Genomic DNA, 70,851 nt, shown 5'->3' with positions numbered 1-70,851 from the left:
AAAACCACCGGGGTCGACAGCGGCTGCGCTGAGTTTGCAGAGTGAGCAATGTTGAGCAGTAGCACATTAGCCGTGCATGACTGCACGAGTGCATGTCAGTGCTTTTCTCATGGGGTATTTCTCAATGTGTGTTCTTGCCTGCACTTATGTTCTTGTGGACTTTGTGAAACACCATCACTTGATGACCAAATATTTGATGGGCATCATCAAGTATGCTGCAGGTCTAATTTCAGAATTAACGCACTGTGTCCTCCGTCCTCCAGAGTCTGCACCTCAGAATCAAAGTGCAGGCTCTGGGAGACTGAAAGACCAAGTACGCAGTCCAAAGTTTGCGCTCTTGGCATTGAGAAAAGCCAGGTGAGTAATCGGTTCATCAGTACAGGTACTAATATAAGTAAAACTGTTAGTGACTATAGCCTTCAGTCAGGAATCACCTGGTTTTGTTCAGGTGTTTCGAGTCCTGAGTGGCTGCTTGTTAAACCACAACGTCTAATTTTCAGGTTTTACACAAGTAAATTACAGAAGATGTGGCATATGAGTGTGGAGGCTTTGTGTAAGCTGGTCTGAGAAACAAAAAGCAAAGTAAATCAGGTGACTTGTTTGTTTGGCTGTTGGGGGATTAGTAAAAACAAATAGTAATATTTACAGGGGGTTAGTTTTCCTAGTAATTTTCCACATAATGCCTGTAAGCCAACAAGCATGTCAGTACCAGCCTCCTGGAATTATATCTTGGACCACATAGCCTTTGTAAATGTAAGTAATTAAGTGCGATTTATGCCTCTGCGGGACTAGACGGCGTAACCTACGCACGTAACCTACGTCGATACGAGCCATTTATACTTGTGTGCTCGCTCTGTAAAAACGTGGGATAGATTTGTGAATTTGCATGTAATAGGCAGATGTTGATGATCATTCAGGGTGGCGACTGACCGGAGATCCCAGACTGTGGCCCAGCTCGTGCGCCAGGGTCAGCTGGACATGTCGAGAAGGCAGGAACTGTCCGTAGTTCTGAATTGTGACCAGACCTGTGTTCAGGGAGGCGCTCTGGCCATTACGGACGACGGAGTGCTGTGAACATATTCCTCCCCAGTTACCTGAAATACAGAAATTAGAAGATTAGCGTGGAGGTTGCAGGCTTCGAGTAAAATCACTGAAGCTCATCATCAAGGACTCATGTTGACACATAACTTCTATTGCAATCCCTGCACTGATAATGCAGAATCAACGGGCCCAGCAGAAAAGAGTTACAGACCTAACCTACCATCGCTGCAGTGTGGTATAGTTACATAAGTGACCTTGTGTTACTGGAAATACCTTAAACCAACAGTGTTTTGCTACTGAAGTGTTATCAACCTCTGAGGCCCCAGATCTGGGAGGTATGGACAGACCAACCAGAAAACCTGCTGAGCTTTCCCATCAAAGTCTGCAGAGCCACTTGGCTTCTCACGGTCTGCTTTGTCTTTGTGTTGACGTAATGCTCCTCAAAGCCGTTTCCACAGTTAAGAACAGCTGGCCGCATTCTCATGGATGGATGGCTGGGCTTTGACTTCTTTTAGGAGAACATGAGCCTTGAGTCCTGTTGGTCACCTGGTGACCTGTGATGTGTTAGCAGGGCTGTTCAGGGATTAAAGTTACATTTGTCTTCAAGTAATTTAACGAAAACCATATGTGAAATTGAAATGAGGGTCAGTTCATCTTTAAGCTCAGCAAATGTGTTTCCAAATAACACTAAATAATAATCTCTCATGGCTCTTTTTAAATGATTGTAACCACCAGTTCTGTGAGTTGATGAGTTATATCCTATCTCTTGATTTGTTCCTTACGTTTTGTACCGGTACACAGACCATGTTGGTTGTGTCGGCCTACACATGAGGATTATATAACACCTCTTACACAATGCGGTCAGTTGCACCATTTTGGGGGGTTAAAACCTGTGAGGCGCATGTCCGTTACAGATATTCAGCTCCAATTTCAGAGAAACTGAGTTCAGCAGGTGTCACAGAGGACTGTGGGAACCAGTTGTGGGCATCTGGATCTCCCACCAGCATGTTTTCGTAGCACGGTGGGCGTAAGCGTGACGTCCAGGAACAGTCAGGGGACAGTTAGAGGTTGAAAAACACTCCCTATCTTTGGTGCTGTTGTGGAAAAAAAGGAGAGCACTGCAAGGGTTTCAAGCAGGGGCGGGAAGACCACCCTGCCGTCTTATGTCACGTGAAGGAGGTCAGAAAAGACAAAGAAGTAACCTGAGGTTATTTTATCTCTCTGTATGTGAGAAAGCAATTAAATGAGAAAGTATGCAGACAGTTGGAAAGCGCAGTAGGAACTACGATTAAACTGTCCTCCTCACTACCAAAAAACTGTCAGGCTCGTGGCCAAATTGATTCTGGATGCAGCTCTCCCCGCTTTTGACCTAAAATGGCCCCCCTGACGGGCTGTTCAAGGAGCTGGATTTCCTAGAAAGAGTGTTCCTTTGGGGGCCTGCACTGTGGTTTTTGGCAGCGCGAGCAGAGAGGGGCTGCAATTTTGTCCCCTCCTCCTTCTCGTCTTCCCCGCTGAAAGGAGCGGTAATGAAAGACTCCTATTATTAGCTTGCAGCGTAAACACAGTCCGGAGGAACAAACAATCCTCTGGATCACTTGCACCTAATGCACACACACTGACCATCGGGAGGAAATCCGCCTGCGTATACTATATACTGACTTGGCTGCGCAGCATCAGTTAACATCACAGACAAACACTCACATTCACATCATGAGCAAACAATAGTAAAGGGGCAGTCTTCTCTCGGACACATGTGGGGGGAGTTGCGGTGACAAATAACACCTTTAAAAACAAAAACAGACACGGCGAGGTCTTTGACCGCTAATAACAGATGGAGTTCTCAGAAAACGACAGCAGAGCCACTGGAAGTCAACCAGCAGTACTGTACATAATGTAACGGCATCCGGCAGCTTTCCATCACGCTGCCTTTGCCTCCAGGGTTCAGTGACCCTCGCTGCGCAAATATGAATGGGATTTATTTACTTTAATCATCAATTTTATCTGAATTCACCCTTCTTTGTCAGTAATGTCAGTGTGATAAAATATTAAAACTAACTCAGTTCTCATATAATAATAATAATAATAACATAATATAAATACTTTAAAGATAAATGTAATTTAATTTTTGGTATTTATTAACTTCACTGGATAGATGTGATAGAGACAGACAGGAAACAACTGACAACTGAACCAGGACTCAGATATTAAATGTTTTTTGGCCCACGTGGTACACTGACCCAGAACACTCATTACTCAAAACTGTATTTAACAGTTTATTCGTTTATTCAGCTGCAACTTGTAGCTCATAGCCAAACAAAGGTATCAGTTGAGTGCTTATCCTGTCATTTATGATGAGAAATGTTGAACTGATGTGGCTAATATTATTAAGAAAAAGGGGAAAAATTACATTTATTTATTTTTTTCTGCCGTTAAGCTGTGTCCTTGATATTTTGCAGGACAATTATATATTAGAGGGTAGCCACATTACAGTCAGATCTACATACAAACTCACTGCAAATGAACGTGTGCACAGATGGATCCAGGCTCATCTTACAATCACAATAAATACATACAGGCCTTATTGGCTATTGTTTGCACTGTATCTATAATGTTTTTCTAAATTATGTTTTGGCATCTTGCCTTCATGTAAAAACTGATTGAAGAGAAGCTAATAGGAAATAAAGGGAAAGAGAAAGTGGTGTTTAATGGTTTGAAAACCGACCACTGCAAGCCCCTTAACTATTTTGCTAACACAAGGAAACAGGCTGCCATGTTGCTCTTCATATATTCAATAAGATGCATGTATCGTGCAATTACATTAATGCTACTTTTTAAAATGCAAATCACCTTTTAAAGTTGTCCAAGAGACAAAACACAGGCAAATAAAGAAAACTTCTTCATCAGATTTTACGAAAAACACTGCAAAGTGGGAAAACACAGCTGATACACGAATGCTCAGGGTTCAGTGGACATTTGTTTCAAAGCAACTGTTCCCAGGTTAAAAAGTGATGAACACGCCCCTGTATGACTGGGACACACTTGTTGTTTGCATGGTTTGTGATTCACAAAGTTTCTAAAGTGTTGAAAACTGAGCTAAAATGTGTTTTTTTGCTCGCTTGTTTGTATTAGTACTTGATTCATATACATTCATATAGATTTGCAGATATGTGCTGTAATCACTGCAGTGTTTCTGCATTTTTTTGTGTTTTCTTTTTAATAAAAATCTCTGTTTTCTTCTAATTGCTGTGTGGCGCTGAGGGTAACCGTAACATTTTCCCCAGCGCCAAACTTATTCTGTGGAAAATTACTGTCTGTTCCTCAATTAGTCTCAGAAGAAAGAGGAATTTCACTGGTTCGAACGCCTCAGTGGAGAGAGAGAGAGAGAGAGAGAGAGACGTTCAGGCCCCAACCCCCCATCCTCAACTGACGTATGAGCAACACAACTTGGAGGGGTTAGAGGTGGAGTTTGCCGTGGCGGATGGGGGATGAGTGTGCATGCATGTGTGCGCATGGTGCAGTCTGCAGTAGCTGCAGGAGGAATCAGGGGTCTTTGAGTTTATGGTGCAGTGGCTGAAGACCTTCTGTTAACCCAAGAGCACCAATAAACTGGAGTCAGTGGGTTATGGAGATACAAAGGTGGAGTGTATCTGTTTGTGGAGGTCAGATTATCCACTCTAATCTCTCTATGGGGTGGTCACATGACACTGAAAAGTCATAACAATGTGTGTGTGAGCATTTCTCATGTGAGGTGTCACCATGGTGATCATGCTGTGGAATGCAGCCACCAAACCTCCCTAAGACGTCTGGGAGCGGTGTGTGTACATATGTGTGTGTATGTGTGTGTGTGAAAGGTTTGTTGCACTATAATCACATGTCATTGTGGTGGTCTGCTCTCACACCCCTCAGTTTAGCCAATCGAAAGCCCTGTGTGAGACAATGACAGAGAAACAAGCAGGAAGGACCTCCTACCACAACAATTCCCGTATTCCAGCGCCCGGCTTCCTCCAGCAGAACAATAGTACTACACACAGAGTTTGTCATGAGAGCTAGCAGATGTTGGGGAAATCCACATTGTTTCATATTAGTTTCTCGTGTAGTTATTCTGGTCAGTTTGTGAGTTAAGGTCATTGGATAGCGTGTACCAATCCAGCTATGTTAATAGAATATGACGCCAGCTCTAGTGCTGCTAGAGTAGATTTATATGCAAATCACTGAGGATTGTTAATTGAGGGGTCCACTCACGTTTTGTTTTCGCTCTCTCAAATGAAAACGCTGCCTTTAAACGGGAGGCGTATAATTCCTGCAGGTCTGTCTGCCACAACATGGTTTGATCCAGGAAACTGCAGTTTGCAGACATTGCTGCATCTCCTTGACAAATACCTCTAGTGAACTTTGAAATGATTTTATTTCACTTAGTTCATTTTTAATGCATGACTTTTCCTCAAAAGCACTCTTTTTTTTTATTGTCAACTTTTACTCAAGCCTTGACTTCTATCTCAACCTAGACGGCGGTCAAATAATTCACGCTGATCTATGTGTAGGAGTGCTGAGTGCAGCCTCTGGCGAGTTTTGTGTCAGGTCAAGCCCAGGGAGTCGTGGGAGTCAGAGTCAGGGGCTGCGCTTCGACAGATCAACAGAAGTACACGCAGAGATTCCCACAGAGTAGGAAAACAGTTCACTTTCCAACTATCGTACCTTTCGACATGGACTAACACATATCCATGTCATGTTTCTGTTTCGACTGGAATATCACAACACAATCTTTTAATTTGTCTCTTCTGTCAAAACATTTTGAATTCATAACGCTTCAGGCTTGAAACACTACTGTACCATTCATCAGGCACACATATTACAAATATTCAATAACCTGTAAAAAGATGATTAATAAAACATTGGTAGAAGTTTGTTGAAGTTAAATTAAGCTACAGTTATGGTTAGGATTTTGGTCTCAGCGTGCAATTGTCTTTGCATAGCATAAAGACTAGTAAACGGGAGAACTACTAACCCTGCTCTGGTTTGTTCTGGTGGTTGTTAGAATAACCATAAACAGGGAAGGAGAGGAGAGCGGCTCAGTAAGTTTATGTCCAATGTGAGAGGGTAAGAGATGCCAGGAGGTCTTGTAGGTAAGAATAGTAACAGAAAGATATGACAGTGAGTTGAATACATATTATGTTTGAAGTTAAAGAGCCTAGAATTCAGATCACAGTCAGAGGGCATTCATACTAAGTAATTAAACAACAAGGAAGCAGGCGTATGAGTATTTCTCTAATTCCTTTTTAAATCTGCACAGTGCCACACATACAACAATAAAAGGGCAATACTCCTAATTCCTCATGTGTTTAGTCTAGGGGCTTATGTTCTGAAAGGCCACTGTGCAAGCCACTCTGCTACCGCTGTGCTGCATATCGGTTGCATGTGACTCCTTCTGACTCACCGGCCTTTCCTTCCCAGGCGAGTCCCAGCACTCCGCTGTAGTCTCGGTTGGTGAGCAGGTAGGACAGGCAGAAGTTGCCCCAGTTGTTCTCGGAATACAGACTCAGCAGCTTCTCGGGGCCGATGTACAGATGATGCAAAGGGTCATTTTTATCCTCCTCTGTCATCACCTTGAGCGAGAGAGAGAGGCAAACACACCGAGCTCAGCCTCCACAGAGCTGACAAAGTTTTCAAAAGCACCGGTTTTCACTTATTTGAACAATTGTTGGGTCAATTGTTGGGTTTCATGGGTGGAAGATTTAACCTTGTTGTCTAAGTTCATTCAGTATAACAAGGAGTTCATGTTTTCTGAATTAAAATGAACTACTAAAGTGAACTACTGTACATAACTTAGATCACCGATGAGTAAATGCAGGTAACCGTGATCTGCGTCACTCAAACATCTGGGCCCACTGTGTTGCTGTTTGAGCGCAGAGGGATCTTACCCTTAGGGATTTGACTTTGAAGTTGATCAACTTGAGTCCATCAAAGTCCACCTTGTCATAGATGTCATTCGCAGCTGTAATGTAGGCGGCAACCTGTGAAAGAGACAGTTTTGTATGAGAAAACAGTCGACGTGCCCGCAGCAACATCTTCCAAACGACTCTTGACGATTACAAGACAAAATTTCACAACTGATTTATCTCCTTTTTTTTTTTTACTTGACTATATACTTAAAAGCAAACGGTGGCCGTGAAAAGGAGCATGTCTAGTCATCTGTAAAGTGACGTTAGCTGCGACATATTTTCAGTGTGGGTGGCGAGCTCCTCACGCTGTAAGAGAGCCATGTGCAAACCAGTCACGTGTGGAGGTATAACGCGGTGCAGTAGTGTATTGGAAAATGTCCATGAATGTAAATGTTGACACCTTGGACACAGAGGACCCTGAAAACCAGGTCAGCGGTGACTGACAACACCATTTTGTCTATTTATTTACACTCCAAGTTCATACCTACAGTGTACGACAAAGGTCTGGCATTGAACCAGGCACAACAACAAGTGTGCGTGTTTGAGGTGGAAAGAATCCGAGGAGGAGGAACGGCAGAAAGAAGGTCAGAGAGTACAACAGCGCGGCCACGAAAAACAGAACTACTTATTAACTGACCTTGTATTAAACACTGGGAGTTAAAATTGTAACTCGTATTTCACCAAAAGAAACACACAAATGGGGAAACTGTGCTGAGAACATGTCCTGAAAGTAATTCGGTTTGATAAAACATCTGTGCTCTTATCATTTTCCTATTAAACGTGGAACGCAAAAGAAAACGTTGCATATTAGTTTTAATTTAGAAGAATCAGAGCAGTAATTATGTTGAGGTCTCTGCTTGCAGGTCGTCTCGTGTGACCTCTGGCCCCAATGACAAAATCTTTGTTCAGTCATGTCACTTACTGCTTTGAGGCAACACAGGCACACTAGCAGACAGACAGCTTTTGACATGGGATGTCAATCTAAATTTCACTGCCGCCGGTCAGCCTTCACTAAAGCCAAGATAAGTTCCAACAAGAAACTCTTCAAAAATTAATATTTTGTTCACGTTGAAAGTTTAAAGTTGGTTTACACTTGAACTTTAAAGGAACATTCTTTTGAAAATTAACTACAATTAGCTGATTTTCTACCCTCCGGCCTCCTCGGTGAGTCATTTTGTATCGAGAGCACAGGGTTAAAAAAGTATGACATGTTGAAAGCCCCTCAGAGTTCAGTAAATGTTAGAAAGATTCCACTAAATCTCTCAAACAGGTTGCGTTCGTGTGGTTTTATACGTAATTCTAAGGATTCATTTAACATCTAAGCTCCGGCTTGTAATTGGCATGGCGTGGTTGTTGCTTCATGCTGAAGATACAGAGCAAAGCTGCCGGATGCTTTCGAGGGGAAGAACAAGCACTGGTCCTTCTTGTTCTGCCATGTGGCCGTGCAGCTCTGTGCCCGGACTCGACACCGGGCAGGCACAGAGCCTTATGTGGCTAGATGTCATCCGTCAATGTGACACCGTGTTCTCGGGGACCCAGAAGGTTCCTCCTCCCGCTGCGTGCAGTGCTGTGACAACTGTTTGAGTCTATACAGGGTCTGGCATTTGGCCTTTTATTCAGGCCCATAACAGCAACACATTGGTCTTTTATTAGCATTGTTGAATATCTCAATGATAAACAAATAGATTTCCTCTCATTTATCAGGCATTTGTCACTACAGGAAAACCAGAGACAGTGTCAACCAGCAAAGTGCCTTTTTAACTGTGAGATTTATTTAAAATGGGTAACAGGTTTGTGTGACTGACAGAAACTGAGATCACAAACTGAACTCTGCTAGCAGATCAGTTAAATAAAGGAATAATCTGTATTAAATTCCAAATTCCCTTTTGGGCGAAAGAAAATAAAATACTGTGCCTACTGCCAAAAGCTGTTTTCTGTTCTATTTTGTGCAGCCAAATTAAATAATTTAGCCTCAATGGCAAACATATTCACTTGTTTATCAAGATTAGATTTTGGTATCTAGAAATGAACTTTGATTTTTGATTGCACTGTGTACTCAAAATCCAGGACACAGAATTCAGCTTAGTAAACAAAGCAGAGATCAGCCAACAGGTGAGAAAATCCGGTTGTGATTAAATGTTCCCGTTGGATCTTCCATAAGATGATAAATGCTCTGGTGAACAGCGTGTTCTCTGAGAAGTATTTCACTCTTGGGTTTATGTGTAACCTTTCTGATGTAGAATCATTACTTAATATCTAAAAAAATGATATGATTACAACAGTTATACATCACATATAAAATATCCCGCAAAGTTTTAATCACCTGAGCCAAAACAGCTTGAACAGACTTATACTTCTTGTAGTAGAAGTGGTCGGCATGGAGGTGAAGCAGGCAGCTAGTCTTCGTCTCATCAACTGTTCTCCTCGACCGGCTCACCGGTGCTTCCTGCGGATCAAAATTCAAGGACATGAAGCCGACGGGGCGACGGACTACTCGGGGTGGAAGATCAGAACCGTGATATAGCCGACATATGTCACATCAAAGCACCGAGATGTGGCTTGGGGAAATAACTTGACCATAAACTATAAAAATCATGACGCCTACCAGATCAGAACGTGAAGCTGAGTCGGTCTGAAGGCAAATGTTACACAATACTAGTGTCCCAGGGGGAGTGGGGACATGTCCAGGCAGGAACACGACTTGGACGCCCCACTGGGAAAAACATCTGTTCAGGCTATTTCATGACAGAACAGTGGAAGTGATTTCTATCTGCAGATAAAAATGGATTCATACCAAGGTCTCAACATCCACTGCTGACAATAGACGTAGGCCCACCACCCAGTTGATCAAAGGTCAACGATTAGCAGGGTACCCAAGGGGGATATTAGCTTAATACATTTGGCAGATGTTTGTAAGAGCTGTTTTTATTGTTGTCCAACAGCCACTAGGTCATCTGTGAAGAAGCAGCTCGGCTCTAAACATGTCCAAACATCCTTCTGGAGCTGCAACCTGTGATTTGTTCTCGGTGACTCAAGTCAGTAAAAGTGACCAAATGAATGAATGGGATCATAAATTAAGTCTGGTATGACCAATGAATCAGACACATTAGTTAATTTCCTTTAAGGAGCATTTAATAAGAAGATGTTTTAAGTACTTTGGTTATTAATTGTGTGACGGAGGAGGAAATTATGATGGCAATTAAAGAAAGAGAAAGTAAAGTGTGTATGAGTGTGGTTTTTTTTTTTTAATGTTTGCTCACTGAGGTTATGTCTAGACAGTCCTACCTGATTGAGTTTGAGGCTCTGGGCGAGGACGTTCAGATGCTCTGTGCCACAGAACCCGTCGGGGCCTGATGTCATATATGGCAGGACTACACACACACAAAAATAACAAACATTTAGATTCACAGGTACATGTCGAATATTAAATCTACTTTGTCTTCTCGCCCCCGTTTAGTAAACACACACCGAGATGCACGCGGCCAAGCAAACACTGTCGCAGGTAAGTCTGTCCTTGAACGCGTTCATTCATCCAGTAAATAACAGAGAAGGCTGGTTGGTGTAGCTACTATTTATTGGCACAAACAAGACATTGTGAAAGATACCATCACAAATAAACACTGTGATGCAGAGTGTGATGGTCCACGGCCACAGTCTGGTCTCAGTGCTAAAATAATAAATGTACTGCTTTGTTTCTGTGTCTAACCAGAGGCAATGACTGAAAAAGAAATGATTGCAAGATAGTGTCGCATTTAACAGAACAGTTAAACATGTCCTCAGTGTGCTAGAATCAATAAAGACATTTGAATTATTAGTGTTTGAGGTACAGTTGATGTTCCCTGATATCACTTCTTACCGTGCAAGGTTTTAAGAACAGAATGAGGTGTTCACAACGGGCTCCAAATCATTTTCAGTGGAAGCCGTGATATATGACGCGACAGATTGTCACCCAACAATGCTGCAAGATGGCTATGATGTCCTACAAATCAAAAACTTGCTGGCTTCAACTTCCTTCAAGCGCTCCGGTGACTCAAGTGAAGCATCAACCAATCATATGCATCGATTCCCGTGCCAGAGGAGATCTAAACCACCAGGTGCCTCAGGAAAGCAATAAGCGTCTGTGAGGGCCGTACACATTTGTGCCATCACCAAGCCCCTCCGCACCAGACTGGAGAGCAGTTTCTTCCTCAGAGCTGTGGCTGCGTTAAATCAGTTCAAGAGACTATCTGCCTGACACACAACCGCGTCAACAGTTCCACAGTCAGTCATTCCTCCACCGCCATCACTTTCGACTCAGGTGAGCGGACAACTAAGGAGGCTCAATCCCAGAAAAGCGGCTGGCCCAGATGGAGCGTCCCCACGATCGCTCAGGGCCTGTGCTTCTGAGCTGGGGGAGCCCCTTCAGCATGTGTTTAGGAGGGCCCCCCTGCAGTGGAAAACATTATGCATCATCCCTGTCACCAAGAGGTCACACCCTAGAGACGCTGAATGGCTACAGACCAGTCGCCCTGACATCCACATCAGGCCCCAGCTCCGCCACGCTCTCGACCCACTGCAGTTTGCATACCAGGAGAAGGTGGGGGTGGAGGACGCCATCCTCTACCTGCTCCATCAAAATGTCTCGAACTTGGACGGGGGGAATGCTGCTGGATCATGTTTTTTGACTTCTCCAGTGCTTTCAACACCATCCAGCCCTTGTTACTCACTGGGAGACCTCAGTATGTCAGGTTGGGGAACTGCATGTCCGGGACCATCGTCAGCAGCAGTGGAGCACCACAGGGGACTGTGCTGTGCTCTCCCCTGTCCTATTCACCCTGTACACCTTAGACTTCAGTTAGGACACATACTCATGTCATATGCAGAAGTTCTCAGATGACACTTCAATTGTGGGATGTATCAGGGATGGACAAGAACCATATAAGAATTTGGTGAACAACTGCGTCTCAAACTGCATACTTTGCTTAAAGTATCTATCTAATCTAATCTAATCATGTTTATATTACATTCCTCTCTTATTCGGATTTAGATTATGTTTTTTTCCTAATTCTTATTGTTATTCTTATTCCGAAGATGTATCTTGCAGCATGGCAGGTTGTTTGAGGATCTCAAACTGAAACAGCATTTAGTGTTTTATGTTCAACGTTTTCTGTACACCTTTACCCTTGAACATTTTTTCATGAAGAAGAGTTTAATACAACAAGTGCAGCAGTCAGAGGTTGGCTGCTTAACTTAGCTAAAATGAACTGAAGCACAGCACACATGTTCCAACACTTTATAAATAGAGGACCTGCATTTGGAAATCAGCACAGCGGTCTGCAGCAGGACGCATGGGCCAGCCTATGGAAACGTCTGTGATAGGTTTGATTTCAATACAAAAAATACAATGTCTGCGATTTGCAACACCTCTGGGATGCCTGTCTCATTCAAAGTGATGCAACGATGATGGGATTGCAGTCGTGGGGGACGTTACTTTTGCATGAGTTGGCCCGTCACGTTGTTCTAAAAAAGCCACAGAATTTCACAAAGTGTACGGGCCTCTTATTGCGACAGAGACTATTAGGTCCGTGGTCAGGGATTGTGGAGAATCTGCTCATAAATATGGAGGAAACAATGTAAATGTATTGTAAAGAAATGCAAACTGCTGCAAGATGTCTCAACTACCACACATCTCCACAGCTACAGTCGAACCACTGTTTAGTCTCAGTAGATCGGACGTGGACCTACAGTGAGAGAGAGCAACACATGATCGGATCACACCACCTTACCAAAAGCCCTTCAGCCAATCGCAAACTTGTATGTCATTCTATACATGGCACGGCTGGGGGTGGGGGATGGATTGGATATGGAGGCCTAAATGCCTGGCGTCGACGCACCGTTGAAAATGTCACAGCCCTGCACAGACAAACATTTCCTTATCCGTTACAAAGAAAGCTGAACAAAAAGGATTTTCCCAGATGAAAAATCAGACTCGCATTTCTGCCAAGACTAACATTTCCAGCAGCTGTTAGAAACCTCTTCTACTATGAAACACGACGTAGAAAATATATGCCAGAGCCTGAAGTTTCATTCCAGCTATGAGTATAACAGATACAATATGCTGGAGCAACAATCGCAGTACATTCATAATATATGTTCGTCTTTGATCCATGATCTTGTGCATAAATTCTTCTTCATCTTTCAGCCTAAAAAAGGGAAATACCCATTTAAACCAGGAAAAGTCTGTAGACTATGAGGTCAAAGCTAACTTTAACTACCTGATGAATGACCATTTGGTCATCCCAAGTTTCCTCCTAGTTTGCCCAGATCACTCTAATTATCCTGAACTACAAAATAACTAAAATTGTCTCTATGACAAACTCATAGAGTCTATGCATAACATTACTCATGAGCACATATTCAGACTGAACCTTTGATCTAGTTCTTCAGTGGCCTTTTTACACAGAAGATCCCACAGTTCTCCCAAATAATGTCATCTGCATGCTTGGTGGGAGGTTGTCTGTGTCAGATATCCCCCATCATCCCACACCTTCCCCATTTATGCGCCTTCCATTGAGCTGGAGCCGCTTCTCGCCTTATGTGACGGACTAGTTATTTGGAATGACAAATCGAAATCGTTGTGTCCTGCAGCTATATTTAATGCGTGAATCTACGAGGTGATTCATGCCTCTGTCAGGGTGCAGTGAATCCAGTACATGCAGTACTGTAACAGCTGTTAGACTGATAACCATTTTCGTATTGCAACATCAAGTGTTCAGACAGTTGGGGACATATTTCTCAAATGCCCCAAGCTCTTGTGTAATTTGGAAAGAAATATCATGAATATAACAATAAAAAAAAGTTTGAAGGGCCTTTTACTTGTGAAATTGTTTCCAAGTGGCATACTGTACAAACACTTGGGATAAATAAAAGCTAGCTCCTGACTGTAAAATCCCTTTCAGTTTTAGCTGAGAATCCATCAGTTAATCATTAAGAGATTACTAGTTCTATCTAAACTAAATTATTCTTGATTAATCTCGTGGAAATGTAAGGTTAATCATTACCCTCCATTCACAGTGATGTGAAACTTCAAAGGGGACTTCATAAGAACTACACTACATGCACATGGGTAGCGACTACTCGGCCTTTAATGAGTCAGCTTAATGAATGCAGATAAAAAAACGCTTCTGATTGATTTGAAAATGAGTTAAGGTGAGTTGAATAAAACTGACGTAGGTCCTCGTATTTGAGACTGAAAGCCGGTGAGGTTCTGCGACCAATAACACAAATTACACAACACAATCTGTTTTGGCAGCCCTCGTAGGTAACAAACAAACACAGATTACCGGGATAAACATGTCAAAGGTTATGGAACGCTAAACAAACTGTTAAATATGGGAATACGCTTGTGTGAAATTATGGAGGGAGCTAAGAGTTTACCCATTAACCTGAACCCCATCAATTTATGCATTACTCTGAGTTTATCATGTCCAATTTCATTCATTCATCTTCTGTAACCGCTTGTCCTGTGAAGGGTCGCGGGGTCTGCTGGAGCCTATCCCAGCTGTCATCGGGCGAGAGGCGGGGTACACTCTGGACAGGACGCCAGTCTATCTCAGGGCTAACACAGAGAGACAGACAACCATTCACACTCACACGCACACCTACGACCAATTTAGAATCACCAATTAACCCAACAAGCATGTCTTTGGATGGTGGGATTAAGCCACTGTAATGGTTCTGTGTTTTTATTTCCTGTGTTCATGTCTTGAGCTTCGTTCATGTTTCATGTTTTTGAGTTTCCTGTTTTATTTTGTTAAGTTTTTCCTTGTTTCCCATCTTGCCTTCTTCCTGTCCTGTGATTTCCCACCTGTGTAATTCTCTGCCCCGCCCTGATTGTTTTCACCTGTGTCTCCTTGTGTATATAAAGTCCTGCCTTTCCCTTTGTCCTCTGTCGTGTTGTACTGTTTTCCTGCGTTTCCTGCGTTTCCAAGCTCTAGTCTTGTGCTGTTATGTTCTTGTCTTTTTGAAGGTTTTGATTTTTGTTTTTGGATCTCTTGTCTTATGGTTTAGTTAAATTCATTTTTTGCCAACTCCTGCCTCATCGCCTAGGGTCCAGCATTTGGGTCCTACCTCACCCTGAAAATCCTGACACACACGCAGACACAGGGAGACATGCAAACTCCACACCATGCACAATTTGTTATTTCCTATTTAAAATCATGTCCTTAAAGGATGTGTTATATTAATGTAACTACTAAAACGGATTGTGTTCATGTTAGCTTAGAAGAAGCCCTTCATATCAACCTATGGAACAATTCCTCTACGGGACAAAGACCACCATATTCTTGAACAGATAAACTAAACCCTCAGTCTAGAGAAGCCGTATCTTGAGTCAATAAATCCGTACTATCTGCTATTTCTTCCTTCTTTCTTTATTTTGCAATCTGCAATCTCCCACCTAGATGCCACTAAATCCTACACCCATGGATTGATTCTTATGTATATCTAACAGGCCTAAGAAGTACCCTGATGTCATACATTATGGATTGCAAAATGGCTGCCCTGACCGTGCCCTCTGTCCCAGATCTGATAAACCTCATGAGGTCCAACATCCCTGGAGACAAAAATGTTTCCTCCAGACGACAACTGGAGGAAGTGGAAATACACACAGGGGTAGACACATTATATCACCCCGTTATGTCTTAATTTCCACTTCGTATGATTGTTTTCTGACATATCATAAGCCAAATTGTTCACAGTTTCCTGCAGATATGCTGGCTTGTGAAGGAAAATACAAGATGTTATCAGCCACAGCGCTATCTAATGTGAAATACTGCTAAACCTTTGAAGGGGGTTCATGAAATGGCGGGAGGAGTAAGGCATCCGTGGAGCCTGTGCAGACTTAAGGACACAGAGGGGGGTTCTGGCACCATCTGTACTGTGTTTCCAGGAACATGCTTTCTTAGAAATATTGTAATACTACTGCAAATATGCACGCAGAGCCAGGGAATTACACGGACACTCAAAAGCCATCTGGCCAAGTCATGATCACAATCATAAGCCAGCTAAGGGTTCAGTATAATCTGTTGTTATAGAAAATTGTCTACCAGATCCGTAAGACTTTCTACGTGCTGCTCTTTCTCCCTTTTTTTCTTTTTTTTCTCTTCTGTTACACTGTACTTCTTTATCCTCATACCTCTCTTCCACCACATTCATACTTCCCTCCTTACTTGAGCCCCCGTCTCGTCTACTCCTCCTCTTACAAAAGTCACCCCATCTTACGTTCATCTTTTTCTCTGGCCAGCGACCAAGCAGGGAGGCCCTCGACACCCCCAAGAGCTCTAAATAGACTCATCCATTACATTATAACTCCGCTTACTACAAGAGTCACTGAACCCTAGAAACATTAGGGTGAACCAGGCTGTAGATACTGTATAGCTACTGTGTAGGACAATAGCAATGGGGATTAGTAACAGTGGGTGATGTGTGTTTTGCTCTGGTCATCTTTCTCTCAGACTGTCAGAAGAAAACTTGGCAGACACACTCTGTCCTTTGTCTTGTCAATTGCAAAACTCCAATAGACAACCCTGCTCGGGTTATGAGGTGTCACTTTAATATTTCCAAGTGCATAAGCCTGCACTAGGGACACATACTACAGAATCGTTCCATGCTTAAGTGCTGAGACAGCATTTTCAGCAAAGTTTCAGCAAAGTCAGAAAAGGAAAACAGTCTTACCCATATCATCCTCGTGGTAGATTATCGAGTGATAATCTGTTGTGTTGCTCATGTATCTATGGACTGGCTCTATGTGATAAGTCCCATTGTCTGTGTGGATGGTTCCTTCGAACTGACCCTGTAACAGAGAACCATGGCACGCTGAACCCGGTTCACCTGCAAGGTCGAGTCAAGAGACACAACATATCAGGGTCAGAGGAATGAAAAGGGACATGAAAAAACAAATAACTGACATCCAGACACAACCTGTTCATAAATAGTTAAGGCTTGAGGCAGAGATCACAAATCAGACTTAAAATAATTTCTGAAAATTGAAATTTTAACGTTCATAAATGTTTTGCCACAAGGTTCTCGTCAAGATGTTTCATCCAGAGGTCCCTCTACCAGGACCAGGGTTATACCCGTTACTAAAATACAAAATATTAGCTCCCTCCTACACTTTATGAGGCAGTTAACATGTTCACAGCTGTTTCTGGAGCTGTTCATATCTTACTCTGATCTCTGATTCTCCCAGGTGTCTTCCATCCATCACTTTGGCCTTACAGTTGTGGAGCAGTTACTGACTTAATTTAGGGATATTTCCTGAGGTGAAGTAATAGCCCAGGGCTTAGCTTTGATTAAAGTAAAATCGTTTAAATTGAGCTTTAATTTGATTCAAATGTAGGTAAACAGTTTTGAGCCATAAAGGAGGCCAGACGCTCCCGTCATACCCACCCTCTAGAGCGCCTGTGTATATGTGGGAGAGGTCGGGCGACGAGGAACCGTTTTCACTGATCACCTTGAATGTTTCAGAAAACACTGCTGCATCTTGTCTTAGGAGAAGGTGGAAAGTTCTGAAGGAAACAAAAACACAAACAGCAAACAGATGTGGTCAAAGACCCGTGCTGTCTAGGGAAGCATGCAGATCTGTCTGCAGTCGGCAAACACGGAGAAATAACTAATGGTTGGCACGTGTTATTTGTTTAGGAACAGATACAAAGAGTTTCGCGGTGCTTTTGAAGCAGCCGGCCAAGTTACAGGAATGGGATGTTACCTGTGAAAAGCAGTAAAATCCAAATGCAGTGAATATTCTTGGGGTTGGGTGGCTCTCCTGGCTCTCGTGTGCTTCCTGTGGAGATCCTCCCTGTCGTATGACAAGCCTTCATAATGTTTTATATACGGACTGATGCTACTCACAGCACCTGGTGGAAAGCAGAGTTAGTAAAGTTAGAAGACTGTGGCAAAGTGCTATTTTTTCCAATTCACGGTCTCCCAGATTTAAGATAAGACATAGGACAGGACAAAAGATCACAATAAGAGCAGATCACAAGACAGTACATTACTAAGAAGATAAAAGTCAATGGTTACAAGACTGGTTTGCTTTCAACCACTGCTTGAGGTTAGTTTTGAAGGTTTATAATGTGTGACACTCCCTTATGAGGAGAGTGGGAGACTGTTCCAGATGTTACTGGCCTTTGCAGAAAGAGCATTTTGTACAAAGGCTGTTTTTCTCACAGTCCCCTCTAGAGTGGACGGCCCTGGTCCTGAGACTGCTGTGAGGCCTTTTTTTTTTTTAAGAAAGTCAGACGCAAATTTAAGATTTTTAAAATTCTCAAGGCTCAATAAGTTGTGCTTTTTTTAAGATGTTACAAAGGTGAAATGACATTGGTTTTCTATCAAAGACCTTTAAAGATTTTTTATACAGTGATTCTATGATTTTGCATTTACACCTGCCAGCGACCAACATGTAATATAATATTCAATGTGTGACAGAATCACTGAGTGTAAAAACATTCTAGCGGCACCAAGTGTTAAGAAAGGTCGTATTATTTGTCATTCCATTATTTGTCATTCCATTTCTCTTTAAAATATATTGATTCATCAACTCAAACCGTAAAATCAGCCTCTATGCGGATAATATGACTATACACATGAGCTACTAAAATATTTTTAAAAGTCTTTACAGTTTGTCTTCCAACAAGTTGTGTTGTCAAAGTGTTAGGTGGCGTTTTTGTAATTGTCATTGTTGTTTCCGTGGTCTGCTGACTATCTGTAACTACATCACTCAATGTTAATCCATCAAAGAGAGTGATTATTACTTTTTCTGCTATGTAACGTCTCAGTTTTTCAACATTTATTTAGTTCTTATTGCTGTATATTTAAGTTAATACAGAAAATACAAAATAAAAAACTGGACAATTCTCATTACTTTACATTTTAGTGTTGACTGTGATGTCCAGATAGCTGGGGAAAGCCTTTAGTGGATTCTGCTTTGCAGTACGTCATGTTATTATGTATTGTTGTCCTTCCTGTGTGAATCTAACTCAGCTAATCCCCAACTAATCCCCTACCCCACTCACTTAGCAAGTGAATCCACCCTAATTAATCACAACTAAGTGAACCAAACTTTAAGTCTACAACATTTGCATGTTTAAATCCTCAACATTCCTGAGAGGACAGGTTGAGACGTATCAGTCAGAGCCCAGGGGGGGCCAGTTCACTGGACACACACACACACATAAACTGAGTTTCACATACTACAAACAACCCCACTTATACAAGGTGGCGCGTAAGGGGAAACCTCTTATTCAGATACACAAACACACACAAACACACCCTAATATGCACATTCCACTCTACCTGTAATCCATTCGACCAAAAGCAGCAGCAACCAGTAGTGTTGAACAGCCATGGCCGCCTTATTGATGTGTTTATGTTTTATTTCCCAGTTTTTTTCTTCCTCCTCCTCACTTCACGCCTTTCCCTCTTTTCCATTCCATTTCTCTTTGTTTCTCTCTTCACCTGTCTCGTACCTGCGGTCTTCCCACGCTGGAATGTGACTAGTTAGAAAATTCATGCCAGAACTGAGCTTGAAGACATGAAGAATGACACGGCAAGAGAGGCGTATTCAGACTTGTTTGCCAGCTTGTTAGGAGTTACCTGTGTTGTTGCAGGAAGGCTTCTTTTTGATATGCTTGGAGAACGATTAAGTCCTGGAGTAATGAGAGTGGAAATGTGAGGATTAAAAGTGATGGGAGCATGAGTTATGGCTTATGTTCATCGTGGAGTGTAAAACCACCTGAATGTAGGGATGAAATTCAGATTAGTATTTGCCTTTTCACAAAAGCAGTTGCTAATGCACAACTGTACAATGACACTTGGCACAAAAAAAGCAAACTAAATGCTAACAGAATAGTTAAATGTTAATGTCTTTATATTAGAAGATATTAGAGTAATTTAGTGTGTTAACATGCAAACATTTTCTTATTATGATGTAACATTCAGTTATATTGCATAAATCAGAAACATTTGAACAAATGCTTTGCTAATCTATGGAATTATTGTCTAGACGTTTCATCCAAAGTTATAAATGTGACCGTAGCTGTGCCCATTTAAAGTCAAAAGACCGCTAAAGCCGAAGGGATTCATACCAATTCATCCAACAGTTCTCAAGACATTAAAGTCTTAACCAAACAGACCAACCAGTCAGAGTGACAAATGCACTATGCGTTTGGGCTGTAGCAGATAATAAATGATGATAAATCAGTTGCGTTACAGGGAGCACATTCTAAATATGAGAAGGAAGCCGTAATCTGCGTGACTCACTCTGTGTGAAAGGTATTTTGCGGCCTCATTCTAAACCAACTGTGACAATTTTAGAAAACGGAGGAACATCATCTTATGAAGAGGAAATGGGACATCCGTTGACCCACAAATGAGGCAAATGAAAACGAAGGTTTTGCGGCTTAAAATAAAAATACCCCCTCCTACATCTGCCTGAATCAACGGCAACGTGTCCAGTTTGCTCAACAGAAAGTCATATAGAGAATATGACATAATTTCTCTTTTTCTGCACGAGTCAGAATAGGATCAGTCTAAGTAACAGACAGAAGCGGAGAAGTTCAACAGAGCCCTAACATAAGGTAAAGGTGTGTTTACAGTATCACCGAGCAAACCTTTGATCCCGCAGGAGCTCAACTTCCCTCTGAATCACTGCAACTTATCATCAATACCATAAGTGATCCAGGTGAAAGATAGAAAAAAGGCACATTTCCTGGGCCAAAACAAAGGTAAAAGTCTATGCAGTGGGCTCTGCAGAGCTACAATCAATCAGACGAACACATGTGCCAACCACAACAAAACAAAACTTTGCTTGAAAGTGTTTATTTAAGCAAACCAGACAGGAAACAGTGGCATACTGTAGTGTATCTGGGCAAAAGTGGTTTTGATTAAAAAAAGTCTGGAAAACTGGACTGAGACTGTTTAAATTCACATTCACATCTGATGTCAATTGTTTGAACTGCTATTAAATGAATACAGTATGTGTAAATATATGACATACAACGCGTACATATGTAAATTAAAATTTCTTCTTCTGAGGGCGGGTAGATTTTGGGCTGACAGTAACTGTGAGCAGATGGTCACACGGTGCCATCTTGTCCACATTCAATGATGGACTTTTTTTTTTTTTTAGTTTGCATGCACTTTTTACAGTGTTCCTTGGATATCCTTGGTTAGACACTACATTATAGAACATGTGCTTGTTTTGTGTATGAATTACATATCGAGGGCGTAGCTTGTGTGTTATATAACGTCAGTAAAAGTTTCTGTGAATATTTCCTCCCATGCAGAGCTCCGAGATGGATTTTCAGTCATTGTCAGGCATCCTGGATGGGGTCCAGATGGGATAAAAAGGTTTGTAGATTATTAGATCCTATAAACAGCCTTCTCTGTGTTCGCTTAGACCAGCACAGGTCCAAATCTAGATGTATATAACGTTTTCCATGTTGCTGCCAATTGCCGAACGCTTTACACACAAACCTTTGCAGATATCTTATTCATGATGGTATCGACTCAACAGATTCACAAGTCAGTATTATAATTTATTCGTTTTAAAACTGAGCCCGAGCTCTCTAAGTTCACTCAAATGAAAGTCAGACTCAGGTTTGAGGTAATGCAGAGTTCTGTCTTATTTCTCCTCTTTATCTTTGAAGTTTTACAGCTTGTCTGCACACTTTGATCTCTTGAGGAGTTTTCAAGGGATTCAGGCCTTGACCTCTGAAGAACATCACGTGGTCGTCTTAAAGATGATGATTTAACGTTCTAACGTCTATTAAAGCTTCTCATACAGTAACGGATTGGGAATAATGTCTGAGCTAGGTCACGTCCAGCAATATCGTCCTAACGGGTTTCACACTTGGGCAGCCGCAGACAGGTTCTCGGCCTGAGACACATACAGACAACATACAACACTCCTCACTTACTCCAAGAGGTCAATGTTTGACAGCCTGGTTTAAAACTTAACCTCCCCCATCCCTTAATCATTCACTGACAGCCTCCCCCAAACACCTCCTGCTGCACACCGATTGGCCGAGAAGGAATCACCCGGGTCTGTGCCATGACATCACACACTCGGACACACCCAGGAGTACACCCACACACACACACCCACCCACACACACACACACACACAAGAGTATGGAGTCTACTTGCAGCAGCTTTACAGCTTCTGAAAAGCTTCACTATTCCTGTAATTACCTTTGTGTAGAGGTTACTCTAGGTCTTTGACTTTAATGTCAGAGGTAACCGAAATGCAACCTCAACATTTTTCATGTGAATTGTGATTTGATCTCAGGACTCAAAGACAGCTATACTTTGCACATCGTACACAGACGTGCAGATTTAGTTGTTAAGCATTTAAATGCGAAATCTGTACTTTCCGAGTGTTTCCTACACACGTCTTTGTTCATGTTACATGAATACCAAACATGCATGATAGCGAAGAGAGATAAATCATTTTCAGGCCACTCTACTGTAACTGATCCGGTCAGTTCTGGGAACACGTCAACATGCAGATTCTCAGCTCTGCGTTCAGGATTCGTGTTTGTCTCTCCTTTCGGGGTGCAGGATGTAAAGTTCTAACAAGGTTTCTTACTTGTAACTGCTTGACGGAAATGTTTTTCTTGGGGGTTTCTGGTTGCCATTTGAGGCTAATTCAAACCAACACTACACGTGACATCCAGTCTGACCCTACAAATGTCTGGTATTGACTGCCAGACAAAGGATCATGGGATAATTAGTGCAACTGCAGGGCCTTAGCAGTTTTTCTGGGGGTTCATAGGCTATGGGAATTATCAAATCACATCATTCTGCTGACATAGCAAAGAGTTAACCCCTTCACAGACTTGACCCAATTCACAAAGGGCCACAGCTTTTTCTTTCTTTATATGCAGGGACGGCACAATTTCCAGTCTGTGTAATACCCTATAATGAGAGCATTGTATCCAAAGGCGCTGACATAGATCTGAGCTCAGCAGAAGCCTGTCTGATGTGCTCAGCTCTAAACAGCGTGACATTCAGAAATCGGAGGAATAACTGTGTGCTATTACATCACAAATTTGAGATACATAACAGCATGCAGTTGCATCTTTTGTAATTAAAACAACACAGAAGAATGCAGCCCTTGAAAATATGTGTAAAACATTGCTGAATAAGTCAGTTATGCTACCATTAATTTAAACATTGGGTCTTGATTTCAAAAGTACTTTTAAGTCATTTTTTTAGTCAATGTAAAAGAAATCTGAAGTAATAAATGGTTTGTCACATGCAGTATGGTACTCCACCTCATAAAGGAGTGTGATAAGAAGAAAACAGTAGGAAAACAGCAGGCTGGTCTGTTGAGCAGGCTCAAAGTTTTACTACTGATGTCTGTCCACTTGTAATGCAATGCCTCCCCCTACAGAAAAATAAAGATAAAGATGCAAAGAGAGCTTTTTGATTTATTATTATTATTATTATTTACATATGGTTGTAGGTTCAACTTCCTGTTTTGTTTAAATGACAGAAAACATTATTTACAGTGGGTACGGAAAGTATTGAGACACCCGTAACATTTTCACTCTTAATTATATTGTGGCCATTTGTTAAAATTGTTTTAAAGTTATATTTCTTTCTCATCTATGTACACACAGCACCCCATATTGACAGAAAAACACAGGATTGTAGACATTTTTGGAAATTTATTAAAGAACAAACTGAAATATCACATGGTCACAAGTTTTCAGAACCCTGTACTTGAGTAGAAGCACCCTTTTGAGCTAATACAGCCGTGAGTTTTTCACTCATGGATCCATTCCTACTTGCAGATCCTCTCCAGTTCTGTCAGGTTGGATGGTGAACATTGGTGGACAGACATTTTCAGGTCACTCCAGAGATGCTCAATTGGGTTTAAGTCAGGGCTCTGGCTGGGCCATTCAAGAACAGTCACAGAGTTGTTTCGAAGTCACTCCTTTGTTATTTTAGCGGTGTGCTTAGTGTCATCGTCTTGTTGGAAGGTGAACATTCGGCCCAGTCTGAGGTCCTGAGCACTCTGAAAAAGGTTTTCGTCCAGTATATCTCTGTACTTGGACACATTCACATTTCATTCAGTTGCAACCAGTCATCCTGTCCCTGCATCTGAAAAAACATCCCTACAGCATGATGCTGCCACCACCATGCTTCACTGTTGGGATAGTATTGGGAAGGTGATGAGCTGCCTGGTTTTCTCCACACACGCTGCTTAGAATTAAGGCCAAAATGTTAAATCTTGGAGTCCTTCATGTGTTTTTTGACAAACTCTATGCAGGCTTTCATGTATCTTGCACTGAGGAGAGGCTTGCGTCGGGCCACTTTGATTGGACACACACACCTAATCAAGTCCAGTCAGTTTAAATAACGCAGCTGGACTCCAGTGAAGGTACAGAACCATCTCAAGAATGAACGGAAGAAGTGGAGTTACATATACAAGTGTCATAGCAAAGGGTCTGAATACTTATGGCCGTGTGATATTTCAGTTTGTCTTTTTCAATGCAAAAATGTCTTCATGTCTGTGTTTTTCTGTCAAAATGCCATGTTGTGTGTACATTGATGAGGAATTTTTTTTTTTCACTTGTTTGCAATCTGCAGTCTCACCACTAGATTCCACTGTATCCTTCACATGGGACCTTTACATGCCTTTTTTTTATTAAACTGTTACTGAAATAGTATTCATCTTTCTTTATCTTCAACTGTGGCTGGTGTTTATATGAAAACAATATATTCTGGTTAATACTGAGCGCAAATAACATCTTACAAATGCCACGTATGTGTCTCAAATCTTCAGATATTTCACTACACATAGAAGACTCAATAGATTTTCACCCTTGCTTCCGGCTGTCTCTGGTCCCAAGGTCATGACATCAACAGCTGCCCAAAACATTAGGGCAGACGAGGTCTTTTCAGTAACAGAAACAGGAACCATCTCTGACATTTACGCTAACATGAAGATAAAATTTGTTTGATATGACTCTTAAGTAAGAACAAAATGCTGCTACTAAGACACATCCAACAGCCTTGACACATCATTTGGTGTCACACTGACACTGAAAAAGTATCCAACCAGATTATTTATGAGGAATTTCCTTCCATTCGTACTTCTTCCGTATTCTGCAGCTGAAATTTCAGCCCTGTGGACCAACAGTCCCCCAATCTTTGAAGCATTTGCATATTAGATGACCTATTGAGAAAGCTAATATTGAGTTATTTTTGCCTTTTAATCATCAACAACATCTAAGTGAGGGCGGCACAGTGGTGTGGTGGTTAGCACTGCTGCCTCACAGCAAGAAAGTTCTAGATTTGATTCCATCTGGGGCCGTTCTGTGTGGAGTTTGCATGTTCTCCTTTTGTCTGCACCGGATTCCTCCCACTGTCCAAAGACATGCTCGTTAGGTTAATTGGTGATTCCAAATTGTCTGTAGGTGTGCATGGTTGTCTGTCTCTCTGCAGTAGTCCTGTGATTAACTGGCGACCTGGCCATGGTGTACCCTGCCTCTCGTCCAGTGACAGGTGGGATAGGCTCCAGCCACCCTGCGACCCTCCAGACGACAAGCGGTTACAGAAGATGAAAAATCTGCAACATATTAAATACTTTTTTTTCATGGAAGTGTCACAGTAAGCTATGATGCACAATGTCACAATCCTGCAAATGAAGGATTGAGCTCAGCCACCAGTCATTTTGTTATTTACACCAGTGATTTTCATTCTGTGACATGCCCAACTATTTACAGTACAAAAAGGGTCAAATGCTAATGTTTCATGCAAATTCATGCAAATTTTTCAGTATTAGAAACATGCTGGGAACTAATTTGAGTTTGCAAGCAAATGTTTGCAGAGAGGATATTTGAATAAGTTATACATTTTACAAGGTCGTGTGATCTTAATGTGTGATGACTCCAAGTACATCACACATCATTCTCAGTTGTGTGTACTTTGCCATTTTTAAAACGTGCATGTACTCCTCTGCTGTTTTAACTGTAGTGAGTGAATGCAAAAACGTTTTTAAAAAAAAAATCAAACAACTGAAATGCAGAAGACCAATCAAGTGGCTAGAGTCGTTTTTGAGATGTGACTGTCATACAGAAGGAGATGTGAGAATCCAGGAAAACCTTGTTGTGGGACAAATAAATACTTTTTATCTTAACTCATTGAGAATATACTGCACCTGTACCACTTCCAAGGAAAATGAGAGAGGGATCAGGACATATCTGTTGCCCCACTGGTTAATACCTAAAGCAAAGCCACTGGTCTTGTTGAGTTTTCACCACTCATCCAAGCGGCTTCTTCATTTCTCTGATTAATGGTTGTGATATTTTGTAAATCCAGCAGAGGGAGCTGCTCACACACTTTAATAAATGTTTGGTCAGAGCAGTGAGGAATGGAGGAGACACCTCCACAAATAGAAACCAGAAATATTTCCTAGCGGAGGGAGAATGGGCGCGACTCAGTAAAAGTAGAAACATAAACTTGTGGTGCTGGTATTGGGCAGCTGCAGCGATGATAAATAAAAAGTCTGCCAACACTGAAATGTCACAAACTGATTTTGAAACCGTCTGGGATGGTCCAAGATAGCGAAGTGGACACCTCATAATATAATATGTGTGTGCTCGCTTTTGTTTATTCTGCCGATGACAAATGACCCCTTCTATTAGTTTTTAAATGAAGCCATATGTTCAATAGTATGTGGGCGAGGCCAAAGGACATACACAGACACACTCACTCTGTGGTCGACAGCATGTAAAAGTGTCCCGTGGATAGATGGACCTTGGTTTTACAGAAAGCCACTAATGCAAACAGAGAGAGTAACAATTTGAGAGTTACAAAAGCTTGAGTAACAAAACAAGTTACTTTTCTGTCCTGATGCTCTGTCCTGACGTGGGTGTTCAGTTCAGTTCAGTTCATTCCTACATTGGAAAACCAGCATGGAGAACATTTCAGGCCAGGCTGGGTGGGGTTGAGCCCAGGTTGCCGCAGGGCTAGAAGAGCCAATTGCCAGCAGTAACAAACCGAACCCATGCAGTGCTGGAGCGGAGGATTGGCCTTGGTCTGCACATTTGAGGGAGTCCCCTCAGTACAAAGATTTAGACTTTCTGCAGCCAGTGGAGATTTCACAGAAGTGGGGTGGGAGGGGAGAATTTTTGGACACCGAGGCAGGCTGCAGTATTTCGGAGGAGTTGCTGAGTGTGAAGCATATCCAAGAAGGAGTTACTGTAAAGACTACAGCCTGGATAAAGAGCTAGACTCAAAAACTAAATGTGTAACAGCTGTTAGATTTGCTCCATTTAAAGTTTTAAAGATTTGGCAGCAGTATTGAAGACTGAAGGTTTTTCTCATGGTCTTCATCTGCTCTTCACATCTCTTTGACTGTTTGTTTTGTTTCATTTCTAATCCAGGAAGGGTGTGGATCACTCATACAGTGACCTTTGACCTTGTATAAGTATATACAGCAAAGGCCGCCCTTCATGCTTCACTTAACTGGGCTATGCTGGCAGTTATCAGGAGCCTATCAGCACAATAGCTGCAGGATAACGTCAGGCATTCTTCCTGGCCAGGCTCTTGAGCACAGTACCCAGATAACCTCTGTAATTCAGCTTTGTTCAAATGGTAACAGCTTCGTCCTTGGATATTTCACCTTTTACAAAGATATGAAGTCTATTCTAATACTATGTACAAACACAGTAAAGGAGCAACGCAGTATGGCCTTAGAAGCAAATTACATTATATGTGTATGATCTTGTGCAGCATGTACTTCTAAAGCTGCGCTAATCAACGGATCTTATGTGTAAGTGACAAACCCACAGGGATTTATTATGCACCAATCCTGCGGCTCCCCTCACCTCTACGGATCTTTATAGCTCATTACAGCTAATTGTTTTGGTTTTACAGCCTTCATCTTTACTGTTTTGGTTCGCTCTCACCGCTGTCGTCAACCTCATTTTCCGGCTGCAGCAGACAGCTATTTTCAGCTATCCAGCACCAAACAGCAGATAAAGTTGGCAGCTCACTGGGGAACACAGTAGAGCATTTAGATGCCAAAAGCCAGAGCCTTTCGTTAGAGGAGAGCAAACAAAATTAAAAGAAGTTTGAACACTGGAGTAATACTGATGCGATGGTCGCGGCTGTTTGTGTGTGCAAAACTTCGGCTAGTTGCTGTTAGGATTGACTGAGCAGATTTCAAGGAATCTATGATTCATCATTTATTTGTGCGGTAAATCACTGTGATTCATGCATTTAATATCAATTGCTTAAGTTTTACACAGTTTAGTATAAAATGTAGTGTACGTCATATTACTTTTTGTTTCTTGTCAATCACATCATATTTCTTCTTTGTCCAAAAAGCGTTTAAAAAAGCAACTGGACTTGCAGAGTTTTTTGAGAAGACGTTTCATCACTCATCCAAGTAGTGAAGCGTCTTCTAAGGGACTGGTGGGGAGGTTGAGGTTTAAATAGGAAACTCTGTGTGTAACCCATCAGAAAACTTGCCTAACTTGTTTCCATTAACGATCAGAAACTGGTGCAGCTAATTTCCATTAACGGATAGATACTTACCGGACGTTGAGGGGGACAGTTTGTCCCTGTCCTCTTATGACCCATTATCAGTCAGAGGCTCCAGTCTCAAGGGTTCAAACTTGTCGGGGACAGAGGTTTCTTCTTTGTCCGCTGTTATCTTTACCCCCTTGGTGCAAGACAGCCATGCAATCACAGATCTGAACTTACACGCTCTCTATGAGAAATATGTAAGCAATGTGCAAGAGGCACATAACCTAACCTTAAAGCAAGCATTCACAGCAAAACTCACTTTACTAAAAACCTGCAATTCACGTTATGTGGAGGCAGACACCCTCAGCAATTATTGAAAGTTTAAACAGGCATGTACAGAGAGAAATAACTATTCTTTGATACTGATGAATAAAACATCTCATGCGTCGCTACCTTTTGGCAAACTGGCCACTCATTCCTTGGGTGCTGTGTGCTCTATGTGCTGTAGCCTTGTGGATTTGAAGCGATCAAAATAAAGTAAAAGAAGTTTGAATACTGGACTAGTTTTCAGGAGGTGGTTGCAGCTGTTAATGAGCTCACAGAGTCCCTGGTTGCCTTACGTATAGGTTTAGTGAGCAGACTTAGAGGAATTCATGATACATCCTTCATGTATGCAGTAAGTCGTGACTCCTTTTTCGTATCGGGCACTAGGTGAGCTCCTTTCTCCTTTCTCCGCTTTCCTCAGAATACAGTAGGCCTACTCTATACTTACCACCCTAGCTCTTGGTGCTAGACAGCCTGTCAACCACAGATCTTTATTTACACATTCTCCACGAGCAAGATAACAAGTGGGGCAAGAAGAGGCAGCGTCAAAACAGGGACCCACACACACAGAGAGTGTTTGTTGACAGCAAATAAACGGAACCATGGTTTTGACGTGTTGTCATGGGCTCGTTGGGGCGGCGCCAGGAAAAGGAGTGAACCGATACTTCAGGGGAAGACAATCACATATACATGCATCATGTTTTCATCGCTTTAGAGTATATTACATTGACTTACATTAATTTCTTAGATAGTCACTCTAACCATAACCATAACCAAAAATGTATTGATTTATGATATGAGGACGTACTTTTTGTGCTAAAATTGCAACTAGAATAAGAAGTTTATCCCAAATACATCATAACTCTACAAGTGAAACCACCCTCCAGTGTCTATCTGGAGGCAACATCAGAGATCTCGCAGCCAAATTTGAAAATTCTGCTGTAATTTACTAAAACAGATAACAGCCTACGCTAACATTAGGAACTTGTGTAAGCCTCTTGGCAATACACAACAATTTCCCATAATGGTCTAGTCTACGGATGCATCTTTTGTTTAGATTTCCTTTAAATTGCAGATAATTTTCCCATGTGGAAGAAATGCATGGGGTCCATTTCCCACACTCCTCTCTTCTTGATATGACTCAGACAGTTGGCATGAGTGTTTCCCATCACTGTGTGCTCCAGGTCACCGACTCTGCCATAAAGATACAGTTCAAAACAGAACTTAAGCATGCTTTCAGTCATAAATGCTCTGATAGTGAAATGTTATGAAAATGTGTGTTATAACTAACCACAGTGCATGAAAATGGCTGCACTCTTAAAGCATAATTGATCTATACATAAAGGGAAATATTCAGGGACATTCCTCTTTCCAAGTTTTGTCTCAGATTAAAAGTTTGTTCTGCTAACTTTTCACAAAGTCTTTCTCAACTCGCAGGCTCTCTCTGTAGCTTTAAATGTGACTATATCTTTGCTATTCCCCAGCGAGAAGAGTTTTGGGGAGTTTTTTTACCTTAAAAGGCCATGTGGAGTGGAGCGCTGGTTTCCTGTGGGAGGGTTTTCCTCTGGATCTGGAGGCTGGGCCCATCCTCATCCTCTCTCACCCTGCTCGTTTCAGTCACTCCCACTTACACACACACACACATGCCTTCCTTTCTACACTCCCAGAAAAGTGGTGAAATCCAGCTACAGCCAGATGTGTGTATGGGTGTGTGTCTGTGTGAGATCCACACTGACTTCCTTACTTAACAGGAGGTGAAAACACGGTCACACAGGAAGACAAGGCAACGACAGAGCCGCAAAGTGGAGACGAGAGAAGGAAGTGGGGAAGAAAAGGAAAATGCTGTAAGGAATTAAAGTGTGGGAGGAGACAGGAAGTAAATGCAAGGCGTCGAGAACGGGGAAGAAGTGTGGAGCTGTGATAATGAACGCAGCTTTGCGGGGCTGCTGATCATTTGCAGTCACTGAATGCCTCATCTTCCAGCATCCTCTCTGTAAAGACTCGGCTCATCAGATAGTCTGTCAGTCAGTCAGATAGTGAGTCACAGGGATATTGTCCTTATAAGGCCTGTGCTGGAGCCCAGCTCTGCACTGATGAACCATGGGCCAGAGTTACAGCAGCTGGTGTGTCATCACCATGTCAGCATGAAATCATTATTGCTATCACATACTGTAGTCTGACTCTCCCTCCTTCTGTTTGAATTTATGACTTCACAGGCATTCCTTAGCTTTCACAATGTCTCACTTTCGATTGGTATTCCTCAGCTTAACTGTTCCGTTGTGTTCATGTTTAGTTTGACCCATTTTAAGTTCAAATATTGTATAAACACAACAAAACCAGTGGTGAAAAAGAAAATATTAATCTAGTCTTGGTGACCCTTAAACTCTTGCTTGGAATGGGTCTGATGCGCAAAACCGTACACAAAGGTTATTGGTGTATTCAGGACAAAACTAAGCTGAAAATGTTTTCAACAGCAAGGTAACGTTGACTTTTGATACACAGAATGAAAAACGTTCATGTAGATTTGGTGGTTGTCAACGGATGATAAGTTAGTTATAGATATGATTATGGGGTAAACACTATACCGAGTAAAATGTATCTATTTTATTTAATTTTTTTAATGGTTTCGTGGTAGATTTGTCCTGAGAAAGGAAACAGTGCTCCTTTTTTTTTTCTTCCGTAACCGCTTGTTCCTGTTAAGGGTTGTGGGGTCTGCTGGAGCCTATCCCAGCTGTCATCAGGCCAGAGGCGGGGTACACCCTGGATAGGTCACCAGTCCATCGCAGGGCTAGCACAGAGAGACAGACAACCATTCACACTCACACCTACGGCCAATTTAGAATCACCAATTAACCTGGTTATGGTGGGAGGAAGCCGGAGTACCCGGAGAGAACCCACGCAGACACAGGGAGAACATGCAAACTCCACACAGAAAGGTCCAGTCGGCCCATGGATTTGAACCCTGGACCTTCTCGCTGTGCAGCATCAGTGCTAACCACCTCACCACTGTGCCACCCAAGCCAGTAGTTTATTGGAATATATTTTAATTTTGAATCATAGTCATCATTATTATTTAAGTATGCGCTTTTATTGGTGTTTCATTTTTTGTGATCTTTATTTACCTTTACCTTTTTTGTGGCCATTGTATTTGAAATGAGTTTTGATCTATTGTATTTTTAATCTGTCAGCTGTAAGGAGACATTATGTAGAACATTAAGTAATTCACAGTACATTTCTTATGAATAACCAAATACCAGTACATCATCACAATGACCAACTATATTCCAGTTCACACCCTGCACTCCTCCATCCTGTGACAGTGTGGTGAACCAGATTAGTGTAACAGTAGCTGCCATGTTGCTCAAACAAAGTTCATCAAATCATTGGGTGGACAGGTCTAACTACAGCCTGGAAGCTGCATGCCACTAAACCGGATTCATTGTCACTAACATTAGATCTGTTTTGATAGTTTCATTGTTTGGTCTCAACATACCGACACTACTAGGACGCTCTCAAAAGCTGTTTTTTGTAATAGGGTAATACTGTAGCTGATTGACATACTGCGTGACCAACCAATTAGTATGTGCAGTCCTGCCTCTGTGTCGTCAGTTTCTCCGTCTGTCATATCGCAGGTATTTGTGTTACATGAGTCTGCAGTGTACTCACTTGTTTTATACGCAGGAAGCTGCTGACTAACTGAAAACTCTAGGAAACAGTGCATTGTGTAAACACTTTCAGTAATCATAAGGAGTGAATAAATGTTGCAAGATTTATATTTCACAATAAAGGGCGCCTGTTTGAACTAAAGATTACTTGCTTATTGCTCATTTTGTCAGTGCTGCTCTTGGGACACATGAAAACTGAGCGTACAGGCTGATTTTGGTTGCAGTGTAATTCTTAGACAAACTGTAAAGTTATGTTAAATGTGCCACACAGCAAGACAGCTTCCACTCCCTGATCTCACCACATTGCACGTTAGCAGTCAAATCATTCTTGTTTATGCTCACTGATTTAATTCTCACCACCTGAACCTGAGCTGCAGGTTTAGTCTCCAGGTGGTGACAATTCTTCGTCAACACAGAGACATACTGTGCTCTGATTAAAGAGTTTAATGAGGTCAAGTATCTTTGTCAAGCTGATGGAAATAATTGGGATCAATCAAAAAACCTGACGGGCTTGTTCTGTTCACAGGGATTACATTCAAATTGTGCACAAATATCAGGACTTATTTCCTGAATTGTGAAACAGTGAAATGTGTGTACTCCTACACAACATAATGCATTTGCGTGTGCTTATTTGTTTCTTTGTTCACTTGCATCTATAACAATGTGTTTTTACTTGTCCTAAGGTAAAGAAAAGTTCAGACACACAGACGTCCTATTTGTCATTTACGATCCAAACATCTGTGAAATGCCTAGGGCGAAGGTGTGACGGTGTGTGTGTGTGTGAGTGTGTGTGTGTGTGACAGAGAAGGTGAAAGGAGGAGGTGGCTTAGGGGTTATGATGTCATTTCTGGCAGCTCTGGAAGCTCATCGTCATACGGGAAACGTGTGCATGTACAGACAAAAACCTCACAGAGGAGATGTGCCTCACAATCCGTGTGTGCGTATGTATGAGTGTGGGTGTGTGTCACCAAAGTCCAGGTGGTGTCCTGTCTAGGTGAGTCATGAGGTGTATTTTCAACCCGAGGGCACAAGTTCAATTACGCACACATACAAAGAGGACCTCTTGTTCTAATGGATGGAGTGAAGATTCAATAGCACAAAAGCTACGGGGCCTCTCTGTTTAGCTTTGCTTTAAGAACACTAGTCCAGAGACCCTCGTCCTCTCCACTCTGTTCTCCATCATAATTTTGAAAAGCTGACTTTTGCCGGTTGCTCAGCTTGAATTTGCAAAATGTCTCTATGTTTAGACTGGGCTCCTCTGCAGCATTTCTGTGGCTGAGCACTAGTGAAAGAAAGCATACTTGGAACATCAGGAGAAAATATTGAGGATACTAAATTACATTGCTGAATTACCCGCTGAGCGGTTGGGTGGAACACAGAAACATTCATACAGTATGTGCAAGACACTAACAGCTGCTGCTTCACAAAGCAGACGACTTCTGCTGCGGCTGGGCTTCACATTTAGGATAGAGTCAGTGCTTGCCATTCGGGAAAAAGAAAAAACAAATTCAAAAGCATGATTTATTGATTTATCTACTGTTTCTGTTTCTAATGGTGATAATGATGACTATATTTTAATATCTTACATGCGTCTTTGGAATACAGACCTGCAATGGAATACACATTCACAAGTGCCACCAGTCGTACTAATGTTTAAAGTCATTATCCTTTGCTCCATGTAAGACATGAATAAAAACAAATTGTGGTGTTTTTCTTCTTAACAGACAATAGTGTTAAAAGCTGAAATCCTATTTGAGGCAAAATTGTGATTTTGACAAATAAATTAGTTGCTATGTAGTATGTGTAGTTGTCATGTTTTCTTTCAGATAGTAAAGACGGACAGCTGGCAAATAAAACTCTGGATGACCTCATCCAAATCTATAATCTGGTTCAGTATTTGTCCTGCAATCTGTTATAGTGTCACAAAAAGCTACTGTCTCAATGATTTGTGCTAAACTGCATTAGCTTCAGGGGCCATATCACACAAAGTTTAACTCCTCAGGCTGTTGCTCTCTTAATTGTATAAAGTTGCAGTCACCTAGAAAGGGTACCAGGTGCCAAACAGTTCTGGACGAAGTTGTTCTGTACAGATCATCTGTCAGATGATAAACTGTAGATGGGGGAGTATTATGTGATATTTTCTCTTCACACGTTGTTTTTTAATCTTGGTCATCTCTTTTTGGGACAATTCATTTATGAATCAGTTTAGCTACTTCTCTACACCAACATCACAGACAGCTATCATTCACTTCAGTAGTGAAAGCTCATGGTGAAAAGTTGACATAATAGAATTAATTAAAGTGTCTAATTAATTCAGTTGTGTTTGGATGCTTTGAAGGTAAAGGGAGCAGTCACTTTGTATTCATACAAAGTGGCTGCTCATTAAAACATAAACCATTCATGAATTCATGAATGGTTTATGTTTTAATGGATCTAACCACGAAGTAGAAGAAGCAACAAGGTCAAAATATCTCTCTTAGTGGTTCAACTATATAAATTATTTGCTGGTGTCTGCTATAACAGGACACTGTCATATAAAAATAGCCTACTGAACAGTTCACTTCAGCATACCCAGATACATCAGCAGTATTTGCAGGCTGAAAGCTGCTGTGTATTGTTAAACTGTTTAAGAGCTGCTATCTGAGAAACTTTTTAAAAAGTTTTTAACTTGGTTAGACCTGTGAAATGCAGCTGCGAGGGACAAAAAAATGATACCCTGTGGTAAAAACTGTCTTGCAAGAGTTGGTTGCTCTAGCTACTAGTAAGTAAATTCAAACCTAACCTAGCTACTTTACATGTGTGTGTTTACCATTTACATTACATTTACAGTTTACAAATCATGAAAAATGTAAGTTACTGCAACAAACTACTTTCAACACAAAGATTAGTTAAATATTTACACCCAGTGAAAACCAGGCATAACTGTTATTACTGGACTTAAGCTAACGTTAGCTTGCTACCTTCAAATTATGTCATGTTTACTCGGTCAGTGGAAGTTGTGGGTCAGACATTTTCAGAAATGGCACCAGTGGATGATAAGTTAACATATTTGTATTAAGGCGTAAAGAGTTTTCTTTGTAATCTTATAATCCTTAAATTAGCCTCTTGTTAGCTTGCTAACTGCTAGCCTTGGTGGCTCTGATGGCCAATGGTTGCCTAGCTGCGGTGTCCTCATGACTTCCCTGACTGAAAGCCACATAAGAACTGCTGCGCTGTGAAAGTAATGGAATATTTTCAACATATTTGACATGACATTTTATCTAAATGCTTAATAATGACTTACTTTCAAAATGTTACGTTACTAACATTTGACTAGTTAGACAGAGTTGGTATGGTTAGCGCAGTTAGCGATTTGCCACTCTTAATAACGACCATCATTTCAACATATATCGTATGATTGTGTAAATGTATGATATTTATAGACATCTACAAAGAATTATGAATTATGTTTAATAGGCTATATGTATAGTTGTTTGCAATGCTACGGTTGCTCTCTGTTTCATAGAAACCAATGTTGCTTGCGTGTAGCTATAAGTCAGAAAGTTGTAGAGAAGCAACCCTTTTTTTAAAAAGTAAATAAATAAATATTCATGATTGCCACCTAATCCTAAGGAATACATTTGTGTGTCCATGGATGCCCATGCTTGTGTTTGTGCCTAGAGTCCCTTCCCTTTAGCGTCTTCCATCTCTCTACATATTTCTCTCTCTGTCAGTGGCCGTTGACAATGGTCTCCACTGTTCACTTAAACGCTAATTCTCAGCCTGGTTTCATCCTTCACTCATCAAACTCAAATATCAGGTGCACTGAACTCACAGCTCAAATTCCACAATGTGTCTAACAGCGTATCTTCCCACAGCTTCTGATAAAGCTTCACTGCCCTCAGTGGCTGAATGACATCATTTAGTTATAAAACCAAAACAGCTTTATGATACCATGATGGAGGCACACGCTTGATGAGAGACAGAAACTAATGCCTGAACTGATACTTATGTTGTATCATCCCTATCTTGTTTTGTGCTTTTCTTTCAGAACACGCCTCTGTTTAGCGAGTTTAAGTCTTGCTTCACATAACAGCGGAACTGGAAAAGGCCATCCCTTCAGCTCTAAAGTCTCTCTAAACACTTTCTCTCCCTACCTCTCTTTGGCAGTCAAACTCTCTCTCCCTATACTTTGCATCTCTCTCGGTCTCATTGTCTAATATATGCATTCTTAAAGACCTCTAATGTGAGAAGCTGTGCACCAGCAGGACTTTCCCCCACTGCCACACAGTTGAATGTGGAAACAGGACCTGCTTGTATCGCTCTGCCGTCTGATCTATGTGGCTTTGTGAAAACACAGCAACCCAAATAAGGAGATCAGCCACAGTTTAAGAGTGAGTGGAGCAGCCAGACCATTCCTTAGAAAGAGCCTGGACTGGTGGTTTGATAGGGTGGAGTATGCGCCTGAGAGAGCGATAGTCAGGGAGTCAGGGTGGAGTGGACGCAGAGTGGTGAGTGAAGGGATGAGAGGACATATGGACAGGAGGGAGAGAAAAGATGGATAGAAGGAGGGAGGGTGAGAACTTGGGAGGAGGAGGGGGTGATCAGAGACTGGAGGCAGGTTCTGGTGCAGTTTAAATAACTACCCATTTAGGGCTCAGCTCTCCATCTCTGTTCACAGCTCTCTCTGTCTCCTTCCCTCTGTCTCTCCCTTTCTGTCTCTCTGTCTGCCTCTATTTCTCTGCAGCTTTGTTGGATTCCAGCTTTTTGCGCAACTGCATAAACAGCTGAATCTCCTGCATCTCAACGCAACAAATACACAAGCCTTTTAAAGGTGCATTTTCTCATCTCAAAGAAGAAAAAAAAACGACCGAGCATCCACCATGGAGGCCATCAAGAAGAAGATGCAGATGCTGAAACTGGACAAGGAGAACGCCATTGACCGGGCAGAGCAGGCAGAGACGGACAAGAAAGCAGCAGAGGACAAATGCAAGCAGGTGGGGAAGAAAGACATAAAGTCATGGATGGGTCAGAAGAGATGTCATTCACAGGAGATCTAATATAGAGGAGGGACTGTTGATCATCTCTGAAAACCTCAAATGTGGCATGTATATAACTTAAAATGTATAGTTTAAAATGTTCCACAAACAAATTAACTAGTACCTCTTGGGAAAATTACTCACTGATTAGTAGCAGTTAGCGGAAGTAAATCTATTTTAAAATACAGAATTACTCTGTAAAAGATTGTAAAAAGACATATCCACACTAGACAAGCTCATGTGCTTTTCTTTAATGGCTTGTTGCTTTATCCAGAACGTAAGCCAATCACAACAGTGATACCATACCAGACATACCTACAAGGAAACTGTCAGTAAACACTTGCACTTTTATTTATACTACAGACAGTTTACTGGCGTACTTTGCTGAATCACAGCAAGGAAATATTTGAACTTGTGGGATTTTATTTAGCTGTGTCTCAAAGTCTGGATAGTAAATGTTTGTGACAGTACATGAAAACCACAAACTTTATGGTCCTTAATAGTTCAGTCAACACATTTTTGTTGTGTGTCATGTAGTTTGACAGAAAGAACACATGCAAGGATTCGAAAATGTAAGTACAGACTTTCGATGGTTAATTACTGTACAAAACTATACAGAAGTAGAGCCTTTTAAGGTTAAAAAAAAAAAAAAAAAAAAAAAAAAAAGCTGTACAAGACTTAGTAAGACATCAACAACAAGCAGAATTCGGGAACAGTAGAGTAGTATCAAATCTGTTTATACTGAGGCTCAACTGGCCAGTTCAGGTGATGAGACCACCCAGGATATGAATTGGTTTTTGGGGAAATGCAAGCAGTAACAAACCCCCTCCTGGACCTGTTTACAGAGAGTTAATGGAGCAACTATCTGAGTAGACGCCCATCACGAAGCCTGTTTGACAGGTGTATCCAACACAGAGGAGACAACACGCACAAAATAAGCCCGCAAATGGACCCATGTAGAAACACACACACATTAGACCATTGGTTCCAGGCGTCTGTGTGTTCTCACTGATAACAGCTGTATTTTTAGACATCAGGCGAGAATGGCAGGGTGGAATTCAGCAGGATTATCAGATGTACTTCATGGGCTCGGAGGGGAACACTGATTAGGGGGAACACTTAACCCTGTGAGTGTGTGCATGTGCGTGGGGATTAGGCTCTGCATGCCAGCGGCCCTGTCATGAGAGACTGATAGTAAACCATTACCATTTAAATGATCCCAAATATCATAAACACAATTAGACTCTCAAATCAGCTGACGGACTTCAAACACCTTGGCTGTAACAGCGTTATGTTGTGACTTATTTAAGAGCAATGCACACACACTAACAGTACGAAATGATAAGGATTTGATCCATCAATTTTAGAACTTATCCATGGTTCAATGCATTAATTATTTTAAGTAATGTTCATTTACCTGAGAGAAGTTTTCAGGCCTGTTCTAATGTGCTGATATATGCTCCAAACAGTAACACTGTTAAAGCAGTGTAGATGGATAAGGTATAGTGCACCACAGAACAGACAGAACAGAACGGAGGTCTACTCCCATTGGTCATGACTGACATTATGTCTGCACTTACTATTTCTATTAACAGCAGTTCACAGAAAGTGTTGCCAGCGTATGAAAGTCTATGTCAACCTGGGGTAATGTGGGGAAAGTTGGAAAGAGGAGAGAGGAAGAAGAACACAATAGAACTAGTAACAAGAACTAACCTTTCCTGTTGCAGCTGGAGGATGAGTTGCTGGATCTCCAGAAGAAGATGAAGCAGACAGAAGATGAACTGGACAAATTCTCTGAAGGCCTGAAAGACGCTCAGGAGAAACTGGAACTGTCTGAGAAGAAAGCTGCAGATGTGAGTACAGTACATTCAAACGTACACAGAGGAGGGTCGGGTCAGTGACACCTCATTTGACTGAAAATGCGATATGGAATTGCCCTACAACACTAATGCATCTCTATTTTCGCACTAAATCCTTAGCAGGCATTTGAATATTAATAAGAGGCTTCTGTCTGTGTTATCAGTTATTTACTTTGTCTGACTTTGACCCACACACACGTCACTATGACACTACTGAAACGTAGGCCCCATTATTAAACAGCTGGACTGTTTCTAAGCAAACACCAGCTGTGGCTTTACTTTGATCCGCTGTGAGTGGTTTGGAGCACTTCAGAGACTGTTACATTCCTGTGCAACCACTCCTGAAAGATGAGCACATTGTTAAACTGTAATCCCTCACCCAAACACACACACACACGCACGATCAATTCCTCCAAACCAGCAAACTAGAGGGGGAACCTTTTTCAAACACACTGGACATTCCCAGCATTCATATATGTCACCCCTAAGAGATTAACATGTAAGAGTTAATATATAGTATAGATTAAACTACCCAAGATAACATAATGTATTGTATTGTAATGTATTTGTAGTTGTCTGTCCATCCATCCATCCGATAACTTGGAGTTCATGATTATTGTGAAGGCAACATCTTGAGGTAATTTCTTCTAATTTGGCACAAATGTTCATTTGGACTTTGATGGTCACTGTGACTTCACAAAGCACATTTTTGAGCAAACCACAGTGAGTCATACTCTAATTATGACTCAGTTTCTAATAGGTGAAGACGTTTTATATCCTAAAGGCCAAAGGTCATCACCTCAGTGACGTTCTGCTAAAATATCCATTCAGAGTCTTCACTATATATTTTCCCGAGAGTCTGGACAGATGTAGATGTAAACCACAACTTGACTCGTTGACATACAAGGCAGAGGCAATTACGATTAATCCTCCTTGACAAACTATGGTTCCTACATTACCCACAATGTAATTTGACTGTAGATAGTTCTGTTAACTGTAGCTTCAGAGGAGAGGACAGGGCCAAAAAAGCTCAGTAAGCTCAATTATATTTGACTCCACACTGCCAGATTTTTTAAATTGTAGTCTTCAGATCCAACTTAGGTCGACTCACACGGACCAGGACGTGTAAACAAACTTCCCCCTAAAGTTAACTTTTACTCACATTGGAGATTTTTTAACTTTATTTAAATTACAAAATACATTTTCCTCCACTGAAGAACCCTCACAAATAATCAATTCTGTAAATGAAGCAGAACGTTGCAGAATCAGCTGCAATCTTGGAAAAAATATCATATTTTACATTGTTGGCAACACCGCAGACCACACGGCTGTATATCTGCCAGCGGTGATGTGTGTTTGCTTGCTTGTGTCAGTGTGTGAGTGAAACAGAACGAGAATGAAGGAAATAGGAAGTCAGAGTCAGTCACTGTTCAAGGGAATCTATTTAGGGCGATGATCAAGATAAAATATTACTCATTAATTCAGTTTATCAGTGAAATGGCATTTTAATAACAACAAGCAAGAATCTAGGCAGTTGTTCCAGCACGATTACGAAACAAATCAGAGAGACAGAGAGAGAGCTGTCATGCAAATAACTCTTCCACCTTCCAGCAAGATGTGGTATTGTTTGAGTATTGTGGAGGATATCCCAGGGAAGTGCAGTGTTGCACTACACACAAAGAAAAGGGAAGTGCCTGCTATATAGACACAGAGTCAGAGGCTGAGACATGCTGGATTATCCTCACATAGTGATTGAATAAACTCAGGGAAGGGTTCTGTGAAGCCTCACATGCAAAGTGGGTCAAGTGGGGCCCTGGAAAACATACTTGTTGAAGTTGTGGTTTGAGCCTGGCTAGGTAGCTTCCCGTCTTGGTGTCCCATAGTGTGTGGAAAGAGAACTCAAGCAACGCCATGTTTATTAAAAAATAGATGTCGGCTACAAAACTACGTGTTTACATTTACAGTGAGGTTCGGCACAGTGACACCAAAATCACGAGTAGTAAAGCTGCTCCGCTCCACCTCCATGAATTCCCCTCCACATGTCACTTATTAGAGGCAGCAGTCAAGTCATTACACATCTGAATTCACACAGAACAGATTGGAAACCTGGAGGCAACTGGGAAAGCAGAACAGTAGAGCCAACAGCACAAACAAGCACAGTTACGGGAAAAAAAAAAAAGGGCATCAGACTGGTAGGGCTAATATTTAGGTCATCGTTGATGATCGCTAGCTCAGACAACCATCTTTAAGAGCATTATATATAAATATTAGCACGATACAGAAACTGAAAGATGCTTTGGAGCCAGTATTGATAACACCATTTACAAATGTTACAGCGGAAAGCAGTTTGTAGTGGCCGGCAAGCCGGGCGGGCGGAGAAAGCAGAGAACAGTCAGGGGGGCTCTGGTATGTGAGGAATGCGGCCAAGCCAAACAGAAAGGCCCAAACTCCTGTCTCTAATGAAATCAATGCTTCCAGCTTTTCCGGTGCAAGGGGCAAATCAGAGAGAGCGGTTCAATCAACACATGAGGCTGATTTTGAGAGATTTTCTTCTTGTTGTGAACATCAGGACTGAATCTGAACTGAAGCTGAGCTGAGCGGAGCTGAAATCGGCTGTCCTGCTTGACCATCCACCCAACATGTTTGAACTCATGCTGATCATGTGAATGAGGGAAACATGGGCAAGGCTAGCAGTGAAACATGAAAGATGGAGCATAAATCAGATTTACACTCAGGGAGGTGGGAGATGTTTGCTCAATCCTTCAAGACAAACACTTACACAGTTCCTCGAAAGAGAAAAGTTTATGATCAATATTTAACGCTTTAAATTTAGTTAAAGGTTCTCTGGCAGAGATTTCCCTTGAGGTTAGAAGTTGTAAAATTAGTCTTCATAGTTTGTTGCGAGTTCCCTTGCGGTTATGTTTGTTTTGATTCAGTGGTGGGTCCTTTCTGTGTGGCGTTTGCATGTTCTCCCTGTGTCTGAGTGGGTTCTCTCCGAGTACACCACCCAAAGACTGGAGATTCTATATTGTCTATCTCTCTGTCTGTCTGTGTTAGCCCTGCGATAGACGGGCGACCTGTCCAGGGCGTACCCCGCCTCTCACCCAGTGACAGCTGGGATAGGCTCCACTCCCCCACGACCCTCGAGAGGACAAGGGGTTACGGAAAATGGATAAACGATTCAGTGGTCAAATGTTTTGACTGAAAAATACCACTTCTACTCTCAGGTGTGGCTTTAGTCTAACAGGTTGTACAACAGTTTGTCTGGCTCATCCTGAAATACAAACCCTTATTTTAAGGGTTCCACATTGTGCCCCTTTTAACAAGCTGATGTAAATCTGACATCTATATTTCAGGTTTCAGCTCAAAATACCCCACAAATACAAATACCATACCTGTATCCCGCGGGTTCGAGCCCTGTTCCATATGAACTGATTCTGTTAAATGCAAATGAGGTGCTGCTGACCAAACCGCTTTCTAGCAGACAGCGAGGCCTTTCCTGCTGTACCACTGATACCCCAGCAGAAACAAGGCAGGAGAACCAAGATGTCCGGCAGCTATATAAAGATCGCCCGCGTCATCATCCATTGGTTTCTTCAAGCAGCAGTATTGAAGCTTATCTGGTGGCCCAGCAGTCATCACCTCCGCATATATTCAAATATCAGCAAAGTAGAGATGGAGTGTGAGTGGAGCTGAGGCTGATAGCATGTGTTCTGCACAACTTCAAGCTTTCATACAACAGGTGAATTATAGAAAAGTTTGGCATGAAAGTGGATGTGGATTGACAAACTTGTGGAGCCAGAGTCAAGTGGCAATTCATAGTTTTTAAGACTTGCGCATTGGCTTCAGGAGGTTGCTGCTTGACAACATCGTGTATTGCAAACTTCAATAGCTTGTTAACACACCATGTAGGGGGAAGGGGGGAATGATCTTTTCTCATATTTTGTGGATCTTTAGACACCTTAGATACATGTTGAAAAGTGGATTTTGCATCATAGTGGGACCTTAGAATACTGTCAATATCTCACAATTCACAAGCCAATTCAAGCCATTGACTTGGATCATCGCTTCCTCAGGTCCCAGCCTTTCGGTGGCCTTTTGTAGTCAGTCAATACCTGGCATAATTCGTTGCCTCTTTATGAGTCGCTGTCACCAGTTAACAGGCTTGAATGAGAACTCCAAGAAGAAGTAGATTTAACAATGAGAGTAGCAGCGTATTGTGACCACTCACATAGGGGTACACTACCCAGTATGAGGTGTGTTTCAACCGATACAAACTGATAAAGAAAAAATACCTCGACGCGCAATTGCATAGCAAGAAACTATGTGATGTATGCTTCTTGACAAACGAATATCTTTTGCAACAAACGTGCTTCTCTGATGGCAAACATTTTGTTGTAGACAAAATCTACTCAAAGGTGCTCAGGTGATGTGTATGTCGCTTTTCTGTGTCACATAAAGCCCACACTTTGCAGGGAGTTTTGTGGGCACTGGGACTTTGGGCTCACTAGTAATGCAATGATCCATCTTTGTCTACACTCATACACATTTTTGACAGCGTAATTCGGGGTATTTCGTCCATCCTATAGCCTACTAGAGTTGTACTTCACTTGACTTGAGTTCACTCATCCTAATGATTTTATCCAGTAAGAGTGAGCCGCCGTGATACTAGTAAGCTGTACGATTTTGTCTGAGGACACACTTTTATACACCCACAAGTTCAATGCTGATAAATCTTCCACTGAAATGATGGAAGTCGGTGCCACATTCAGTAGCACTGGGAAATTTAACTGTCAAATCCAGTTTGTGGAGGTGGATGTTTGCGTGTGACATCTCAACAAAGGGCACTGCGCCTTTACAATAACTGAAAGTAATTCATGCTGGCTTTTCTTTTTTCTTTTGAAAGTCTCCCAGCAGTGATCACATCAGTCACAGGGATCAACGTACCCAGCACACACACACACACACACACACACACACACATATTCACACACTCATATAGGCCCCGCCCTCTCTGACCTCATCGTTCCGATCGTCTCTCTCCTCCTCCGGTTCCCCAGTCTGGCGCTCTCGGCTCTCCTCACCGCGCAGCTTTTCCAATCCTCCTCAAACTCCAAGTGTCCGGACCAAAAACTGCTACGCACATTCCCGAGGACAACTTATCTACCCCGCTCATGAGCTTTTCATTCCTACGAACCAGAAGAAACACTTGGACTTCCTAGTTACACAACTTTCTGCTGCACTTGAACGACTCCTTTACATTCCTAAGACTTTGGACGGATTTTTTTCTACATACATATCTTTTTAAAATCAACGACCAAATTCAGTTTTCTTATCCTAAATACTAACAGGAAGCAGTAGCATTTTTTTTTTTTTTTGCACAAGCCAGAAATAGTCTCTTTTTTTCTACGTGTAGTCTTAAATTAAGTAACAAAACAGTAAAAACAATGGCAGGTTTGAACTCTCTGGATGCTGTGAAGAGGAAGATTCAGTGTTTGCAGCAGCAGGCCGACGACGCAGAGGATCGGGCTCAGGTCCTACAGAGAGAACTGGACAGTGAACGGGAGCTCCGAGAGAAAGTGAGACAATCATCTAATTTTTGTTTTTTTAGACCTCTCTCTCTCGCCGTTTCACCGCTGCGCTTCTGCTTTCATTTGCCAGACTTAAAAACTTCTTCATATCCTCATCTCGGCCTCTTAAAAAAGCCTTAACTAGTTCATGCCATTGATTCATTCGCGGGCGTGATTGTGCCACAATGCAAGGCGTTGGTCTCTAATGAAAAAAAAGAAAAAAGTTTGCAGGTCTTTGCGCATGCTCAGTTATGTCTGACTTACAGGCCTCTGTTAATGGCGAATAACGTGCACCACGTAGACAGCGTTGAACCCATTATGCAAACTTTTAATTCACCCGTTCCTGACCAAATAACTTCTTGTTAATACAAATCATGCTAATCCGGATTAGATTATGATTGTAATTGCATATTAATCGGGGTTTACCATTTTAGAGAGGCGCCAAGGTTAAACTGTTTGAACCTGGAGAGGAAATTCACTTTTCACACACACTGAGTGGCACCTCAGCAGGATGGATGATTGCCCATAGCAGCCTTAACCGTCAGGCCTCCCTGCCTCCACATGATGATAGGAAAATACCGGCCACAGAGTTAAAAGTGTGCGGCCTCTGTTATATTATCAATTCAAAGGAGCAAATCTACACTATCTATCCAATTTAAGAAAAACGGATACTGTGGTGGCCATCATCTTATCCTATTGTTATTCACACTTAGTCTTATTTTCACAGTTTACATTTCAGCGGTTTCAAGACTTAAGCTAAACTTAGCAGAAGTTCCAGAAATATGCAGACCCGACGCTTGGATGTGTCAGGACTGACTCATCCATTATTATTTCTGTTTCTTCACCCATCTCTTGTCACCTGTCTGTCTCTCGACTCTGCCCACACCCAAGATTTATGACTTCACCCAGAAAAAGTTTAAGACTGGAGGGGGAGGGAAAAAATAAAAGCTAAGCAGCACAGTTAGGTAACAGTCTTGACTTGTTTCACGTGCTGCTTTATGGCGTACGGTGCCATATCCTTTGCATAGGCTCTGGTTAATGACAGGACGAGTAGAAAGAGCCAAGGCGACTGGGAGGGGAAGGTGTGGCTGTAAAGATATGGCTGCTGAGTCGATGAAAGGAGCGGGCCTGCTATAGGACATACCTCTTTGTTATAGACCGGCTATTAGGTAACAGGGCACCCTTTTGATTTGACAACTGGGTGTCAGCTCAGCTTGTGGGTTATCATTCTGACATGTCCTCATATTGACATCAATGAGCTCAGGTTTTGCTTAATGTCCATTGACTAGCTTTGTCTTTAATGCATGTCCACTATTCAAGAGGAAGTGACACAATAAAAGATTTTAAGGATAACATGCACAGCACAGATCTTGGCAGTGTTCATAAGCATATCATGATAAATATAGCACGTTTTAGAAAATAAAAGGACACATTTTAAAGCTTGACTAATCTGTGTCGCTTTAAACGTAGCTTTACTTATATATGAAGACATATAATTGCTGCTATTTTACGCTATACCGTCATTCCTTGTCGGCCTTAATACCAGCGTCCATTCATGGTGGCATCGCAGCTAGATAGTTGTTGACAGATGCATCAAAAATGGCTAAATGTGTGTGTTATCTTTAGATCGGTGTGTGTTACATTTCAGAACAAGTTCTTCCATTTCATCCCTGTGACTCTAAGCATGTACAAGCAGTTTTAGTTGTCACACCTCTTCCTCCATGTGCATTCAAAGTCAAACAGAGCGGCGGGGTTTGTGTGGCGAGGGTTGGTGTGCTCCCAGATGTGAATAATTAGAGCAACCTGGAGTTATTCCTTGGCACAAAAACTCTCTCATCAGAGCACAGAGAGATCAAAAGAAGGAACCTCACCGAGTTTTATGAATCATTGTTTAAAAATGTGGACGTAATAGAAAAACACTCAGACACATCTTTAACTAAGACGTGAAAGTAATTGCTCCATTTTGTTTCTGGTGTGGTTTTGACACTTCTGAAGATGTTGCTCAACTGCTATGTATTGCTTTACGGCCCTGTTGGATCACGGGGACGTCATATCGTCTTCATGATGATGTTTTATTTACTGCCATCACTTTCTATGAGCTTTTCCGTTTTTACAGCTGCAAGCTTTCACAGGCCACAGATGATCATTTGTGCTGAGGCCTGTGCACTGTGTTGGCAGCACAAATAAGACAGATTAGCTGTTTTTTTTTATAATCACTTCTTGCTTCTGTTATAGCCTCAATTCTACTAAAAACTGCCTGGATCTGTTTAAATGAGAAGTATCTATTTCCTTTTTTTGTAAGATGACATTTTTGTTTGCTGTGCTCAGTCACGTTGTCAACAGATACAGCATACAGTTGCTATTGGTGATGGTGGTGAGCTGGTGACAGCTGGAGTCTAGCAACATAGCACGCAGAGATACTGTTTGTGGCAATACAGGTCCATTTCTTAAACCACTAAAAAAAGGGAAGTGGAACTCAAACCTTTACTGAGATAGCTCCCTCCCCCGACTGCCCCTCCCAGGATGCTGGCTGCAAACTCTGGTCCAGCACTTCCTGTACTTCTACTCCCAACACTTCCTGTCTCCGATCAACAGGAAGATTAGTGTTTGTGGTGGACACTGTTACTACGCTGGTCATTGTCGATCCTAGTCAGGCTTGCACAACTTAGCTAATGAAGTTAGGTTTTTATGGTAATACGTGTCGGCTATTGATTACAAACCGTCTGTCTCTATTTATAGAATATATGTCTGCTGCTTTTTTTTTTTTTTTTTTTGGCATCTACTGTAATGGCATTTACATTGGATTTGATGACACACTGAAGTTTATTTCTACACACATGCCATTTTAAGCCTCCCCACACTGAATATTAATTTGCCAAAAGTCCCACTTCCCTCAACAAATCAGTTTATCTAAATCTGCTGAAGGTGTCACATATTTGCTTCTTTGTGTGGTCAGTGTGCTTGAGGGTTTTCTTCTGGACCCCTGACAGTCTCCGGCAGACTCTGTGGAAAGCATTACTTCCTGGTTTCAGTGTTTTCTTTGGACTTTCTCCCTGGGAATAGCTCAACTTTCCAAATATAACTGCCACATGTTGATGCTTTTTGGCAGTCTCTGGCATGCTGGGGAACACTCCCATGTTAGTGGCTTGTGGCTTAGCTGATTATGCAGGCCAAGGTTGTAGATTCTTGTTCAAGCAAGGAGAAAAAAATTATTTGTCCAGTTAGTGCAAGCAAAGATTAGTTTGCTCTAATGTCGTTAAATTACATATAGAGAAGGGTAATAGTAGTTAATTTGTGGCACGTATACGGTTGACTTTTAGCCATTTAAATCCAACACACTGGGTCATTTCCTTCATGGGTGCATGCAAGGTTCAGTGAGACACATCAGTGTAGCTTTCTCATTGTTCACGCCATCTGTTAGCATGCAGATGTAGAATGGAAATGGTCCAAATTTAGCCTGAAAGAATCTCACAAACAGTTTCATAGCTATAATGTTTACTTGACCTGCAGGTATGTAAGTCAGCTGCTCTCTATTTGTTCAGAGACAATATGTTTCAGAAACTTCACTGTTTTTCAAAATTATCTTTTATAAATATGTATGTTCCTGCAAAAATAAATAAAAGCACAGGAAAGGCAATTGTTTCAGGCTTGCAACATTACAGGAAAAGTTTGGTTGTGTAGATTCCTGAAAGGGCAGTTTGCATATGGGTTGCAATCAGCCTCTGGTCAGGATTAGACATACTGAGCTACAGACTCAAACAAGATCAATATCCCTCTTTAAAGTCATTCAATTAAATGACAACAAATTGCATTTAGCACAGAGAGCGCTCAGTGTGGTGTCTGGGTGTTTAATGACCTTCTTTTACATATCTAACTTCAGGACAGACTGGTTTATGCCTCATGTAGCTTTCTTTGCATGCCAGATCTTTATGAGGACAGATTGCACACTACCTTTCTATTCTCTCAGACACAAGCGTTCACATTGAGAGTAGCGAGCACTGGTGTCAGGAATAACTTACCCCGAACCCCAACAGCATTGTGCAGCTCATTAGCCCACTGCCCTGGAATACGGCAGTAATTAGATTTCTCTTTCACTTGTCCTTGATCCTGTCCCTAATGCATGCAGTACACTTTAGGTATTTCTTTAGTCACTTACTGAGCGGTATCTTCAAGTGAGGCTATAGACTGTTTACCTGGTTAGTAAGCAGACCTGTGTGCCAGCATCTAGCAGGTTGTATCACATATTGATGGAAGAGTTTGATATTTTGGGAACTATTTTAAGAGCTAGATCTGAAGACCAGTACTTCTGTCGTGTCTGTTTGGTAAATTGAGCTTATGTCGGCCTTCTGATTGGTCACCAACTCCCACTGTTTGCCAAGTCACGTCTTTGGTACATTTTTAGACAAGCTATACCAATTTGTTGTGTCCATAAAAAGTCGTTGAACGCCTGTAATGACACAGTCTAGAGGTGACAGACTGTACCAGCACTTGTCGAAGAATCACAGTTACGTGTTTCAGTTCTAACTACGCCCACAGGTTTGCAGCATCTGTCCGGGGGAGTGGACCCCTGCATGACTGTTGTTTGTCTTACCTAGCAACAGTAACCTAGGAGTGCTAAGCTAAATTGCCTTTATGAGTAGCTTGAAATTTAATGTACTGATATGACAGCGGATCTTGTGACGAAACGCCTGTTAGCGAGGGGAGGTGTTCACCGCAAGCCTCCTAGAAAGCCGGTGTTCAGCATGAAGCTATGATGATAACCTAGCAGCTACTTAAACACAAGTGTCTGTGTCGCAGCTGTGCCACAATCTTCCTGATACTCCACCACAAACATTCTCCATAGTTTGTTTTACCATATAAGGCAGCGTGCGTCCCTGGCTGTCAGAGAATGCAAAGTGGCTGCTAAAGGAAGGGGGCATGGCCAGAAAGAGACGGAGGGAAAATACCAGCTCTGAGAGAACGAACAATCAAGGGGAGGAAATGAAAGGATGTCGGGCAGCTGACTTCCTGTCACCTCTTTCAAGATCCTCATTCGTAAAGTGACGTTAGTGTCTACTCTTGTAGTTTGTCGTTCAGCTCGGCCCTGGTTCCTTGTAACCTATATTAACATTTCGATATTTTTGTAGCTGCACCAACTCTGGTTAAAGCTAAAAAAGTACTTTCAGGATTTACAGGAAAGACTTCTCTCTCCTTTAGTCGCGGTTCATTGAATTCAAGGCACGAGAACATGTACTTTAAAGCACATAAGCTGTTTTACTTGTCACAAAGCTGTCTGTGTCCACGTAGGGATTCCCCCTCTGTGATTGTGAACATTTGATGCCAGATAAGGCACCAGGTTTCACACAATCAATTGTAAACATAGATATACAGTACATACTACCAGCATAGTGGTAGTAGCTACAATTGTGGGTTTCGTTTGTGTGTTACTTGACAACATTTTACCTAAGAGGGAACTAACTGGTTTCTAGCTGGTAATTACGTGCATGTGTTTGTTTGAGAGAGGCAGAGGCTGGCAGAATGAGAGCGTCTGGTTTTGTGTTTGCCGTGCATTACAGCGTCTGATGCGCCAGTTTACTGACCTAGAGCACATGAATGGCATGTTTGTTTGTGTGCAGACGGTAGTCTTCGCAGCACATTGCTTCATTCAGGACACAGGAAGTAACCGTATCTGTTATTTCAGGCTCCGGTGTAATTCTGAGCAACTATTCTCGCAGGCCAGATGTAGTGCCGACAGATGCGGAGCCGCGTAAAGGACGTAGCTGATGAGATTTAAAGGTGGTCCGAGTGATTTACCGTTTTTCATTCGTCCTCTGTTGGGTTAGGTTTTCCTTTTGTCAGAAGCTGGTTGTCACAGGACACTTCAGTGCTTGTTAGGCAGACATTTCCTGTCTGTTATCAGCGAACTCCCCTGGCAGGTTTGGGTGCAGTAGGGAAAGACCTTGCAGAGGAGAGGACGAAATGGAGAGAGAGAGACAGAGAGACAGAGAGAGAGAGAGCAGTGGAAAGACTGACTGACTAGTCAGCAGTCTGAGATGAGATGAGACAAAATGGAGAAAATCCTAAAAATTGTAGAAAGAGGCCAGTTCCAGCTGCCACCAAGCAGGAAACCGTGCTTTCACTTGCTGAAATATTGAGTGTATGACAGAATGGAAGTCTGCACTGGAATGAAAGTCTATTTATTCTCAGCACAAACAGACTTAATAACTCTTTTCCACTGAGAGTTCAGAGCTCTCTCTGCATCGCTGTGTAATGTTATCTTTCTTTCTTCCTTCCTTGCCAGTCCTTTTTTGGTCTCTTTAGCCACTTATCTCAAAAGCATAGCAGAATGACTCGCCTACCTGTAAAATGAATGGCTGAACGACACTTTGACTTTTGATCTGACTGGCAAAGTGACTTCTGGCCTGAATGACTGGGTAATGAGTCACTGACCTACAAACTGCAGCCCTGCGACTGTGCACAGAATACTATGTCTGTTTGCCCAAGAAATCCCCAGCTGCTTCTTTTTCAGAACAGGGAGTAAACCTGGGTTTCAATGAATGGTTCAGCAGCTCAGAAGTGCAGTTACGCAGTGCTGTTTGAGTTGCCGTGCTTTTTAACAGTGGACGGTCCCTTTGTGTTATTTTAAGACTGAGTTAGACTGGTTTTCAGTTTGAATGTGGCTCCCTAGGAGATGATGGGTGGATGAAATCCCCAGCAAGCAGAGGAAATTCTTGTATAGTTGTCTGTTTGCTTTTTTGTTTCTCTTGTTGCCCTTGTCTACGAAGGGCAGATGAGAAGAAGTCCATTTGTCCTCCCTGCCCTGGCCCAGTTCTGCATTTACCATCAGCGGAAATTGAGCTTTTGAAAATTTTTCATTCAGATCCAAAGTCCTACAATCTTCAGATATTACCGAGGATTACACTTTCCAGCCAGATGCCGCAGATAGTGCTCAAGTTTCATCAGTGACTGTTTATTACAGGTAGGCCCCGCTCATATAGCAGATTCTCCAAGGACCTCCAGCTGCCTCCATTATTCATCAGCTATTGATTTGTGAAACTTGAGCGACCCCAGAGAGCACAAAGAACAGATTACAATATCTTACTTGCATACATATGGCGTAGAAAGAATTCAGTGTGTTTGAGCTGAACAGGCAGTCGCACAATGAGAAGGTCAAATATTTTCCTGTAGTCATGGCACCGCGGCTATATTCAGGCGATTGTATTTAAATATCTTTATCAGATGTATTTTCAGAATAAGGCTCCTGTATATCTATTGTACTACATGTTCACGTAATTTCCTCTCTCCCAGCCTGGCTGCATACACACAGTTCACCGTGCAGCGATTAAAACAAGTGAAACTTGTAAACACACATAGATTGAGCTGATGGAAAGACACTGTTGTATCAAAAGCCTTAAATGCTTTAAAAGAGAAGTGGCTACGTTTAAAGTGATGCATCAGCTGGGTGGAAGCTTGTCATTGTAATTTTGACGAGATGAGGAACTTTGCCCGTAACCGCTGCTGTACACTGCTCCTGTGAGAAGCCCTCGAATACAAAAATAGCTGCTATTGGGTGCTTACGGTTCAAACACTCTGAGGGTAACTACCTGCTGAGGAGTTCACCCTACAAAGCTTTTTCTGTGTTTGCATTTTCACCACCAGTATGAGGTCATGTAATAGCCACCTGTTAGTTGGTGTGACAACAGCCTCAGCCTAAAGCCTGGACTTGGCTGTCAGTCCAATTTGTCATATTTTGTTCCATATCTGGATCAACACCATAAACTTGGCCGCTAAATTAAGTTCTTCTTGTGCTGAGCCTTGTGCTGCCTACCTTTACAGCAGTGGGGACGCAAATAGGAGGAGTCAGTTGCTTCAGCGGTTATTAGAAATATGAAAATGTTCCTACACTGAGAGCGACTGTTTACCCTCCTGATAACGGTAGCTGTCAAGGAAAAGTAGATTGTGCAGACAGGACATTGGACTGTCGCTAGAGGACAGTGCTAGATATACTTAGATTCTTAGCTTCTTTTTATTTCTCATTTTCAACACATTGTTAGTTGCGAATTCTAAACAAAAGTGAAATTTAACACTTTTCTTTCTAAACAGTTCGTTCTCTCAGCTGTGTGTGTACTTGTTGCTTTCTAAAAAGTAAAGCAACAAGTACATACCCAGCTGGTTTTCTTTTTTCTCACGCTGTTGCCCTCTTTGCGTCTGCATCTTCGTTTCCTCCTTAATGGTAGGGAAGAGGGGGCAAGGAAGACCAGCTTGGATGGTTTGAAGGTGAATGGTTGACTAAAATTCCCTCTTTCTCTCTTCTCAGGCAGAGGGTGATGTAGCAGCTCTGAACCGTAGGATCCAGCTGGTGGAGGAGGAGTTGGACCGAGCCCAGGAGAGACTGGCCACAGCGCTGCAGAAGCTGGAGGAGGCAGAGAAGGCTGCAGATGAGAGCGAGAGGTCAGGATTTTTTTCCACACTCAGCAATCATAAGAAACGGCCTTATGTGCCTGTACGAGCGAATGCACACCTGTTTTGTCTCATTTATTGAAATCACAAAACAAATGAGAAATTAAAGCATTTTGAACCATGCGTCTCTGTCCTCCTGCCACGCTCTGACCTGCCCAAAACAGAGGGATGAAGGTGATTGAGAACCGAGCGATGAAGGACGAGGAGAAGATGGAGATTCAGGAGATGCAGCTGAAGGAGGCCAAACACATTGCAGAGGAGGCTGATCGCAAATATGAGGAGGTGAGGGAATAACAATGGGTTCAAACTCTTAAATGCGGATCTTTGAATCCCAAAATTTCCACCTGTAACATTTAATGTTTTTTTCTTCCTCCCAGGTGGCTCGTAAACTGGTGATCTTGGAGGGGGAGCTGGAGAGAGCTGAGGAGAGGGCCGAGCTCTCAGAATGGTAAACCCTTTCAAATACAAAAATACGTAATCGCATGCGCACCAACACGTGCTCCCACCTTTCGATGTTCCGTTAAAACTGAACATGCGTCGGATTTTCTTCACAGTAAAGCCAGCGACCTGGAGGAGGAGCTGAAAAATGTGACCAACAATCTGAAGTCCTTAGAAGCTCAGTCTGAGAAGGTGAGCGTGACATATGGCGAGTGATGTCCATGGCAGTGAGAGATCGGTTGTGTTTCCACGTTTTTTATTCAGCAATAATCAAAATGATCATTCTTGCTCAAATTGTGAGCAAGAAACACCGCACCAGGTTTTAATATATGACTAAATCCATGCATCTAATCATAATATCTAATGTTGTGACAGTGCAGCGTATGCTTCTGCTTCCATTGTCTTTCACAAACAACCTAAATATATTCAACAACCTCTTGAACACCACGTCTGGCAGCCAGCACATACTCATCTCCACTTGCCTGTGTCCTATCATTTGGGCTGCTCCCATGGCTCAGTGGACAGTAATTTGGATGCGCTGTCCTCAGAGTGGGACACCGCACCGGCAAAGTATTGTTTCACACTGTCATCAGGCCCTGCTTACAACCACACCATTCATTTTCCCCCTGGGTTGTTTAGATGCGCGTATCAAGCACTTCTAGACCCTAACCTCTTTGACATGCTCGTGTTTAAATATATGCTTGCACCTCGTTACCGATTAGCCTTTTAAGCTGTTTTTGTGTATGCAGAGTTTTGGCTGCAGAACGTGTTTCAGAGGGTGTGAACCGTGAGATGGTAGATATCTCCCGTACACTCCTCCTGGCAGCTACATTCCTCCCCCCGACACAGACATGCAGCGCTACAGCATACCAGATGCACGGCATGACTGCTTCCCTTTAGCAGTACATGTTGTGTTTTTGCTTTGTACGCTCAGACTTGGCGTGAACGGCCTCGCGGTTCAACCTGTTCCCAGGCCACGCCAACACCTTGCCTTTTGGTATCACTACCTCGCTCCTCAGAGGGAGTGGTGCCGTGTCACCTAGACCAATTACACTCATGCATCTGCATGTTTTTGTGCCTGATCCAGTGGTATTAATCTATTTTGTCTTGTGTCAACAGTACTCGGAAAAAGAGGACAAGTATGAGGAGGAGATCAAAGTTCTGACTGACAAACTGAAGGAGGTGAGGTCACGCGGGTTTCCAAAAAGAAACGTCCTTTTCTTCTCCGATGATTTTGATCAACTATGTCACCAATTACATAAACACTAAAGGCAGGCACTAAATAAACACTTGAAGAATCTAGATCAGGAACCTTTGTTTCATGTCCAGCTGCATTCATTACCTTCTTCCTCCCATACATATTTTAAATAGACTCTTACTTTTCATGGCATACATACATTTTCACTAAATTGACTATTTTGGCTTTTGCGAAAGCATCTTAAAACTAAACGTGCCTTTTTTATAAGTGCGGCAATGCTTCTATTTGCAAGTTGGATTCATTTGTTAGAACTTTCTGACTCTACTGTGTCCGAATTCTTGCCAGGCTGAAACCCGTGCAGAGTTTGCAGAGAGGACAGTGACCAAACTGGAAAAGTCCATTGATGACCTGGAAGGTACGAGACCAGTAACACTCATGACTAGCTTTAAATGAGGATGGATTCAGTTTAAATCAGGAGATGTGTTTATAGACGAACCACAAGTACGTCTTAATGCACATGTGCAAAGTCACTCACTTCCTTTCGACTTAGATCTCGGGAGGAGTGTCCTATTTCAGCATCGCCGGAATCAGTTTCTGTGCGAAGGAATGAATTTTCTACCGAAATGTATGGAAACGCCTTACCTAAGACGTGCTTGACAAGTGTTCCATGTCAGCCATGCTGCGCAGAGGACAGCATGTGCTCAGATGTTTTTAGGTCAGCATTATTTAGCTGTTGAACCCCCAGGTAGCCGAGTTTATGGAGTTATTGGAGCAGCTTTATGAGACATTCAGAACAGGTTTAAAAAGCTCACCGCTCACCCAGCTGAAGAGCCTAATTAGAGTATGCATCATTCTTTCTTCCTATCGTTTCTGCATCTTAAAAAAAGGCTGACCTATTTCTTTTATTTTTTGTCTTCTCTTCCCTCTCTCCCTCCCTCTGCTCTTTGCCTCCATCTGTCTCTCATACCCGTCCTGCTTTTGGCTTGCTTGTGCCGCTGCCTGTACTTCCTGTCGACCTCTGACCTCCAGACGAACTGTATGCTCAGAAGCTGAAGTACAAGGCCATTAGTGAGGAGCTGGACCATGCCCTCAACGACATGACATCTCTGTAGACCGCTTTCTCGCTGCCTCTCCCCTCTACTTTCTCCCGACCTCTCTCTGTGGATCACACGTGCCTTCTGCTCATCTTGCTATGCAAAATATAATTAATTAAAATCCTTTTTCATTCCTGCTTTGTAGCTTTTCGCCTCTGTTCTTGATTACTGATGTAAAACAGAATAGTAGAACGCTCAATTCATAGCAGTGACTTGAAACTATGGAACCAAGAGTTTCTATTGTACCACTGGTTTCTACTGTACATTGACCTTCTGATTAGGAGTTACACAAGGTGAGCATTTCTGATGAGATTTGATTTTGGTTTGAATTAATACAGTTTGCAGTCCCTAGCGACCCCTTAACATTTTTGATTCTTTCTGACATGTGACAATAAAGTGTTTCCACATAGTTGTAATGACAGATGACTCCTTAAAAATCATCTTAAAAGTCCATACTGCGTTCAGCTACTAACGGTCTTCCTACAGTCAGCAGTTTATGCATGAAAGGCACTGTGTTGTGGTTGGATTTTTTTGCATGCGGCACAACTTAACCAAAGCAGTTATGCAAAACATCTGTCCAGTAAAACAGCGCTCTGTGCATTGTTGTCAAGGGCCGCTGTTTGAGGAACGCCATAAAAAGATTAAAGTGACCGGAGCTGTGTTATTAGCCTGGTGTTTTAAGTTCACCGTGTCACATTTGTTCCTCCCTCTCTCTCTCTCTCTCCAGAGAAACTATCACATGCCAAAGAGGAGAATCTGGGCATGCACCAAGTCCTGGACCAGACCCTGCAGGAGCTCAACAGCTTATAAACACACAGAGAAGAGGAATCTTCGGAGGATGAGGTCGTCATTAACATTCCATTAAACGTTCGACTCCATTCCGCATTTCGAGCTGTAAAATCTTTATTCCCCACGTAAAGGGGGATTAACTTAATGCTTGTCCCTTGATGTTTTTTTTTGTTTTTTTTCTCCTAAGGCACAACTTTTTTTTTTTTTTTTTTTTTCTTTTTAGATGGGAAATCATTTTGAACCCATTGCTTCTTTTTTTTTTTTTTAATCTCCAGCAGCTGTGATTGCGTTAATTCATTCTTGACCACTTATTTAGAAAGAACTGGCAATAAATTCTCCCAAAGAAACATTAGATTTGGTCACTCAACCACTCAGTTTTACATTTAATGTGCACATACGTTGCCTGTCTGCTTATTTTAATACACAGGCTCTAGATGGCATAGGGTTTATCAAGGGCTACACTAGTGTGGCTCTGAAGCACCACCCAGTGGTGATTTGAGGGTAGTGTTTTGTGATCATGTTGCACCACCAAGAGGCTGCCACACACTCGACCACTGTGTGTCGACAGCATCCTCCTAAATCTGTTTTTATGAAACAGAACAATGGTCAAATGGACAGGCGACCTAATGGAAAGGTTTTATTCATACATAAACAATCAAGGCACATGCTTCTCGGCGACTTCAGGCTTCTTTACATTTAACTAAAATGCAATGCCTCTTCTGCCAAATTCTGATTAACCCGAGACAAGCTGAATATTTTTTACACTTCATCAAACTTGTTGGGAATCTGCAGAAGCCAAGAGCTGTGCGTTTACAGTGTCTTTACCTTTCCTTTAGTTTGACCTGACCACTGACACCTTATGCACCATTACTATGCCATAATGTAGCCAATATTTACTAGATTTACAATATGTTGTATTACATGAGCGAGCTAAGCCCCAAACCACTGGAAGCTCAGTCAAGTTTTATCAACCATGGATACTTATTGTATATAGTAGAATAATGTTAGGTATGTGAGAAGTTGTAATGCTTTGATCTTTTTTTTTTTTTTTTTTCATTTACACCACTTCTTTTTCCCAGGGGACCTCTCAAGACCAAAGAACACACATAACACAGACAATTAAACCTTCAAATGTTTTATTTTTGTTTGATGGTTTCATCTCATGCCAGGGCCAAGGAAAGCCCCCTCACATTCGATCGAGGCCATTTTGAAATATTTCGTTCACCAACCCCCTCTCCATGTCAACTTAATAAATGTTTTACAGAAATCCTGTCTCATTTGAATTTGTTCTACTAGTGCTACGGTAATTGTTTAAACGTCTTTTCATCAAGTGCTTTATTATGAAATGTATATAGTTCAATCTGAGCATACGAGAATATACTTACATATGGAGTGCCACTTAAAAGAATTTGAAACAGGAATATTATACTTGTATTGATGGAAAAAAAGACAATATTCCGTATCTGTGAGGTGCAAATGTGTTGCACTTCTGGGATTACAGGTTGATTTAAAGGTCAAATTGGAGTATCTGTTCAGAAGTGTTTCCAATCAATGTAATGAGGCTCTAGTATCGATCAGTCCCCTGTTTGGTTTTTTAAAAATGTTGAATGAATGGTTAAAGTAGGACACAATTAATATTTTGGAACGGCCAAGTCAAAGTCCTGACCTTAATCCAATAGAAGTATTGTGGAAGGACCTGAAGCAAGCAATTCATGTGAGGAAACCCACCAACATCTGAGAACTGAAGCGTTCTGTAGTGAAGAATGGGCTTAATTTTTCCCAGGGCGCCATAAATGACTAATCAGCAGTTACCGGAAACACTTTTTTTTTTCTTGAATAATCTAATATACAAGTATAATACTTCTATTTCATTGGTTTGACTGGGTTCTCTGTCTGTTTTGAGGACTTATGAAATAATCAGCAGATTTTTATGCAGAAATGTAGAAGATTCTGGGGGGGGGGGGTGCAAAACCTTTAAGCAACACCATATACGAGTCCTGGTCTGTCCTATACTCATTTATCTTCTCTGTTGCTCAGTCACATAAAACCCTACAGGGGGGAGAAATATCACTCTACATTATCAAGATAAATAGAGGTGATTCCTCTATTTACGAAGGATTAGCGACACAGGGAGTGTGGCTCAGACCTATTTATCCATGGTCCAATCTTCTGCTTGTCATGGGTGTTCTGGCATGTTAGTGCTCAAGAATATTTCTTCCTGAAGGCACAGCCTAGATGGGGGGCAAAAAAATCAAACATTATAGCGTCTTATCTGTAAACAAAAGAATGAGCAGAACATAGAACTAAACCTTCTTATTGTGACATTTTTCCCCACCTGCTGTTAGCTGGCATTTCCCCCCTCGTGGCATGCAGAGGACAGTAGAGCATCCTGAGCAAGGCACAACTGTCTGGGAGTGGCTGAAGATGGTTGTGATCCTGTAGCAACCTAAGGAGTATATAAAGATACATAGAAATATTGTTTAAACTGCTTGATATTCTGTGGAGATATGAGATGCTTAGTACCCACACTCTTACCAATGCATTTAACATCCATGAAGTAGGAGTTGGGGCTTTGCACCAGCCTCCTCTTCTTATGTCTTCTCCTCTCCTCCGCAAAACTGGGGTGCATCAGATCCTTAGCCAGCTGTAAAAAACAAAAAAAAACAACTGAGTTTTGTTCTACTGAATAGTAGAGCAGGAGTTGTAATAGAAAATGTTTTACAGTCTGACGCCCCCTACAGCCTGATCAATGAATTACTAAAAAGCATGTGCAACATGCCCAGACAAGTCCTGTTATCCATCGCTCATAGCAGCCCTACATTATACACAGATAACAATACTTTAACATATTTGGCAAATTCACATTGTATCCCCGTGCAGTAATACACCTTTCTTACACCATTTTCATATAATTATTACATTGAATTTCCTAATTTATAACAGATTATTGCTATACATCAGATTTATGTTAAACACAGCTGTTTTACAAGTCCCAAAACTTCTATAAAGAAAAACAATAAAAAAAAAAAATATGAAAGGTTTATACTTACAGACATTTTTACTCAGAGCACCAGGAGTGTTTTTGTCCAAACAAAATACGATGTAGCAGTGAGTTCAAGAGTACCAACAGATCCACCTGGAGATTGTTGTAGGTCTGAATGTCTACAAACGAAACGAGCGGGCGGAGTCTTTTTATTTGGAGGAGGCGCATGAAAGAGAAGTGACTTAATAAATAAGTTCGTGATGAATACATAATATATGAATACTTCGTAGAAAGAACAATAAATACAAATTAATTAGCAAAATATTGATGCTGGTAAATATACAGGTGTTCAAGTATTTTAATGGTCTGAGTGTAAAAAAAAAAATGTACTGATATTGTTTTGATATAAAAGCTAATTTTTGTTTTTAGAAATGCTCATACTTAAAAAAAAACTTTTAAAGTGTGTCTATAGTCTTAATAAACATTATATTATTGTTATTATTATAACATTTAGTCTATAAAAATGTTTGCTTTAAATATGAAAGAGAAACTAACAGTCTGCGGCTGACTCATCACCACAGATGAGATTACGTGGTTTGTGTCACTTCGGTTGATTGCATAAGAGCCACCAGCACCGCCGGCTCAGTTTGTCTGGACAGCAACTCGGATAGTTGGACTGGCAGACGTTTAAATTAACAGAACTCTCATTCCGGGTGGTGGCAGACATCAAAACGAGCCAACCCCAAAGGAAAACAGCCAGGACTTCCGGGGCCACGACGACAGAGAAGAGTGACAGTTGATTTGACCAAAACACAGCTCGCGAGCGGTGACGTCTGAGTCTCAGTAACGGGCGGGATATCCGCAGTAGTAAGCTAGCTAATAACATGGCGAAGACTTACGATTACTTGTTTAAACTACTTTTAATCGGCGATTCGGGCGTCGGAAAGACCTGCGTGCTATTCAGATTTTCAGAAGATGCCTTCAACTCAACGTTTATCTCCACTATAGGTGGGTGGAAGTCGTATTAATTGCATTGTCTTGACTGTAAAGCGGCACAAGAGCCCATCCCGTCATGCTAATTTGGTTGCTAACTTTTCTGGCTAGCATTCATCTTGTACCAGTGGCTAGTCAGGAAGCTGCCCAACCGGCTTCTCGGAGGGGCTTTCCCAGTACCCCTGTTGAAAACTTAACTACCTGTGACACTTTGAATTGTATGATTTGAACGTATCGACACAAAATCCACGTTTTTTTGTCTTAATTACAACTGCATTAACTGTTGGAGAGTAGGGCTAGCATGCTACAAAGGCTGCTAGTGAGCTAGTTAAGTTAGTTGGCAGTGTCATTTCCCTTATGAGCAGCAGCAGCAACTCTGTACTTCGCACTCCGATAGCCAACGCTGCAGAAACCTTGAATTATAATGACAGCCGTGGTTGTGCTTGGTTGTGCTGTGTCAGTTCGGCTTTTTCTTGTGCAGATAATCGGGTGAATTGTGTGACTTTTTGTTTTTCCCCAGGTATTGACTTCAAAATCAGAACAATAGAATTAGATGGAAAGAAGATCAAGCTACAGATATGGTAAGATAGCCAAATTCATAAAATAAAATTGTCCCCTCACGGCATGGCAGAGTCAGTTGCCTGACATGCACCAGGCTAAAATTAATGCAGTTTCCTGCACAGTTTCCTGCCTCAATGACTCAGTTTGGTTTCAGAGAAGGGACTCTTACATGTTTTAAATATTTATTCTTTCCTCCATTAGAAACTGTGTTGAAAAGTTGAGAAACGCCTCACGTTGACTTTAAATCAAATTCAATCCCAGGACACATTAAGTAAAGACCTAACTGTTGTTGCATGGAGTACATACTGTATTATTGTCACAACATAAGCACAGTGGCAAATTTCAAACAAGTTCAGGTGAGGGAAGCAATTATTTTAAGCTCTGTGTGTGAATCTTTAATAATTTAAGGAACAGTTCACGTTAGTTTTGTGTTTCAGCAAACAGCAGCTGTGACCTGTGGCTGCATCCGAGACCGATGTGCATGTAGTGCTGATTATATTTAACCAAAAATAAAGTTAGAGAGGTGAACGTGTGTAAGGAAAGGTCATTTTAGATTTGTTAAGGTAAGAGAAATGTGTTTTCCGCAGGGATACGGCAGGACAGGAGAGGTTCAGGACGATCACGACAGCCTACTACAGAGGAGCCATGGTAAGTCTCATTTTGAGCCCTTCACATAATGCAGTAGCATTCTGGGAACAGAAGCAGACATAATGTCATGTGTGAGCACTGCAGCGTTATTCGTTACCTCACCACACCCCACATTGTTATTAATGTTCTACATACCTGGGAATTCAGAGGTGTGCTCAGTACCTCATTGTGATGTTTTGTAAGCCTCTCCTTCAGTTCGAGTCAAACTGGATGTCTTTATTTGTATATACAAACTCTGTGGACCGGATAGAAGTATATATTAAGTGTTTTGCTCTTTGCATTCTTCAGGGCATCATGTTAGTGTACGACATTACCAACGAGAAGTCCTTTGACAACATCAAGAACTGGATACGAAATATAGAAGAGGTAAAACATTGATGTATTACTATTCTTTCTATCTGTGCGCCTGTCCGGTCTTCGTCTATATAGTAAAGCGTATGCACATAATTAAACACATTTCATGACTTTTCATTATCTGCTCAACATGCCAACTTCTTCCCTGCAGCATGCCTCAGCAGACGTGGAGAGGATGGTTCTTGGGAATAAATGTGACGTCAATGACAAGCGGCAGGTGTCCAAAGACAGAGGAGAGAAGGTGAGGCATTTGAAAAGAAGTACAGTCTCGCTTTGCCAGAGCAAGTATTTATTATCTTTGGCCTTTACTGACATCGATTCTGTCTCTGTTCTTCTGTTGTCAGCTGGCGCTGGAGTACGGCATCAAATTCATGGAGACCAGCGCAAAGGCAAACATCAATGTGGAGAATGTGAGTTCACAACTCTTCTGCAGTTCAAAGTACTGTACTGTTGACTTGTTGTTCAAAGTTCTGCCCCTAGAGCGACTCTGAAACCCACTGATTTACACGTTATGTCCTGATTGTTTAATCTTTGCAAAAATTGTAATATAAAAAAAGTTATTTTTTATTTTTATTTTTTAGATAGATAGAGAGATAGATAGATAGATTTCAGCAACTGTGGGGTCACTGTGGTTTAATTATTGTAGTATTTAGACCCGTCTGATGTGCCCAGATGTCAGTTAAAACAGGCTTCTCAGAAAGCGGAAATTATTGAAACTGGTGGACACAACATAAACTTTTACAGTTTTTTTTTTGTTTGTTTTTTTTACCTGGTGTTCAACAAAGACAAAAGGGAAAACCTTAAAATTGGGATGGGGAACATGACACTTGTGTCCTCTCACTTCTCTGCTTTGTTTTACAAAACTATCACTACCTAGATGACTTTAAGGACATGTACTGAAATAACGTAAATGTCAATGTAGTATAGTGACAGTACCATTCACACACTGTGAGAAAGTAGCATATGTAATTTTCTAGAAGAATAATGGTGCTTTCATACCTAGTTTGTTGTTTCAAAACCTGGAACGTCTCCCCTCTATTAGGGTCTTAACTGAACTGAGACCACTTAGAGACATGGTCTCAGTGGTTCCTTTGCTGTGAGAACACACCTTACCTACATATCGATAAAACCCACTATTCAACCTATCCGTAAGCTTTCAATTATATAACCAAGCAGTTTACTTGATTCTGATGGAAGAGAAGCGGTCGGGTGAATTTGCCTCCATAGTGCATCTTTTTCTTCTGAGGTGCCGGGCAGCAGCAGTGCACCTTCTCCGCTAATAGACGCTCAATCAGACAGACAAGTTGTTCATATACAGGACACTTGTACATGAACCATAGAACCAAATTTACTACCAAATTCTGACTAATCACAAAACAGTTTAAAGGCGCTTAGTGTTGAGGGTGTGTCAGAACTTTGGTCTGTGTTCACAACACAGTCAAGAGAAAGTTAAATGCAATATTGTTTTCATACACTGAGAGAAATCTAGCTGTAAAAGTCTTTTTTTTTTTTTCTGAGGATGTTAATAGTTCGTTTTTCATTCAGTCTTTTCCACTAATATGGTTTAATTTGTTTTTGTCTGCAGGCCTTCTTAACCCTTGCCAGAGACATTAAAGCAAAGATGGATAAGAAGCTGGTAAGAGTGCAGAGCAGAGGAAACATTATTGGTTGCTAACATTAGCTGCAGTTTCTACTGTGTGATATCAGCAGTTCTCATAAATGACTGATTTCTAATTTTAAATGGGTTTTTTCCTCTTGTCTATTTTAGGAGGGCAACAACCCTCAGAGCAATCAAGGAGTAAAGATTACAGAGCAGCCCAAGAAGAGCAGTTTCTTCCGCTGCACGCTCCTGTGAGAAGCCTGGAGCGTCGGCATCCACCATCGCCTTAACTGTGTCCCCCACTGGACAGAACTGGACAGAGCACACTCTGATCTCTGTGTTATCCTTCTCGTTTGTCTTCTTCCTCCTCCTCCTCCTTCTGATTTGATTGTGTAATTAGGAAACAGAAAACCAGTCTTCCTTTAACACCTGTGGATCCACCTACCTACTGTGGCCTCTGTTACATGTTAAGTCTTTTTTTGTTTTTTAAATTTACAGTTTCAACTTTATTTTTGTTTTTTAAAGCATGCTGCCTGCTTGTGAGACATTAAGAACGATCAAACCTTCTCTGCCCACAATCTTTTTGCCTATCTTTGCAAATATGTTGGTGAAGTCTTAAATGTTTCATCCTTCTAACCATCATGAGCCTAAATTACACCTCCAGATTATAATAAATAATGTTTTTTAAGCTATTATAATGCACGTTTGTACTGACAGTGAGGCCTAGTTTTTCGTTTTTACTTCCACATTATGCTAACGCAGCGTGTAAATATATTTCATTAGTTTTGCCATATGAAACAATGATGCCGGTGAATTTTACTCGTCATATCAACAGTGGGTTTACATGTCCACCTTTTCTACTCTTGTCTTTTAGATTTCGTAGCCTGAAACATTCCAAACCTCCTGCAAACATTTAAATGTGCAATGTAGTGTGTGTAGAGCCCAGATGCATTTATCTGAAGTATTCATGCGGTTGCAGTACGGCTGGGTTCTTGACAAAATATACTTGTTTTAAGAGCACACAGATTCTTTTCGGAGCTGTCCTCCTCATAATTTTAGGTATAGCCTGATGTGATTGGCGTGAGGAAGTATTTGACGCACCTCTACAGGTGAACTAGCAATACCTAAACCTAACACCAGGAGGCATTTCAGCGACAGAGAATCCTTGTATCCTTTCATACTTCTTCCGCTTGTCCATTCCAATGGGGGAACATTTACATATACTGTTTTCTGGGCCTTGGATAGGGGCTGTGCTGTAGCAGTATTTATCGAGAGAAGCAAAACATAGCACCAAAATGACAAAGTGCCCTTTTATGTTCTTATTGATTATGCACTTTTTCCCCTTTTGCTTTTTTCTCTTGTTAAAAAAAAAAAAAAAGAAGTTCTTAACATTTATTGACTGTATTTGTTGCAAGTCTTAACTGAAAGGAAAAAATATTCATGCACAAGATTTCCTCATGTCCCACCTGGGCTTCCTAAAAACATCTGAGCACTGAAACCTGTTCTTAGTGAGTTATAGTGAAGAGAAAGTCTATGATACAGAGATTTATGTTCCCTATTGTAATTTTGTCGCAGCATTCCCACTTACTGACTGAAAGCTTTTTCTTTTTGGCCCTGCATTGCCGTTGATGTTTTTGGGAAGGCCAGACTCCCCTTCCCCCCCCCCCCTTCCTCTGTCCAGATACTCTGTGTTGTTTTGGCCGATTGTCGTGGCCGTCTGAACTATGCATTCTGTGTGCGTAGAAAAACCTCAAAAGGCTTTGCACATTTGACTTAACAAGCTTTATTTGAGATTAGAAATGTGCAGTTGTTATGTTTTTTTTTTTGTTTTTTTTTGCTGGCACTCCAAACTCTTGCTTAGAGCGCTGATCAAGAATAGGAAATAAATTGAAATCTGGTTTAAATCACATCAGAGGTTTTACAGTGAGAGCGAAATCGTTTGTAGTTGTGCTGAAGAGTCACGCTTGCACACAGCTGTTGATTTGTGGCCTGCTCCGACTTAATAGTTTCTGTTCTATTCCTCTTAAAATTGATGGAAATTTGATGGAAATTCAGGTTCGTGGGCACCGTTCTGATCTTTTAATTTGAGTGTTTCTGAATCCCCTCTCCTTGTTAATCTGGCAGTGACGTGCTCGCATATCTTCAGCAGTCCTCAGCTAAATTTGGATTTCATCACGGATTATTGATGGACGTCATGTGGAATAAATAATAATAAAAAAATAATTTAAAAAAAAACAACTCAGCAATTGTAAATAAGATCTACAATGATTGTACTGTAGTTTCATAAATCTTATTGATCTACACTTTTTGTAGATATGTGTACTTTTGATGATTTATTAAAAATGAGATTCTTAAAAATGTCTTCTCGCATTATTGTGTTTACTTTTGCAGGACTAAATGTGTCCTATAATCCATATTCAGAATAATATTAGACTATTCTATTCTATTCTATTCTGATCTATCTTTTGGATAAAGGATTATACATTTTCTCGACCTATTATAACATATAAAGGACCAAACTGATTCTAAAAAGTGTTTATTTTAATTGACGTATTAGAAAAAATGGAATTGATCAAATGTCTGAGCAAAATAATCAATGAAATCAATCTTTTAACACAGTTTAACCTCTGAATATATTTTCCTTTTGTTTTTCCTTGTATGACGTCTTGATTTGTTTTGTTTTCAGTTTGCAGATGTTCGTAGAGTTAGGTAAGCCCTTGTGAGTCCTAGATAGCCATCAAGGCACACTTGATCGAGGACAGCCAGTCCTCGGATTGGGTTCTAGTTACATATCATTTCCATCTGTTTCATTACATACTGTACATGGTACGACGGCCTGGGCGGTTGCGTGACGTGGGCTCGCTTATCTCAGCAGAGAAAAATGCTCTGCGCGGGCTATAATCTAAAAATACACTTTTGATGCATAAGCGAAAAAAACAAGGCAAAAACAAAGGCAGCGTTTTCTTGAAGTCATTTCACCACTCTTATTTTTATTACTTCCTCGGTTATGGGGGCGTCAGGCAAAGACGTGTATACATGTGTTATCCCTTCAGACCAAACTAACAAAATCTGTCATAGGGTAGATAGAAGGAGGCCGTTATGAGGGTTGTGTACGGAGTATGGTCGATGTACTGTAGGGCCTTCAATTGAGGCCCTAATTGCTTGGGTTGCCTGATCTTTTTTTTTTTTATCAGGAACATCTGTGTCCCATTTGATACTTGTGTGCCAAAACTCACCTACGATTGGAGGGATTTATTTCCTTCCTGTTGTATTTTCCGTCCAGTGAGTGGTACTCTAACAACCTTGGCAGCAATGAAAATGGAAGGTCAAAGGGCAAGGAGGTTTTTATTGTCATTTCAACCATATATATAGCAGCTTTCCAGAGCATAGTGAAATGAGAGGACACTCCTCCGGGACCGTGGCGTGGAGCTACATAAACGCAAAGGACTAAGTACAGTACGCAGGACTGAGCTTATGCAGACAAATAAAACAGTGCAAAGACCCTACACAGACAATACAGACAGTACAAAACACTTGAAAGACAATGCATTTATAAAAAGACATTACACAGAATAGAGAGCAGCGCTGACTTATATCAGTGTTTGTTGAAAATGACTAGTTTCCTAAGGATCTCAGTGTTGTCCTCCATAGCCTGCAGTTTTGCGTTACAAACTAATCTGCTACCCTGCAGGGTGCCTCACTTTCATTTCTGGTTTGTAGCATGCAAATATTCAACACTTGGCTCAGAAGTGGCGTAACAACTGCCAAGTAGGATAGGTAGCTGCACACGATGCTGGACAACTGGGTATTTCTGGCGGCCAAACTGTGATCTCATTCACGCCCCATCAAACGAAACTTATTCATATCAGCCACAGCCTCCACGGCCTTGTAGCTAGGGGGTAAAAATATGTACACAAACAGAGCTCTAGCTCGTTCTGTGGTCACCTGATGTGACCATATCAGCCAAATATAGCACCGGCAGTTATTAGGCAACTCTTAACTGATACCAACAACGACCTGCTGCTCAGCATGTCAGTGTTTAGTCCGACTAAAGTGGTGTTTTTCTTCTCAGGAGCCTTGGTAAAAGGACTCACTTGGAGATTTAAAAAACAAAAAAACAGTATATTTAATGAACATGGTTGAAGTGCATATGTCAGGATGGTTTTATGTGTGTAAATGAGGAAGGCCCTCAGAAAAACGTGCTCAGTCACTTCTGTTTCACCCACAGCTGTAGACAGGAAACCGTGCTAAAAAGACTTTGACCTTTATTGAGATATTTTCTTTTAGTCATCAGGCTGGAGGAAATGTTTCTCCGAAACCAGCCCTCCACATGGAATTCACAGTAAATCTGTTCACTAAGCAGTTAATATATAACCAGACTCAAGGTCTGTAACGTTTATGGTCTAAACATTTCCTTTGTGATCATAGTTTTTATTTTCTGTAGAAGCTCATTAGTAATACTCATGCATGAAAATGGAAGTATTTTCCCTTGTGGGGCTGCTGCATTGCGTTGTATTATACTGTAATGGAGTCACTAAAAGACCCCAAAATCAGTAAAGATGAAGTGCTGGTTGAGCAGTGACAGAGCTGAAGTTCTTACCCATATTTTTGTAACTGCTGAGGTGCCTGAAAACACCAGCTGTCCCAGGTAACAGGTGGTAACACACTGCCTGACCAAGAAAAAGGTCACACACTCTAATATTTAGCTTATGTTTAAGTTTGATTACAGCACGCATTCGCTGTGGCATTGTTTCGTTAAGCAGCTTCTGCAATATCACAAGATTTATTTCCATCCAGTGTTGCATTCATTTTTCACCAAGATCTTGTATTGATGATGGGAGAGTCTGACCACTGAGCAAAGCCTTCTCCAGCACATCCCAAAGATTCTCAATGGGGTTAAGGTCTGGACTCTGTGGTGGCCAATCCATGTGTGAAAATTATTTCACAGTTTGAGCCCCGATGAATCCTGGCATTGTCATCTTGGAATATGCCCTTGCCATCAGGAAAGATGGAATAACCTGGTCATTCAGTATTTACAGGTAGTCAGCTGACCTCATTCTTTGAGCACATAATGTTGCCCAACCTTGACCTGAGCAACTGCAGCAACCCCAGATCATAGCACTGCCCCCCACAGGCTTGTACAGTAGGCACTAGGCATGATGGGTGCATCACTTCATCTGCCTCTCTTCTTACACTTCTTAACCCAATTTTAGTAGTTTCTTCAATCTCCTTTGATGTTTCCTCTGCTTGATGCATGCCCTTCTCAAACAGACTAACATCTTTTCCACGACCATAGGATGTCTTTCTACGTGGTTGTTTAAGAAATGAGAAGCTACTCATTGCATCAGTTGGGGTTAAATAACTTGTTGCCAGCTGAAAGATAATCACCCATGCAGTAATTATCCAATAGGAGGCTGGTACCTATTTGCTTAGTTAAATCCAGGTGGCGACTTTTTTTTTTTTTGGCCAGGCAGTGAGGAATTGTGCGAAACTCCCAGGTGCACGTGCAAGTCTTCCTTGAAAAAGGAAAGCAACACTATATTGATCTCATTGAATTATACACATTTTTGTAACCTCCCACCTTATCAGTATGCATAGCTACTGCTAAGGCTTTATACTTGAGTTAATGATTCCAATAGAGTCCAAACATGCTGTCACATTTACTTTCTGTTTGGCTATATCGGTAACATTTGAATCTGTTTTGGCTACGTTATATAGCATTTGTTCTAAATGTGTGTTCCTTATAAAGACATACTTCCCTGAGTGAGCCTCCGCCCCTCCTGATAGCTGTAGTCAGGTGTGTGAGCTCTGCCCTGTCATATTATCTCGACGCTGCCCGGCAAGGTGAGTGAATGTTCCAGTGAGCTGTGTTTGTTGTGAAGACCTCAGGGTGTTCAAATGACTTTTACTTACATAAGTTGTATAAGTATTTGAGTGTTCAAAATTTATATTCATTGGGAAACCGGATTAAAATAAGTTAGGTTTCTGTGATACTTCAATATGACAGGTGGAAGTATGAGCAAAACTGTTTACTGGCTCTGTTACACCTTAAAGAAACCCTGTTTGATGGTTAAAAACAGCAAGAGTTAACTATGGGGTTACTTTTTGTGGCAGCCAAGGAACATTTTTAACAGTTCATCACACAGAAGACTGTGCCTAAAAGAGGAACAATGAAAATGAAGTGGGATATTTACTGACAAGCTTCAGTATTTGCATGTGATATCAAGAACTCTAGTGTCTAATGCATGGAGCCAGTGTACTTTAAATTGTGCATTTGCTCATGTGTCTTGACAGACACAGCGGAGGATTAAATGAACTGCGTCCAAGCCAGGATGGAGTGGAGTCAGTTGCCACAAGGACACCACGATCCTTTCACCTGGTTTACCAGGTCCCAGCTCCAGTCTGTGGTCACCAACGGTTTAGTCCCGGAGTGGTTTCATGGCATCATTTCCAGGAAGTAAGTTTTATTAGACGCATGACTGTCGGCCAACTCAGTCAGTGGACGTCGGGCAGAGAGCAATGCGGAGGGCAATGTTTTTAAAATGACAACCATAAAAATATCACCGCAATTAGTGAGCAGTGATTGTGGCTCCATCCTGGAGCAGGCAAGGCGAAGTTAAGAGGCTTAAAGACGGCCACAACAAGAGAGTAACTAGTGAAATACATGCAGTTCAACTACGTCTAAACGGAGGGAGAAGCTTGAATCTCCAAAATGTTACTCTTTCAGGAAGTAGTGCAACATTTTTAGGAAGTTCTTCACGGTCATTAACACAAGGTTCATTCCTTTAAAATATCAAAATTACAAAAACTGCA

General features: G+C 41.6%; 5 protein-coding genes across 10 annotated transcripts in view; 3 read left to right on the top strand and 2 right to left on the bottom strand.

The window, feature by feature from the left end:
- Positions 1 to 19,972, bottom strand: part of LOC311490726 (disintegrin and metalloproteinase domain-containing protein 10) — a 29,633-nt gene extending 9,661 nt beyond the window's left edge. For both annotated transcript variants that reach the window (XR_014699167.1, XM_084548375.1), the window contains exons 1-9: positions 19,314 to 19,972; positions 17,728 to 17,875; positions 17,409 to 17,527; positions 16,695 to 16,850; positions 10,266 to 10,351; positions 9,304 to 9,426; positions 6,960 to 7,052; positions 6,476 to 6,644; positions 931 to 1,094 (exon numbers count right to left, since the gene is read on the bottom strand). Coding sequence is in view for 1 of the 2 variants with exons in the window: in XM_084548375.1 (XP_084404501.1) it covers positions 931 to 1,094; positions 6,476 to 6,644; positions 6,960 to 7,052; positions 9,304 to 9,426; positions 10,266 to 10,351; positions 16,695 to 16,850; positions 17,409 to 17,527; positions 17,728 to 17,875; positions 19,314 to 19,365 (1,110 nt within the window). In the remaining variant the exon portion in view is untranslated. The remainder of the gene's footprint in view (positions 1 to 930; positions 1,095 to 6,475; positions 6,645 to 6,959; positions 7,053 to 9,303; positions 9,427 to 10,265; positions 10,352 to 16,694; positions 16,851 to 17,408; positions 17,528 to 17,727; positions 17,876 to 19,313) is intronic.
- Positions 19,973 to 37,286: 17,314 nt separating this feature from the next.
- On the top strand, positions 37,287 to 58,166 carry tpm4a (tropomyosin 4a). Of its 4 annotated transcripts, XM_084548104.1 has the most exons (9): positions 37,291 to 37,470; positions 39,240 to 39,365; positions 53,238 to 53,371; positions 53,545 to 53,662; positions 53,758 to 53,828; positions 53,935 to 54,010; positions 54,938 to 55,000; positions 55,362 to 55,431; positions 56,046 to 56,810. In XM_084548104.1, the coding sequence occupies exons 1-9, from the start codon at positions 37,357 to 37,359 to the stop codon at positions 56,126 to 56,128; spliced, it is 855 nt and encodes a 284-aa protein (XP_084404230.1). In that variant the 5' UTR covers positions 37,291 to 37,356; the 3' UTR covers positions 56,129 to 56,810. The 4 variants fall into 4 exon arrangements, with proteins under 4 accessions (XP_084404233.1, XP_084404230.1, XP_084404232.1 ...); XM_084548107.1 differs by lacking the exon at positions 53,238 to 53,371 and having other exon boundaries at positions 37,287 to 37,470; positions 39,240 to 39,374; positions 53,543 to 53,662; positions 56,046 to 56,812; XM_084548106.1 differs by lacking the exons at positions 37,291 to 37,470; positions 39,240 to 39,365 and adding an exon at positions 44,418 to 44,950 and having other exon boundaries at positions 56,046 to 56,804.
- A 145-nt stretch (positions 58,167 to 58,311) lies between these two features.
- Positions 58,312 to 60,086, bottom strand: LOC311490557 (small ribosomal subunit protein eS27-like). The gene is made up of 4 exons (XM_084548108.1): positions 59,950 to 60,086; positions 59,435 to 59,543; positions 59,235 to 59,345; positions 58,312 to 59,130 (listed from the first exon to the last, which is right to left on the bottom strand). The coding sequence occupies exons 1-4, from the start codon at positions 59,953 to 59,955 to the stop codon at positions 59,102 to 59,104; spliced, it is 255 nt and encodes an 84-aa protein (XP_084404234.1). The 5' UTR covers positions 59,956 to 60,086; the 3' UTR covers positions 58,312 to 59,101.
- A 375-nt stretch (positions 60,087 to 60,461) lies between these two features.
- Positions 60,462 to 66,396, top strand: LOC311490725 (ras-related protein Rab-8A). Its single transcript, XM_084548374.1, has 8 exons — positions 60,462 to 60,890; positions 61,396 to 61,456; positions 62,024 to 62,084; positions 62,373 to 62,450; positions 62,590 to 62,679; positions 62,783 to 62,848; positions 64,024 to 64,074; positions 64,207 to 66,396. The coding sequence occupies exons 1-8, from the start codon at positions 60,767 to 60,769 to the stop codon at positions 64,291 to 64,293; spliced, it is 618 nt and encodes a 205-aa protein (XP_084404500.1). The 5' UTR covers positions 60,462 to 60,766; the 3' UTR covers positions 64,294 to 66,396.
- A 2,821-nt stretch (positions 66,397 to 69,217) lies between these two features.
- hsh2d (hematopoietic SH2 domain containing) overlaps positions 69,218 to 70,851 on the top strand; it is a 5,060-nt gene continuing 3,426 nt past the window's right edge. The window contains exons 1-2 of one of the 2 annotated variants that reach the window (XM_084548573.1): positions 69,218 to 69,882; positions 70,333 to 70,495. In XM_084548573.1, the coding sequence (XP_084404699.1) occupies positions 70,350 to 70,495 (146 nt within the window). In that variant the 5' untranslated portion in view covers positions 69,218 to 69,882; positions 70,333 to 70,349. Of the gene's footprint in view, positions 69,883 to 69,956; positions 70,496 to 70,851 lie in introns of those variants that run through there. The other variant, XM_084548574.1, reaches the window with a different exon arrangement.

This window comes from Chelon labrosus (genome assembly GCF_963514085.1).
Source record: "Chelon labrosus genome assembly, chromosome: 7".
NCBI lineage: Eukaryota > Metazoa > Chordata > Actinopteri > Mugiliformes > Mugilidae > Chelon > Chelon labrosus.
This window is presented reverse-complemented; position numbering and strand designations above follow the sequence as displayed.

What these genes read in the sequence shown, in the direction of transcription:
- tpm4a (XM_084548104.1), top strand. Translation starts at nt 37,357, where the DNA reads ATGGAGGCCATCAAGAAGAAGATGCAGATGCTGAAACTGGACAAGGAG. An exon ending in CAGAGGACAAATGCAAGCAG is followed by an intron (nt 37,471 to 39,239) that starts GTGGGGAAGAAA and finishes TTCCTGTTGCAG; the next exon opens with CTGGAGGATGAGTTGCTGGA. An exon ending in TAGAAGCTCAGTCTGAGAAG is followed by an intron (nt 54,011 to 54,937) that starts GTGAGCGTGACA and finishes TTGTGTCAACAG; the next exon opens with TACTCGGAAAAAGAGGACAA.
- LOC311490557 (XM_084548108.1), bottom strand. An exon ending in CATGGATGTTAAATGCATTG is followed by an intron (nt 59,346 to 59,434) that starts GTAAGAGTGTGG and finishes TATACTCCTTAG; the next exon opens with GTTGCTACAGGATCACAACC. An exon ending in GAAATGCCAGCTAACAGCAG is followed by an intron (nt 59,131 to 59,234) that starts GTGGGGAAAAAT and finishes CCCCCCATCTAG; the next exon opens with GCTGTGCCTTCAGGAAGAAA.
- LOC311490725 (XM_084548374.1), top strand. Translation starts at nt 60,767, where the DNA reads ATGGCGAAGACTTACGATTACTTGTTTAAACTACTTTTAATCGGCGAT. An exon ending in GGATACGAAATATAGAAGAG is followed by an intron (nt 62,451 to 62,589) that starts GTAAAACATTGA and finishes TCTTCCCTGCAG; the next exon opens with CATGCCTCAGCAGACGTGGA. An exon ending in CCAAAGACAGAGGAGAGAAG is followed by an intron (nt 62,680 to 62,782) that starts GTGAGGCATTTG and finishes TTCTGTTGTCAG; the next exon opens with CTGGCGCTGGAGTACGGCAT.